The sequence below is a fragment of the Cryptomeria japonica genome, chromosome 6 (genome assembly GCF_030272615.1).
Source record: "Cryptomeria japonica chromosome 6, Sugi_1.0, whole genome shotgun sequence".
Taxonomy (NCBI): Eukaryota; Viridiplantae; Streptophyta; class Pinopsida; order Cupressales; family Cupressaceae; genus Cryptomeria; species Cryptomeria japonica.
This window is the reverse complement of record NC_081410.1, coordinates 145,605,598-145,677,686: the sequence shown is the minus strand read 5'-3', so window position 1 is coordinate 145,677,686 and position 72,089 is coordinate 145,605,598. Positions and strand designations below refer to the sequence as shown.

Genomic DNA, 72,089 nt, shown 5'->3' with positions numbered 1-72,089 from the left:
CCTCATAAGAATACATTGGTCAAAGAAGATGACATCACGATAAAAGAGGGTGATATGATTGACAACTCCCTTAATAACACCTCACCTTCTATTAATTTCAATAAAATTCCCTCCAAGGATGAAACATTGATACATATTCATGTTCTCCCCCTTACCAAACTTGGTCCTACTCATAAGGATACCCTAGTTCAAGAACAGATTGTTAACATCTCTTTCAAAGATCTTCCTCTCAAGGATGAAACTTTGAAGAGTAATGTCGATCCTTCTCCTAAAGAGTCCCTCTCCCATGTAGATCCTTTGGTGATAGAGGATGATGTGATATTTCCTACTAACACTATACCCTCTTTCAATAAATTTACCTCTAGAGATGAAACATTAATGCCTACTTCTAGTCTATCTCCCAAAATTGATCCTATCTATGATAAAATTTTGGTGCAAGAAGAGACTATCAACACTTCTTTCAATAATCTTTATCATACGAATGGTGTTCATCCTTCTTCTAAAATTCATAAGGATGCCTTGGAGCAAGGGAATGACATTAGGTCACAAGGGTTTGATATTCCTAAACCATCTTTGATCAATATGATACATCTGAATGGTTATGAAACACCTAATAAACCCCTCTTCATAGTTCAAGGTGCTAGTCCTTCTCCAAATTCTCAACCTGTAAACAAGCCTCTCTTTGTGGTTCAAATTGGTTATAGTAATGATTCCTTTTGCACTCCTAATAAACCAATTATTACTGTGCAAGGAGCTTATCCTACTAAGAGCTCTTATGAGTATGCTAAACAAATCACCCAATAGAGTTACAATTCATTTGCTCACACATCTAATACGCAAAACAATAGGCAACTTAATCCTCCTCCAATTATTCCTTCTTCACTTCTTGCGTCTCAACCTATTTTTCCACAAGCACCTCATATATCACAAACTCTTGGTAAAGAGTATGACCTTATTGAACAACTTAAAGCTACTCCTGCCAAGATATCTCTTTGGGATTTGATTCAAACTTAGTCCACTCATCATGGAATGTTACAAGATTCTTTAAAAAGTTTAGATGTCCCACCCATAGTGACACCTAATAATATGGCTTCTTTGATTAACTCCATGACAATACCCAAAGCTCAAATTGTATGTACACAAGATGAGTTGCCTTCTCATGATATCCAACATCAATATGGTCCTCTTATGATTGTTGTCCTTATAATTGGTAATGCTATAATAAGAACCTTTGTTGTCAATGGCTATGGCCTTAATGTTTGTAGCATTAAATTATGGCATAAGATTAATGTGGACATGTCTCTTATTAAACCAGATTCTCTTACTATCTGTTGGCAATTGACATGCATTTGATTGGTTCCATATGTTGTCATTGATGGCAACATGTTTCGGCTTTCATTCTTTGGTTTGGTTGTTTACCGACAGACACTTCACCGACACCGACATCGGCACCGACAGGTATCTTCACCTGTAGGAAGGATTTTATGGGTACCAACATTGCAGGCCAACATGACTTCATCAGGATACCGGCATAGGAGGCCGACACCATTTTGGGAGATCCGATAATCGGCAATTCATTTTGATATTTATGTATATATTTAATTGGGCCGACATGTATATTCATTTTGTAATTATCTATGTAAGCCGACATAAGGCATGAAAGATTGTAAAGGGTATATAGGTCAATTATTTAGATCATTTTGTGATATGTAATAAGGAGAAATATGTGAGAGATAATTGTAATGATTGTAATGTGAAGTTTATGTAAGAGGTTATTCCAGTAAGGGTTTAGGGTTTTAGAACCGGAACATTCAGAGCAAGAATCGGAACTCAATCAGGCATAACAGATGCATTATATGAGTTTAGTTTTATGTTTTCTTATTCAAAGTGACTATAGTTAGTGAGACTCTTTTGTGATGAGCAGTGTGCTCTAGGTTGTAAGAAGCATGTGTAGGCCCCCATATTTTGTAATATCTTTTCATATGGCCAGTGGATTGATATTGTGGGTCACAAATCCCACTGTGGTTTTTCCTCTTTGAGGTTTTCCACGTATAATTATCTGTGTTATGGTATTCATTTGTGTGATTGTCTTATTGATTGCTTTACTTCTTTCAATTATATATGTACCGGTTTACCGGTTGGTGAATGCATGTTATACTAAGGTTAAAATTGATCACTCTAGTAGAACATTGATTCACCACCCCCTCTTAGTGTTCTTGGATTCCAAAAATTGGTATCAAAGCCTTGTGCCTCGAAGGAAGTTTAACAGCTTGAGGGAGATCCTGAATCTAAAATCCATGGATATGAGTATGGAGAGACAACTTGAGGTAGCACTTGAAGATTATGATGCTGAAAGGATGAAGAACTTGAAGTTACAAGATGAATTGAATTATGCCAAGGTATTCATTCTTATCCTATAGGAGAGGTTGTCATCTGTTCAAGTTAGGAGGAAGGAACTTTTGCAAAATCAGGATAATAAAGAGAAAGATGCCCTTAATGAAAGATGTCAGAAACTAAGTCAGGAGAATCTCTGAAAGATAGATCTGAAGAATGCATCCAGTTGGTTCATGAAAATGATATGTTGAGAACTGATTTAGTGCAATCTCAAAGCAATGAACAAGAACTTGAAAGACAAATGATAATTCTAAGAGATGATTTGGCTATTGCAAGTGAGTACAAGGACAAATTCAAGGTTAATTCAGCACAACTTGATGAATTATTGAAAAGTCAAAGACAAAATGGAGATTCTAGTGGACTTGGATTTGAACAAGGTCAAAGCTTCGATACTGCTAATGAAGATCAGAACCAAAAGACACTGGTAAGGAAGCTTAATTCTTACAAATTTAATGGTAGATGCTTTGTTTGTAATAAATTTGGTCACATGGTTAGGCAATGTAGAAATAGAGAAAATCAAAACTATAATTCTACTCTCGGTCAATGTTCTAAATGCAATAAGTATGGTCATAAGAAAGAAAATTGCATAATGAATGTTAAGTGTTATGCATGTGGAAAATTTGGCCATATGGCTAATCAGTGCAGGTCAAGCAATTATACCGATTTTAGCAAAGCAATTCAAAATAACAGTGTTACATGTTATGCATGCAACAAGATTGGACACATAGCTAAGTTCTATAGAAGCAAAAATCCACCAGTTAAAAATGATTGATCAAATGATAAAGGGAAAGAGAAGGTCAATGAAATCCAACAAGATCATATCAAGAAATGGGTCAGGAATTCAGATGATCAATCAGCAGATGGGAATGCTCTGGTTACTCAACCGACAGAGGAGGTTGCTCCTCCACCGGTAGGAAGCTCATCCGATAATCGAGGCAGATGCCTTAGGGGTAGGCAAAATTCATGATACTATTGCATATGCCCTGGGAAGGAGTTCCAGAAGATGTTCCAGACATTGGGAATGTTTATCCGGCATGGAGATGTTTGACCGAGATTCGGTATGTTTCACCAGAAGTCATTCATATCAATGACGGATTAGGGTTTCTTGGAGGTTAAAAGGTTGAATCCACTTCATTTCTAATCACCTTGCATTCAGAGCAATTAAGAGTGATTCAAAGTGAGTCTAAGGTGATTCAGTACAATAAGATATCTTTTTCAACGATTCCACCAATGATCGAAAGAGTTCTTTAGGGTTTCACCGACAACCATTTCTCAGGTATTTATCAAAAAATTCATCATGGAAGCGGGATCATCCTCTGCACCTACTTTTATTAAAAATCCTACTGTTGTTGAGGTTAAGGATCGTCCTAGGCCAATTTTCAAGCAATGTCCGCATATTTCCACCTTGGATGATTCGGTTGGCACATTTTCTCGTGTTCTGGAAGGAGTTGTATATGTGGAAGACGTCAAAGCATATATTCACTACCACATTGAGGATTTGGGTACCAGTGACATCAAGAGCATGTATATGAGCGAGTTGATGGGAGACTCTAGAAAGATCAAGCCTGAGTACAAGCACATTGAGGATCTAGGGTTTACTGGCATTTTGGATATCCCTGAATTTGAAGATGAGATCGTCAGATATGTTTTGAGAAGAGTGCATGGATAATTCATCTGGTTGGATAGACCTTATAAGATGATGAAGGAGGCCATTAGGGCCATCACCAGTTTGTCACAGATTGGTCAGCATTTGGAGAAAAATATTTCTAATGATCAGGTTAACAAACTCATTGGCACAACTTTAGACCGACAATCGATGAGGGTTAGTACCATCATTGATAGAGACGTCAGATTTGGAGGGATGATAATTGGGTATAAGATAACTCAATCCAATCGTCTCAATTTTGTTTCTATCTCCTACATCTATGTCGCACATAAGATAATGAGGGATAATGAGAAGTTAGATCTCTGTGGATGGATGTTAGATGAATTATTAATTAACCTAGGAAAGATCAAAGGAGAGAAAAGGGGACATTCTAGTATGGGAATCTTATTGTCTGTTTGATGCTATTTTTCATTAATGAAACTCTTGGTTTTGGGAAGAGACAGTGGGCATTTGATATCTCGATAGGCAGATAACTGAAACAATTTATTGCTGCTCTGGCTAATCAGTGAGATGGTAAGGTTTGGGGTTACTTCAAGGTATTCCAGAAGGCAATGAAATCTAGAGAGAGGGTTCCTAAGCAAATTGTTGAGAAATATTCAACCAAGATCTTCTTTATGGTTAAAAGGATGAAACATTAATGGAAGCAGTCAAACCCTAAAAGATATGGATAGAAGAAATGGGTTATGAGGTTGATGCTCAAATTTTGGATGCTTATGAAAATATGTTAATTGATGCACCTATTGATGAAGTTGAGAAATCATTTGGTACTGCAGAACTGAAGAAGCAAGAGGTTCAAACTGAATTTAACCGGAAGAAGAGGGAGAAATAGAAAGACAAGGCCAACAAATTTGTTGAACAAGTATCTCAAGAAATCAAGGCCTTAATGGATGTTGTTCCAAAAAAAGGAAGGAAGAGGAAAGAGCCTGAAGTCTTCATTGAGCCTATTCCATCAGACTCTAGAACTGAAGATGACACACCTTTAGTATTTAAGAGGGCATTGAGGAAGAAAGGTGAAGAGTCTAAGGAGGAAACAAGGAAGCAACCGGTAAGCAAAGTCACAATCAAGGTACCGGTAAAGAAAAGAGCTCCGAAGGAAATATCTCAAACACCTTCTACTCCATCCGGTACTGAAAGAAGAAAGAAGATGGGTGACACAGACCTTGCAATTGTATCCGGTAATGTAACTATTATTCCACATAAAACTTGTGCAGAATTGGTAGATGAGATCACTAAGGATGGTATGTTGAAAAATGGACAATTCTATTAGGAGCATTTAGATGATGATGAGTAGAGAGAAGTTGAGGAGGTAGTTTTATTGTATTTGGATATATATAAGAAAGCTTTGTTGGAAATTGAAAGGTAAAAACTGACACAACTATATGACAACCTAGATGTTAGGAGATTATCATCTATGGAGGAGGATAAGCATATAAAGATTCAAGAATTTTTAACTAACTATGGGTCCATTACTCCAAAGAAGTTAGATATGACACTTGAGGTTGCAGACAGGAAAATATTTCAAAGCAAGCACATGATAGTCAGTCTTATGTTAGGTAGGGTAAATGAGATAATCAGTGAGACCTACAAGGCATGGGTTCAATTCTTTGTTGAAAACCCTGGTTTCTACACTTCATTGAAGGACAAAACAGATACTACAAACATCTCAGTTGAAGGGAAAGGCAAAGGTATAGTAGGTACCTCATCTACAATTTTGAAGGATAATAAGGCATTGGATGTAGAGCCCCCGGTAGAATCTAATGTACAGGACACATAGGTGATATCAGCTAAGGTAGGTATACCAAAAGAATCACGGAGTGTACAAGTTACAAATGTTGACGACAGTATTCCTCCGGATCAAAATGTACAGGTTGAGGACATAGTTCATAAGGAGGAACCGCCAGTAACTGGTACTGCACCAAGTGGCGAAGCCACCGGTGCAAAAGAGGAAGTTATGAAAATTAATAAACCATCAGATGAGAAGGGAGAGGAATCTGACAAGGAACCGGTAGTGACAACATCATTGTTGTCAATTGACACATCCTTGGTGAAGCAGAAAAGCATAACTGAGATGAGTTCTACTGAGGTCATGATGATGGTTGCACAGAAGATGATGAAGGAAGGATCTGTGGACAAAGGAATTATTGATCAATCAATCCGAATTTTGCATAGACTTGTCCCAGAGTGCCACTTTGAAAAAGGAGCAAGCCCATCCATGGAGATTAAAATAATCACAAAGCACATTTCTAAGGATTTTCAATCTTTACAACAGATATCTAATCGATAGGCATTGGAGAGATTTACACAAGCTAAGAGAGCTACATTTGATCAAATGATTGAATCGAAGAAGAAAGAGATTACTGATAAATTGAATTTGATTGATAATGCCTTAAGGAAATGTACTAATATTTACAGAGTATGTTGTAACATAGGTTTACTTACAACAAATATAGATAAAGGGATTAAGGATTGTCAGGAGAAGATTGAAGGTATAGTCAATTCTTTTGATGGCTCAAATTCTTTGACTACATCTATTGATGGTCATATTTTGGTATTCGAAGCTCAAGTTTCAGCTCTTGAAAGGGATAAAGATAAAATAATAAGGAGAGCTAGAGGTCTCAGAGGATTGGTGAGTCCCAATTTGGACTCATTGAGTGTACATAATAAGGAATGCATTGATTTGGTTGGTAAGCCCACACCAGTAGAGCTTAAGGATAAAGAGTCATATGCTCATATGCTTAGTGGACTTGTATCTATTTCCAACACATTCAAATCAAGTTGGGATACTTATCTAGAGCTTTTGGAGAAAGCCTATCTGGAAATTTTCAAGTATATTCAGTTTCGGTAAGATGTTTTGGGACACATTCTTTGTACAGACTTTCATTCTTCGTCCTGGTTTTTCATATTTTTTGGCATTGATGTTAAAGGGGGAGGTATAGGTGAAAAATATATTCTTGACATCGGGAGGTATGGAGTATTTTGTTCAAATCATGATCACAGATGGATATTTAGCTCAAGGGGAGCAGTCTCAGGGTGAAACCGACAGATGGAAACCAATATCATTTTTCACATGAGTGTTGCCATCAATGCCAAAGGGGGAGATAGTTGTAAATTGTTGCTCATTTGATTGGTTTCATATGTTTCCATTGATGGCAACATGTTCCAGCTTTCATTCCTTGGTTTGGTTGTTTATCGACAGACATTTCACCGGCACCAACACCGATAGGAAGGATTCTATGGGTACCGACATTGCAGGCCGACGTGACTTTATCAAGATACCGGTATAGGAGGCCGAAATCATTTTGGGAGATCCGACAATTGAAAATTCATTTTGATATTTATGTATATATGTAATTGGGCCGACATGTATATTCATTTTGTAATTATTGATGTAAGTCGACATAAGGCATGAATGATTGTAAAGGGTATATAGGTCAGTTATTTAGATCATTTTGTGATATGTAATAAGGAGAGAAATGTGAGAGATAATTGTAATGATTGTAATACAAAGTTTATGTAAGAGGTTATTCCAGTAAGGGTTTAGGGTTTCAAAACCGAAACAGTCAGAGCAAGAACCGAAACTCAATCAGGCATAGTAGATGCGTTATATGAGTTCAATTTTATGTTTTCTTATTCAAAGTGACTGTAGTCAATGAGACTCTTTTGTGATGAGTAGTGTGCTCTAGGCTGTAAGCCTTCCTGCATGTGCAGGCCCCCATATTTTGTAATATCTTTTCATATGGCCAATGGATTGATATTATGGGTCACAAATCCCACTGTGGTTTTTTTGCGTTATGGTATTCATTTGTGTTATTGGCTTATTGATTGTTTTACTTCTTTCAATTATATATGTATCGGTTTACCGGTTGGTGAATGCATGTTATAATAAGGTTAAAATTGATCATTCTGGTAGAACACTGATTCACCCCCCCCCCCCCCTCTTAGTGTTCTTGGATTCCAACACTATCCGTGGCTTTGATAATGTTGCTAGATCTTCTTTAGGTACTATAACCTTTCCTATTAAGGTGAGACCTTTTATTTTGCCTACACATATTCATGTCATGCTCGATCATCTTAATTACAATCTTCTATTAGGGCAACCTTGCCTTCATAATATGCAAGTTGTCTCTTCTACTCTTCATCGCAGCATCAAGTTCATTTATAACAATAAGATGTATACTTTATATGTTGATACCAATGTATAAGTCTCGTTGCAAACCTAATCTTCTTGTTCAACCACTTCTAATCCTTCTTCAAATACTCCTACATCTTCAAGTATGCCTATTTCCTTTAATACCCCTGTTCCCTCCAGTGATTCCAAGACTCCTGAAAAGGATTCTACTCAATCTGAATCCTCTCCCAAAGATATATTTTCTCCCGAAGGGGTACTCTCAGATGACGATTGGGGATCTCTAGACTTTAACCCTACTTTTGTGGGATAATATAGGGTCTCTTAGAAAGGATCTAAAACTGAGAAGGAGAAAGATAAGGATGAACCTAAAAAGCAATCCAATTTGTCTAAAGAACTTAATAAAAACTTTGTGGTTGCTTCTAATTCAAACAATTCTTCAGAATCTTCTTCTTCATCATCTAATTATGGCACTGAGACCTATAAGGCCCCACCATCTCTTTCTGATATGGCATCCCTTTATGGTCCATGTTTTCACATTTTATCTAAGAGTGGATATAACGACAATGGTTGTGGTGCAAATGAACAAGGAATTAAGGTTCCTTTAGAAAATAACATACGTGAAGCTTCATTTGGACTTGGATATAATCCTTTAAAGCCCACCAAAGCATCTAAAAGATCATCTCTCAATGTGAATGCTATATTTATTAGTGATGATGACTTCACCTCTATCAGATCATCCTCTATATCTTTCAACACTCGTCCCACTCATAAGGAAATCATGGCGATTGACAAGTCTCTTTATGAATCTCTTCAAGAAATTTCCAATCCCACTTATGAGGCTTTCTCTTCTATTCATTCTAATATTCTATTTTCTAGAAATTGGCCCTAATGAATTACGATTTCCCCTTTCATAAGATTTATTATGTGCAAGAGGAACAATACTTAAGGGCCTATTCTTCTCCTACTAGAGGCAACTCTTGAAATCGAGACATTGAAATATTCATCATCTTATACATGTTTTTGCTCTCATTGAGTGTAGAGAATTTCACATGTCATATTCAAATTCCTCATCTACTCTGTCATATATTCAAATAACATTAGTCTCTATTATGTTTATCATCATTATGTGATATTGGTAGCTCACTTATTAGGGGCTCATTGTCATTCATGATAGTACAATTTCACGTGCAATCATACTTTGGAAGCAACATAATAGCCTATTTTTGTCCCATCTCTTGTCTCTATGTATGGGGGCAAGAGTGATTTCAAACATCTCCCCTTCTTAAGATTAAAATTTTCCCCTTTGTGAAGTAGTGTCTTCTATAAGGATTTCTTATTGATTGTAGAGGTGTATATTCCTATTTGGAATTCCTTCTCTCATATTGGAACAAGTGTCCCTAATGAGGATCTTAAGTGCATATCCTTAATTGGGATATCTTCCTTGGTGTTGGAAGTCTTTAATAATTGAACAATTTTCTTCATTGAGTAGTATATTTTATAATGAACCCTTCTATGTTGTGAACATGTTTATCCCTAATGAGGATCTCTTTCCCTCTCTTAGAAGAGTGTTTTTATACATGATCTCTCTCTTTTTGTCCTTGTCTCTATACTTGGGGAGCAAGGATGATAATTATATCTTCTATCTCTTTATCTAGAGTTTCACCTTTCCTTTATTGAATTGTATTTGATGTCATTTCTTTCATATAATATGTGTCTTCCTATTCTTTGTTTGAAATAATACATCTTTTATGAACAATCTCTCCTTAGTGAAAGTGTGCAATCCTTTGTTAAGAATCCACTTTTTCCTAGATCATGCAGAAGGTGTGTATTCTTATTTTTCCTTATCCTCTCCTTCAAGATGTTATTTTTATCAAAGATACCTTATATTCTAGAAGGTGGATGTCTTTGATAATGATCTCTTCCTCCTTTTTCAAAATATAAAAGGTAATTCTTTTCCAAACACTAAATTTTGCATTTTCCACTTAATCTTTCATCTTGTGTTAGAGATCTCCAATTCTCACACTCTTGGTTGTGTTGGAATTGGGTATAGTTTTATTTCTTAACAAATGTTCCATGATGCGCTTCGATCTTGTATCAAGCTTCGTTGTGAGCATTTCTCATCACCTTTTTTCACAATTCGTTGTGGTAAACATGATACCTTGTTTCACCTCACTAAATTAGCAAGCCGAATTAGGGGGACATATAGCTACCTATGAATTTCATCACTTAGTAAGCATTTAGGTGATTTTGTGATTTTATCTAACAATGTGGTTTTGTAGGATGCAGTTCCTAACAGCCTACTGCAGATACCGTTGGGGGCTTACATTTGATACCTTATGCATATATCCTTTTTTGTAAATGTTTACTTTTCTATACTTTAGCTTGCATATGCATGTAGTGTCATATGACCGCTAAAGTGGGAGGTAGATGTAGCATCTTAAATTGTACACCCTTAATTAGGTGGTACAATTACACGCGTAGGTTAGCACTCGCCTTAGTGTGTTTGCATCTTGCATTTAAAATTCTCTTTAATTATTTAATTAATTAATTAAATTAAATCTAATGTCTTCTTTCATCACTCTACACATCATAAAATTGGCCCTTTACATTAAGTGTGCCCCTTTTTATTTTATTCCTCCAATAAGTCATTTCATGAAATACCCTAATTATGTCCTATTTCGACCTTCAAGGCCCAATTTTGCATATCTAGACGCCTCAAATTTCCACATGCTCTTGGAATTAGCTCTAAAATCGCAATATCTTGCTTCCTCGAAAATTTGGCAAAAAGTTGGTCGGACCGGGTAGCTAGGTACCTAGTCCCAACTTTTTCTCCCCAAATTTTGGGAGCATGTTTTGGTGGTAATTTAATGTTAAAATCCAAGAAATTGGCAAAAAAATATCATTTCTAGGTCGGCCTATGACCCAAAACATAGTTAGGGTTTCATACATATAGCTTTTCCTTTCCACATTTGAAGGATCCGATTCTCTAGCAATTGAAGGAGCCTCTTATGAAGTGAGAGTGCAGGTTATGTGGAGTCTACAATCAGCAAATCAAGCATTCATAAAGAATTTATCAAGCCTTAATCAATTAGGACCTTTGAAGACATTGAAGAATAATAGAAGATCACCAACTGTTGATTGACTTGTACCTCTCCCTTAGGGTTTGGTATGGTTTCATGTTATTTCCATGTCTTTGTATGAGCTTCATAACATTCATTTTCATATTTACATTTATGCTTTAGATCCATTATTGCATTTGTGATTGGAAGCATTTACATTTAAATTTACACTCATTTAGGGTCTACTCTTCAAAGTGTAGGGTAGAATTCTAGATCTACTTTTTTGTTCATTTAGGATCTTGCATATACACAATATTCTTGCACACACATTTTCAATACATTATCAGCTATTTGTGGAGGTGGAAACCACCAAAACAGGGGGTTTGAATAAGGCAAAACCTTATATAGCGACCTAGACACCCTTGTTCAATTTGCAGGTGCAGGTACAAGAATCTAGTGCACACACGACTTTCAGAACCGAAGAAAGGCATAGACAGAGACCCGACCTTAGAATTTGGTCTTAGTTTACAAGGACCAGGGCATGGCAACTTGGGAAAGGACCAAGGCATGGCACCTTGGGACATGACCAAGGCATGGCATCTTGGTCTACAGAGTTTTGCAGTTTTATGTGGTAATCCTGCATTTCAGGCCCTCAATATCCTAGATCCAGAGTTCTAGCTTCTTGTCCAGTTTGCCCTAATTTTCAACAGTAGGTGCACCTCTGAATCCATTTATTAGTTTTGCTTTTAGTGTCTCAGTTATAGTTTGGACAAAATCTACATTTTTAGCTTATATGTTCTCATCTCCTAGCATAGTTGATTGTGGCATCATATTTTGCATATCTACTATTCATTACAACAAAGGAATGTTGGATATTGGTTGATATGTTGTCATTGATGTCAACATATGTGACATATGTGGAGATTGTTGATGAAGAGATTATTGGAAAGTTTTCAGTGTATTCCAGTGTTGCAGTTTGATTGGATGAGTTGGTTTAACTGGTGTATTGGAGATGATTTGATGCGGTTTAAAGGGTTTCTGGTATGTTGTTTGTAGATGGTTCATTCATATTTGCAGAGGTCGACATGGTGATTTGATCGAGTTATGAGATCTAGTATTGAGGATGTTATGTAGTTGTTCGTGTTATCCGATATTCTCGTTTGTGCTCTATATTGCTCCGTATTGCTCTGGAATTGCTATATCTTTGGTTATCTTTGGTTGCGGATGTATGGAATGTGTTTTGGATGTTGATGTGAGTCCTTAGTTATCTTGGTTCATGATTTGGATATCCACAAGTAAATCTTTCAGGTTGACAGTCAGTTATGTTGATGTTCTTGAGCTCCGGTAGAGAGATGATGATTTTGGTGATTTGAGTTGTTGCGGTTGTTGTGATGCAATTCATGTTGCTTGTGAATGTCTTTTGATTGTGTTCTATGCATATTGGTAGTCCGCATTGATTATTGTGCACGCTATTGAAGATTTTCCTTGTCCGGTGATTTTCTTCATGTTATGTGATGTTCTTGATGATTGTAGCGTGTTGTGGATGATCGAGGTGTGATTGTTGGACATGTTGTGTGTTTGTGGTATTGATTTTGGTCCAGACTATGTCTTAGCCAACATTGTTTTGGTTCGCATGTATTTTTGTAGCATGTGACGATATTATTTTATAATTTGTATTAGGGGTTTATTCGACCTGTGGAAAGCGTGTGGACATTTTGTTTTGGTTCGCTTAATTGTTTTTGGATCAGATTGAAGCCGACTTGTGTACACGTTTCATCTTTTGTGACGTGTTCTCGAAGTCGACATAGTGGTGACCTAAATTGGTGATGTGGGTATATAAGACAAGTTTATTTGATCATTTTGGATATAGATGTGTGTGCAAGATATATGTATAGGCGATTGAGCGCAGTTTCACATGCGCAATGTGAAGATTGGTGCTCTGGTATGTTATAGAATATCATAACATAGCAGTTTTGCAGAGCAGAGTAAGAATATATTTTGTGCTTAACAGGAACTATTCTAGGCATTTGCAGATGCTATTTCATAGTTCATCTTCATGTATGTTACCTTTGTAACTCCTTTGTAAGGTAGTGAGCCTTCTGAGTTGTAGCCCTTATTGTAAACATTTGAGCAGTGAGCTCTAGACAATGTGCCTAAATGCATGTGCATTCCCTTATGTAATATTTGTATACTTTTAACATAGTATATTAATATTGTGGGTTAGAATCCTACTGTTGTTTTTCCCTTAACCAGGTTTCCACATAAAAATCTTGGTGTTATGGTGTTGTTGATATTTGCTTTGTGTTTCTACACTTTAATTTTCTTCATATGCATTAAGTGGTTTAATGAGCAGATTGTCAAAGTTAAAAATTGCAGAACACTGATTCCCCCCCGCACCCCCCTCTCAGTGTTCCTTGATTCCAACAATTTGTATCAGAGCCTAGTTCCTCGGAGGAAGCCTAACAACTTGAGGTTGATCCGGGAAGGTGAAATCGTGGATTCTGGTAGTCTTAGAAAGTAGCTAATTGATGCTCTTCAAGATCTTGATAATGCACAAGATGAGAACCGGCAAGTGAAAGCAAATCTCAAAGATCCTGAAGAATATATTGAAACATTGAAGGACCAGTTGAACAAATCAAGGGAAAAGATAAAGGAACTTTTTGATCAGCTTAAGCAGAAGGAAAGTCAAAGTATTGATGAAGAAGCCTTGAGGGAGAAGACATAAGAATGTGATAGACAAGCTAGAGCGAATACAGTCCAGAAGAATGAAATGGAAGCTATTGTGATGAGATTGACAAAAGAGATTGAAGAAAGGAAGAAGAATGAAGAAAAGCTTGCTCAGTCCTTGAAAGACAAATCTGAAGAATGTTGCAGACTTGAGAGTGAGAATGGACAATTGAAACTTGACCTTCAAGATGCTAGACAACATGAGGAAGATCTTGAAAGGCATATCATTCTTATTAGACATGATCTTGATGTTGCAAATGAATACAAGGAGAAGTTCTGGGCTTGATGAAATGGTTGCAAGTCAAAAGAATCCTAATGACACTCAAGGTCTTGGTTTTGAGAAAGATGGTTGAAAGTGCTAATGTGAAGGTTGATGAAGGAAATATAGAACATACTAGATCTCGTGGATATGATCTGATGATCAGGATGCCAATTCAGATAAAGGAAAGTCAGTGCAGAGTCAAGTTCAAGTTGATCCGGAAAAGATAGAGAATCAAAGAGAAGTTGCAGATGTTAATGCAAAAGAAAGAGTTCAAGAACCTGAAATTCAAGAAAATCCTAAAACTCCCAGGTATGTAAGACTGAATCATTCAGAAAATCATATTATTGGTGACAAGAATAAAGGTGTGATGACTAGAAGAAGACTTCCTGAAGAAATTTGTTTGATTTCTAAGATTGAGCCTAAGAATGTTGATGAAGCTTACAAAGATGAAAATTGGATTAAAGCTATGGAAGAAGAATTGAATCAGATTGAAAAAAACAATACATGTATTCTTGTTCCTAGACCTAAGGATAAAAATGTAATTGGAACTAAATGGGTATTTCAGAATAAGTTGAATAAATAGGGTGAAGTTGTTCGAAATAAAGCTAGACTTGTTTATAAAGGTTATTCACAGATGGAAGGAATTGATTATTAGGAGACTTTTGCTCCAGTAGCTAGAATTGAAGTTGTTAGATTATTTCTTGCCTATGCTGCTCACAAAGATTTCAAGGTTTATCAGATGGATGCCAAATCAACCTTTCTTAATGGAGAATTGGAAGAAGAAGTCTGCATTGAGCAACCAGATGGATTTCAGCTAACAGATGAAAAGAACATGGTTTTTCGGTTGAAGAAAACATTATATGGATTGAAGCAAGCCCCTAGAGCCTGGTATGTCAAATTGGATAAGTATTTGATGAAGCTCATATTCAACAAAGGTATTGTTGACAATAATCTTTATTTCAAGATTTATCAGAATAATATTTTGATTGTTGAAGTTTTTGTTGATGACATTATCTTTGGAGGAAATGATTGTCTATGTAAGAAATTTGCTAAAGAAATGCAGAATGAATTTTAGATTTCTATGATTGGTGAGATGAAATTCTTTCTGGGATTACAAATTACGCAATTGGACAAAGATATTTTCATATCTCAATCTAAGTATGTGAAGGAATTGTTGAAGAAATTTAGTTTTGAGGATTCTAAACCTGTTGGTACACCTATGGTGACTGGATGTAAGCTGACAAATGATGATGACTCTCTGAAAGCTAATCAGACCAGATATAGATCTATGATTGGTGGTTTGTTGTATTTGACTCAAACTAGACCTGATATAATGAATGTTGTATGGCATGTTGCTAGATTTCAAGTTCATCCTAAGGAATCTCATGTTACTGCTATAAAGAGGATATTCAGTTATTTGAAAAGAATAGTTGATTTGGTTTATGGTATTCTAAGAATGATGACTTTACTTTGAGTGCTTTTACAGATGTTGATTGGGCAAGTGATGTTGATTACCGGAAGAGCACTCCAAGTGGTGCATTCTTTTTGGGAAAGAAGTTGGTTTCTTGGGCAAATAAGAAGCAGAATGATATTTCTTTATCTACTGCAGAAGTTGAATACACTGTTGTTGCTAACAATTGTACTCAAGTAATTTGGATGAAGCAGATGTTGAAGGATTATAGGAGTTATTAATGATGAGCATATTGCTCTATATTGTGACAATTCAAGTGCTATCAATATTTCAAATAATCTGGTGTTACATTCCAAGACAAACCATAGATCAATCAAGTTTCATTTCTTGAGAGAGAAGGTGAATGAAAAAGAAGTCTGATTGGAGTATGTATCTACAAAGGAACAAATTGCAGATTTCTTTACAAAGCCTTTGCCTAAAGATGCTTTTGAGCATCTCAGAGAGAAGTTAGGGGTAATTGCCCCTCTTGATGAGAACTAAGATGCATGGATTTGCATCAGTCCTGTGAACTTCATAGAGATATTTTATGCTCCGGATTGATGAGTGTGGTTGCTACTTAGGGGAAGCAAACAGTGTCAGTGTTGGTGGATCAGATGTTTAGGAGAGAGTAGCTTGATTCTTGAGCCTTTGTCATTGATGTCAAAGGGGGAGAGAAGCATGTAAAAAACCTTGAAATATTTTGAGTTGTTTGACGTTGATCCTTGTGTTTTTAAGGGAGATCAGTATGAGTTGATTTCTTTTTTTGCATTGGTTGTTTTTCACATTCATATGTTGCCATCAATGTCAACGGGGGAGATTGTTGGATATTGGTTGATATGTTGTCATTGATGTCAACATGTGTGACATATGTGGAAATTGTTGATGAAGAGATTATTGGAAAGTTTTATGTGTATTCTCGTGTTGCAGTGTGATTGGATGAGTTGACTTAGCCCGTGTATTGCAGATGAGCTGATGTGGTTTAAAGGGTTTCCGATATGTTGTCTGTATATGGTTCATTCCTATTTGCAGAGGTCTGCATGATGATTTGATCGAGTTATCAGATCCGGTATTGAAGATGTTATGTAGTTGTTTGTGTTATCTAGTATTCTGGTTTGTGCTCTGTATTGCTCCAGAATTGTTATATCTTTGGTTGCGGATGTGTGGAATGTGTTCTGGACGTTGATGTGTGTCCTCAGTTAGCTTGCTTCATGATTTGGATATCCACAAGCGAATCTTTCAGGTTGACAACCAGTTATGTTGATGTTCTTGAGCTCCGGTAGAGAGATGATGATTTTGGTGATCCGAGTTGTTACGGTTGTTGTGATGCAATTCACATTGCTTGTGAATATCTTTTGATAATGTTTTATGCATATTTGTGGTTTGCATTGATTATTGTGTGCGGTATTGAAGATTTTCCTTGTTCGGTGATGTTATTCATGTTATGCGATGTTCTTGATGATTGTAGTGTGTTGTGTATGATTGAGACGTGATTGTTGGAGGTGTTGCATTTTTGCGGTATTGATTTCGATCCAGACTATGTCTTAGCCGACATTGTTTTAGTTCGCATGTATTGTTGTAGCATGTGAGGATATTATTTTGTAATTTGTAGTAAAGGTTTAGCCGACCTATGGAAAGCGTGTGGACTTTTTGTTTTGGTCCACTTAATTGTTTTTGGATCAGATTGAAGCCGACTTGTATACACATTTCATCTTTTGTGACATGTTCTTGAAGCTGACATGGTGGTGACCTAAATTGGTGATCCAGATATATAAGACATGATTATTTGATCATTTTGGATATAGATGTGTGTGCGAGATATATGTATAAGCGATTGAGCAAAATTTCATGTGCATGGGTGAAGATTGGTGCTCCGATATGTTGCAGAATATCATAACACAACAGTTTTGCAGAGTAGAGTAAGAATGTGTTTTGTGCTTAACCAAAACTATTCCAGGCATTTGCAGATGCTATTTCATATTTCATCTTCATGTATGTTACCTTTGTAACTCCTTTGTAAGGTAGTGAGCCTTCTGCGTTGTAGCCCTTATTGTAAACATTTGAGCAGTGAACTCTACGCAATGTGCCTGAATGCATGTGCATTCCCTTATATAATATTTGTATATTTATTATATTAATATTGTGGGTTAGAATCCCACCGTGGTTTTTCCCTTAACCGAGTTTCCATGTAAAAATCTTGGTGCTATGGTGTTGTTGATCTTTGCTTTGTGTTTGTGCACTTTAATTTCTTTCATATGCGTTAAGTGGTTTAATAAACAAATTGTCAAAGTTAAAAATTGTAGAACACTGATTCACAAAGAAGCTCTTGCATTAGTAATTATGATTGCAAGTCCTTTAATGTCAAAAATCTCAGGGTTTCTTGGGACTCAATTAGTTTCAAACTAGGCTTTCAATACCTATCTCACTAAATATAAACACTTCATCCATATAGGGATGCTATCCCAGAGTTGATCCATGAACGTAGCCAATTCTCTAGCAAACCATTCTTAGAGAGGACAACAATTAATAGATAGTATTTTAATCTACTTTTCCATGATTTCTCCCCACTCAAAATTGCAAAATTCTAAACTTGTAGTTGGGATAAGGGATAAGCCTCTAGTGGAAAGAACTAATGTACCTAAAATTCTTTGATATGTTGCTTACAAGCTCAAGCCCCTCGAAAGGGATTTCACTACAAATCACAAAGCAATCTTAGAATACATCTTTAATGGGCTACCCAAAAGTTACCACAAGAAAAAGCATTGGTCCCAACTCTAGGTGATTAATTTGGTCATAAGTAGGAAATCGCTTACGTTAACGAAGATGTCTTAGAATTCTCATCTCCCCCACTATTAGAGGAAGAAAAGACCTATTTCCTAGAGGAAATCATTGAAGTGAATGCAAGGATAATCTAAAAGACCTATGGAGCGCAAACTTGGATGCAATTTGTGAAAAAGGAAAATTAATCTACAATGAACCCTTAACCAAGTTTGTTGCTTGCTTCGCTAGAGGTACTAAGACATGTCTAGATTCTTCAATCATAGTTGGCAACCTAGTTATTAAACTTAATACCAAGCCCATGAAACAAGAATGGTGGGCTATCAATCCAAAATTTGCTTTCATTGTCAAAGAGTAGCTTATCAAGGTGCCTAAAGTTGAGTTCATTAAACCTATCAATTACTTTATGCACAGATTTCAAAGATAATTCACTCTTAAGAATGGTATAATAAAGCATGTCATAAGGATACATTTCTACTCCCATATGAACATGATTGTGGATGCAACAAAGTAATGAGACACTTTCCCTTATTGACAACTTTTCAAGATACAATCAAATACATATCGCAAAAAAATAAGAGGACCACCTTAATGACACCATAGGGAACCTTCTATTGTGTGGTCATGTCATTCAATTTGAAGATCGTATGGGCCATGAACCAAGTAATAACATTTTCCATTAGCTTTTTCATGTCATCAAATAGATCCTAAGAATTTGCAAAACCATTTTTGCCTAATTAAAGGAACACAAAGTCAAATAAATCCTATGATAAGCATTTCAAAGTCACCACTGAAAAATTGTTGGGCTTCATTGTTTCTTGTCAAGGAATCAATATTGTTCGAGCAAAAACCTAGATGTGACACCCCCAACTAACAAGAATATGATTCAATCCTTCTTCAATAAGCTTAGTCCTATCCCACATTTCATCCCTAACATGACCTTCAATATCCATCCAATAAATATTTAACCTGATTATGCCTCCTAAGCATGATTGCCCTCGACTAAATAAGTTTACTGCCATCCCAGATTTCATCCCTCATTTGACCTTCAAAATGCATCCAACAAACAATTTACCTAATTATTTAACTTAACCAAGCCCATTAGACGAAGAATTGTGGGCTGTCAACCCAGAATTTACTTTCATGGTCAAAGAGTAGCTTATCAAGCTGCTTAAAGTAGATTTATAAAATCTATCAAATATTCTACATGGATTTTAAAGATAATTTGCACTCTTAAAAATGATATAATCAAGATTTGCATTGATTTCTAGGACATAAATAAAGCATGTCAAAAGAATACATTTCTACTACCATATAGACATGATTGTGGATATAACTAAGTTATGACTTATGAGACACTTTCCCTTGACAATTTTTCAAGATACAATCAAATTCATATCTCAAAGACAATTAGAACAACACCACATTGATGACACCATAGGGAAACCTTCTATTGTGTGGTCAAGTCTTTTGATTTTAAGGTCATCTGGGCCATGAAACAAAGGGCAATATAACCCACATTTTCACCTAAAACATCCGAAGAATCTGCAAAACAATTTTCACCTGAGTAAGGAAACACAGTCAAATAAAGCCTAAGAAATGCATATTCAAAGTTACCACTAAAAACTTTTGGGCTTAATTGTTTCCGGTCAAGGAATTGATGTTGATTAAGCAATAACCTAGATGTGACACTCCCAAATAACAAGCATGTGATTCAATCCTTGTTGAACAAGCTTAGTCCTATACCACATTTCGTCTTTCACCTGACCTTCAAAATCCATCCAATAAACAATTTACCTAGTAATGCCTCCCAATCAAGATTGTTTTCTCATCTTGTACTAGGGCACTATTGTTTCCATAGCTTGCATGTGATACAAAGAGATATATGACCCTCAATATTAATTTCTCATGCCAAAGATTTGTAATGGAAAGCTAAAACAAGAATTCACAAGTCACTTGTACCAAATTATATAGCATGGATGGTTCAAGTGCATGCGAAACACAATCCATTCTCAGGAAACTAGATTTATTAAGATTCAACTTGCAAATGTAATTCAATCATGCACAGCAAGCAAGGTGTCAAATTTCAGTGTTTGAAGGATAGAGTAAAAACATTCAGGTACAGCAGGTTGAAATATATGGTGATAATCCTTGATACTTTTTAACATTTCATTGATTTCAACTTTGAAATATTTCCCAGTCATAATTTGTGTTTTTGGGAAAAACTGCTTTGGCAGAGAAGAAATTAAGGTTGATGCACAAAAGCTTTGTTAAAAAGCAACCCTATTTAAGGTATGAAAAGATATCTGCATTAGACCAACCTCTAGTGTTATTTTTTGCTCATGTTTATTATAAACATTCATCTTTTCTTGCCTGGTTTGTACAAGATTACAAGGTAGCCAGACTTTGATTTTCCATGCCCAAAGTGTATGCATTATACACTTTGAATGTTTCTAATTCGATTCCATTTAATATTTCTTGATTTGCTTCACAAAGAATTTAAGTTTTGAGTAAATTTTGGCTATTTTAGCTCAAAAGTGATCATTCAATCACAAACTAAAATCCTCTGATGATTTTATGTGATCAATTGCTGCAATAGCAATTCAGCTCATGATAACATCAAGACAGCTAGTCACAGATCCTATTTAGACTTTATTTTAAATTTATAATGAGGAATAATGGAGCATGTGATACAAATCTCACAGATACAGAAGATAAAATCTAGGTCTATTTTCTTTTCAAGCGGAACAGCAATACATTCTTTGTAAGAGGAAATTGATCAAACCTGTGTTTTGCAGGTGGATGGTGTCTACATCCAAAATCTACATTCTACAGGATTTTTCAATACACCAAAAAAAAAAGTGATTTCAGAACAAATTCTCACTTCCCTCGAACTTCCCAGACAAATCAGGTGGATATACCACAGGCATATAGGCAAATCCAATATATTTTCTTTTTATAACCTAGTTAGTGACCCATCGAAAGTTTTCCTCAAACTAAAAATACTTGACACAGATGTCCTTGATAATACACCAAATAAGACTTCCTCCTGGTATGGAATAATTTAAAAGTAGAGAATTTAAGGCATTTGGCAGATTTGAAGCTGCAGAAAAATACTATTGTGAAAAAGTAGCAGAAATGCGGTTTAATATCACTGCTTAACTTTGACGTGCTGTCTAACATCATTTCCTAGAGGACCTTTTGACTTGTCCAAAATGTTTCACGAATGCCAAAAAAATGGTCTAAAAGTTATAAAAAAAAGAGGAGAAATAAAAAAAACAATATAGCATACTCAAGAACAACTTGGTAATATGATGTGTGAAGATAAAATAGAGGTCATAGCTGTTTCAAGGACACAGTGATCTTTTAATATTTTGAAAGTGACAGAGTGGCCAAAATGCCATTAACTCTCCACCTATGCAAAACCCAAACGTCAACAGCAATGTATGCAAGAGGCACCCAGCAAAAGATTGAATTGGGAAAGATTGTAGACAAATGAATGGGAATGTAACCACAAAGTCTCTTATTTGGTGCCATCATAGCTATGAATTTTATTTTGTATTACCCACAGAAGTACAGTGAAAGCATTGGGCTTGTACACAACTTGTAATGTGCAGGGTAACCATTCCTCAACTTCATGGTACAAGGTTGGAAATTAAGCTCTTAAGTTCTTAACCTTGCCAAAGGGAAAAACTAGGAAAAATTAGAGAATGAAAAAATGAACAGCTCTTCATTGTTGTGGAAAAGTGAGTAGATAAATTTGCATTTTGGGTTAGGAAAAATGTGACACAGAGATGCCAAAATGCAGCCCATACTTCAAATAATCAAGGCTGAAACAATTAGAAATCCCATCTTTTTTTCACTCTGAATAGCACTGCATATGATCCTATATCATCTTGTGGAACCTGCAACATGAGCTGAAATTTGACTTTTCCTGGTGCACTTTTAGCACCTGCCTCCTCTTTGCCCACCTGTAACAAATAGAAGGTTAGAACCTACTTTAATTGTGTAAATTAGTGGATGGATTTGTCACCTCTTCATGTTCTCATAGTTTAGAGGAGATTCACAATTGTAAATATAAATATGTAGAGAATGCATACCCAAGCTGAGGCCCATCCAACTCGAACGTGTGAATCATAACCTACTTTGATTTTAAAAGCATCATTAGGTTTATGTTTGTAGACAGCACTCCATGCAGCTGAATTGAAATTATATAAGTAGCTGCAAACAGATCCAGGTAGATTCTTAATCTTACAAATATTTGAAATTTCCCAACGAAATGGGTTAATATTTGAGTAATCAAAGTTGATCCATTGAGATATTTGAAAACAAAGATAATACGGATTTTACCATTGAAAAAATGCTTTCAAAGAAGAGTGTAAGCATTGCAATATGGGATTAAAGCATGTAAAATTCAGTCAAAGAAAGTATAGTTTACCTTAATTTATTCAGGGGATTAAACCGTCTTTTAAAGGCAAACGTGAGATCTTTTGATGGCAAATTTATAGAAGGTATGAGAGTCATTTCTTTATCCTGCATAATATTTCTGAATTAAAATCTTCTACATGCTTTCACAGGATAAATAAATAAAGGAAAAAATATATTCTTGCTTGATCCCAAATAGTTCTAAAAGTGAATAGACCATGCAAAACCAGCCTATTTTCTCATTGCAGTTTACCTTGTATGCATATTTCAAATTCAAGCTTTCACCCTGAAAATCTGCACTACACAGACCATTCATAAAGTTCTTTGCAAGTAAAGCATGAACAGAATAAGCTTGACCCTCTTCTTGAGCTTCATCCACCAATTTCACTTCACCACCAGGGAAAGTTACAGATGCCCTTGGCTGCAAGAAGGAATCAGTATTCGACCTAATAAGACTAAACTAGATGAATAGCTTGAAGTAAAGGAAAAGCTAAATAATATCTACACATTGTGCATTTATTGCAGCAAACTTTTGAATATATGAATAGAAGTCGGGCTCACAAAAGCAAATTGAAAAAATACTGGCAAGTCAAATATTGTATCACATTAACAATACGCCAGGAAAGTACACTGTTATGTAACTAACAATGTTGTTATCACATTCTCCCAATATGGACTCTCTGCCAACACAAAGAAATTTGGAAATTTTGATAAATCATAAATGTTAAAAATTGTTCATTTATGTAAGCAGTGAATGAATCCAGATATGGATGAATCACTTTGTATCAACCATTATTACCATAGCTTGTTATAGTTGATTAAATATATAATATATTATTAGTGCATTATTAATACATTGAATAAGTAACGGCTTCCTCATTTACCCAGACACATCCATTTGCAATAAAAACCAATGATCTGAGGACACCCAAACGCATCTCCTAGAATAAAAATATATCTTGTCCAGTTTAGTCTGTTAAGAAAGATTAACATAATTTTAAAGACAAATCAATATGGCGCTAACAAAAATTTAGAATATTCCTGACCAATATACTGAATGTATGCTAAAAAATTAGGTTTCTTAATTTGCTCTTACATATTAATTTGAACAAACCACAATATTATAACAATATTTCTATTCCATATGAGCTGCATTTAACCATGTCTGCAACTCATCACCTAGTTATTTTTTTGCTCTTATTTTGAGGTCAAAATAAGAGATTCTGAATGACTTGCACACCATTTTTCCTGTGTTCAGTGGCAGGTGCACCATGTGCCCGGACATGAAAAGAAAATTGCGTATTGTAGTATTTTTGCTGTGCCAAAAGAGAAGAACATATTGATATTCTCCTTTTTAAATATTTCAAACGTCACCAGACAAGATGTTACTGAATCAAAGCATAATAATTCAAACAAAATAGGCAAACTTCTGAAAAAAACACAATGTTCTTCAAATATCAGCATAAAAGGCAGAATTGTTGTCTACCACAAAGATCATATATAACAAAATTACAAATTAGTTCAAAAACAATGATGCTGTTAACTCAAACACATGCTAGATAATTAATGATAGACCAATAAACTCAAGAATAGATGAATTGCAATTTCAAATTGTGAATAGAGGTTGTAGCACGAGGCTTACCAGCCTAGTTGATGGGACATCATATGATACTTCTGCTTTATACTTGGAGTCACATAACTTTGTAATCAGCTTTAGTTCTCCTTGTTGAGCCTGCAAAAAATTGCCTTGCATTATTTCAATTTTCTTCCATGAAGAGATACAATGCATAAGTGTTTTTGGCAAACAGTTATCAACCTTTTACTGACTTCAATTTTACTCCTTGCCATAAACAGTACAACCATACAGTCAGACATCAAGCTCATTCACACTCAGACCAGTGGGGACCTTCTCCAAGCATAGGAAATTCTACTATAAATAGGATGAATTAAAATGGAGTACAACATCAAAGCAAGAATTGATGTGTCAGTGTTTACATCTAGTTTAATATATAAGTCGTTGACTCATACTTGGTCAATATTCCTTTGCTTTGGCAAATCAGTTTAGCATGATGTAAGTGTTAGTTTTGTGACTCAGACCAGCAATCAGACTTTCAGTATTTAATTATTTGTTAACATTAAGTAAATTATAAACAAGTAAATGAAAGAGAGAAAGCAAGTGCACAAGAGACCAACACAATTACCCTGGGAAAACCTCCAAGCATAGGAAATTCTACAATAAATAGGATGAATTAAAATGGAGTACAACATCAAAGCAAGAATTGATGTGTCAGTGTTTACATCTAGTTTATAACTAAAGCTCGTTATGAACTTAATTGCACTGATAATGCAATCATCTATAGTTTCTATTTGCAGACATCTAGGTTATAAACATATGTTCCTATCCTTTTACCAGATGATCTGATGATCTTAGCAATTAACGCAAGAATAAACTTCCAAGAAGAACACCTCTATCAGTAAGGCCCTCAACAGAATGAGAGTCTCCACAACTTACATAGCCATGTATCTTCTGCCATGTATTTTATTTTTGGCAACTTTACAGTAGAGGTGAAAGGCTGGGATAGAAAATCAAATTGCTATACATAATCAGCTCTATTTGGATTAGCTTTCATTGTTTCAAGCACAGGCCACTGATTCGGTTAGTTCTCTACTAAGAATTGTCCAGTAATATACACTTGCCAAAACAAGCCTATGGTGAACTGTGTTTAGTGTGTGAAAAAAAAAACCAATATTTGCTGATAATGTAAATCTTGGAATAAGGACTACCATAGGTTTCAAAGTGCATTTTTCAACGTATTCATTCAAAACAGCTACAATTGGAAACACAGATTTCCAAGCACTTGGCTTGAGCTTTTGATTTGTTCTATAACTTATTTCCATATATTCTATGTGATCAGTAAGCTGTCGAGGGACTTCTGATCGTCAAAGAGAGATATTTCTAAAGACAATTCCCATTGTTTGGGTAAGAAATTAAACAATTCCTAAAATGTATTCTTAAAAGAGATATAAATCTGGCGATTTAGGGTCTCAATTGGATATGGTTGCTCTCCTTACATAGTTAGATATTAATCTAGTGACTTTTGATGGTCAAAAAGAGATTTTTCTAAGATAATCTCCATTCTTTGAGTAAGAAATTAACCAATTCCTAGAATGTCTTCTTAAAAGAGATATTAATCTGGTGACTAAGGATAAATGATTGCTCTCCTTACCCAATTACAGAGCAGAGTGAAGTTCTATTGAAAACCTAACCTTGTCCTTCCATAATATCTTGTATAACTACATATAAAAACAATCAATAAACTTTTCTGTATAATAACATTCATTGATCTTTCTCTTGATGTCATAGATTGGTGTAACCACCGATACTAGCCTACCCAGTTCCTATGAGTTCAGTATGCTCATTAAGAAGTGAATCTAAATAAAACCTAAAATAAGTTAGATGCTAAACCTTAAGAAATGAATGCTCCAAAAAAGTTGTGAGATCTTATAAAATATCTACGCAAACAAAACAATACTTCAAAATGCCAGTTGATTACTTCAATAGTTTTAGGATTCTAATTTCAAACATTTTCCTAAAAGTTGGAACCTTTCATGTTACTTTCAATAATAGGTAATCTACTAATCATCCTTTGCAATAGATTTGAAAAAAAAAAGATAAAGGCAATTTTATTGTCTGACTAAAAGCTACGCATTCATGCATCTGCAGCAAATTTCAAGATATTTCAGAAATAAGATTAATCTATACAATATGTTTTTACTGATGAGAAATCTGGTCTACCTTGTTATCAAAAAGAAACTTCATCTGGAGTTGGTGACTAAGGTCAGCTGAAGCAGTAATAAGCGCATAGCAATCATCAGGGTGATAGAGAACGGAAAAATACTTTGTCACCAACTGTATCCAAGGATACCATAATGGACATGGCTAAGGCATAGAAGCATTACAGTTACAATGTTTGGAAAAAACAACACGTTAACACCCAAAACTTTCAGGAAAATTAAGAACTTTTAACATATTTAGCAAAGGTTTGAAAATATATACAAGAAAGAGATGTACTAAACATGTATCTCAACATAATAGTTAATCTATTTTCTAAGATTTGATCCTCGTAACTGTTAAATGCTGCCAGCAGAATACTGTTATTCAATACAGAGATTGCTAGAGGTGTGAACATAAGTATGACAAAAATTGTCGCCAAGGTGTTAAATTGAGTTGTTTCTTTGATATAGATTAAAAGTCTTCCATTGTAAGGCTTTAGACTTCTGAAAATACAGAATACACAATGGTTAAGGCCAAGTTGCTCATATGGATTAGGTTCAGCTGAATTATGCAATGATGATAATTATAACTAAAGTAGATACATGTACAGCTTGTTTACCAGGATATGGCCATGGGATGAGGTATGGAAACAGATATGACAGCGGGGGAAGTTTTTATTCTAGAACCATGGATACAAAATGAAAGGAATGATACAAACATTGATATATATAACATCCAAGATTAGTTTCAGCTGAATTATGCAATGATGATAACTGAAGTAGATACGTATGAAACTTGTTTACCAGGATATGGGCATGGTAATAGATATGGAAACATATGACGGGGAAAAGCTTTTCTTCTAGGAACCATGGATACAAAATGATAAGGAATGATGGAAATATCTGTTGAATTTTATGGTAGTGCTCGTTAACCACAGGCAAACATCAGATCTATTGCCTTCCCAACCATAGACGATAAGCTCTTGTCGTCACCCCTGAGCACACTACATGACCTTCATGATGTTAAATTCATTGCTATTGATGCAATCATGACCTTGCATATATATGAATCAATACCTCCTAAGACCTCAAGTCGGCCATATACTTTTGGCGCCAAGGATAGGATCAAACCTATAAATTACAAGTTACATATGAGTCTCCCTTAGTTGCAAGTTACATTTAACTTAATCACAAGTTACACACAAGTGGTTCGCCCAAATAGGGCCTGCCCCAAATTGGACTCATACAACTAAGATATCCAAATGCCAAGGCCGACAAGCCACTTGGCATTTTGTGCACTAGGTCGGCCCTAGAAGGGATCCGACCTAACTACACAATAACACTCCGTCTTAGCTAGGGAGGATTCCTTCTGAATAACCAAGTCACATAGTGACTACCACCATGGCTACTCCCATGAATAATACGTTCACCATAGCTACTCCCAGAGGGTGAACAAGCACATCATGGAATTTCTTCCATGATACCCACCATACCTACTCGCAGAGGGTGGAAGAGGGCTTTCACCTCAACCTTCTCCCAGAGAAGGATGCATTACCACCATGCCTACTCACAAAGGGTGGCTCCACCATGCCTACCTGCAGAGGGTGGAACGAGGGCTCTAAACTCAGAATTCTCCCAGAGGAGAATGCATCTCCACCATGCCTTCTTGCAGAGGGTGGATCCACCATACCTACTCGCAGAGGGTGGAACGAGGGCTTTCACCTCAAACTTCTCCCAAAGAAGAATGCATTAACAAGGGATTGCACCTCGAACTTCTCCCTCACATAGAAGAACTCATTAACCAAATCCTCAAGATGACGTGGCTCCCTCTGAAGCTGCAATGACAAGCTCCCTCTTAAGTTGAAACATCAAGCTCCCTCTGAAGTTGAAACGTCAAGCTCCCTCTGAAGCTAAAATCAATCTTCTGACCTCTTCGTCCAAGGTTACTTCTGATGATATGTCAGACTCCCTTTGAATGTTGATTCTTCCTCTGCGAATAAATGCAAGCAATCTTCCTTCCTTGAATGCAATCTTTGATTCGTCCATATTCAGCATGTCATAGACACTTGCTGATATCATCCAAAACAGGACTACCATATTCCTTATGTCCCAAAGGTTTCCCCAGCAGCAGCCAATATTCCTTGGAAGCTTCTCTAGTCAGGTCCCGTAGGCTAGAAAAGTAGCATGAATCTCTAATGCATTCAATATGGATATATGTCATTCAAGGATATAATATTTCCTTAACATCGCAGCTCATCCAACCAAAGATTCGCCTCAAATGCATTATTCTCCTATCGGCTTTGCTATCAATCTGCGAAGGCAACGCCATGAAAGCCAAGCGTTGCTAAGAAAATAATTACAAACAATAAGGGTAACCCCAACCCTGATTATTTTACAACCATCAATGCTTCTTCAGATTTCACAGATCTGAAACATAGTCAAAAATCCACAGCAATCAATGATCTCCACCAAACGCAAAGCCTTCAACGCTCCAAATGCCACATCACCCACAAAAACTAAATATCCAGCTAAAACAACCGCTACAGAAATCACATCTCCAGCAAAGAATCGAACGAGGATAGACAATCAACAGTCCTGAACTTAGATTTCTCATGCTCGGCTTGACCTAGAAAACCATGCCAGCTTAAGCTCCTGTAAATAAGGATTTCACAACCTTTGTATTAGACCCCTTCAATGATATCTGTATGTGAGTCGTTGGTATTAATTCTTAGCCCGTGCCAAAATGAGTGCCAAGAATGATATCCTGTGGATAGAAAGGGAGAGAAGTTGCCTAAAGAATGCCTTCCCCAATATTTAGCCAAAACAGACCATACCCTTATTTCCGGACAAAGGAAATAATATTCGCAAAGGAAATAATATTCGCAGCCAGGCATTAGGAATAGCACTATAGACAGGATCGCAGGTTTGTGGAATGGGTTCGGCTTGAACAGTCAAACCGTAAGCTATGATAATGACCCCTTACCGGCCATGAGAATTCCTATACATGTCGAATCCTAATTCATAGGTGCCGCCCTCAGACTGCAACTACCAGCCGCTGTATATGACTGGTTCCGACTGAGGAAAAAGGCAGGGATGTGGTGATAAAAGCAGTTCACCCAATTCAAGTGCCCTCGATTCTCTTTTGATAGACTTCGATGCCTCCTATTGCAAGGTGTAACGCCATTGGTTGCAAAGATAGGTGATTGAACTCGACCAAGATGACTTTGGGGTTGCATCAGAGCAGTCAACTCAAGGGTTTCGTCGATTTTGAATTATATTTTGCCTTTCTTCCTTTTCATCACATTGAATGACACACTCCTCTGGAATGCTTAAACGAATCTGACCGGATTTCTTTGAGCCTTGGCTCTGATACCATGTTGAATTTTATGGTAGTGCTCATAAACCACAGGCAAACATTAGATATGTTGCCTTCCCAACCATCAACCATAGACGATAAGCTCTTATCGTCACCCTTGAGCACACTACATGACCTTCATGATGTTGAATTCATTGCTATTGACGCAATCATGACCTTGAATATATATGAATCAATACCTCCTAATAGACCTCAAGTCGGCTATATACTTTTGGCGCCAAGGATAGGGTCAGACCTATATATTACAAGTTACATATGAGTCTCCCTTAGTTGCAAGTTACATTCTGATTTAACTTAATCACAAGTTACACACAAGTGGTTCGCCCAAATAGGGCCTGCCCCAAATTGGACTCATACAACTGAGATATCCAAATGCCAAGGCCGACAGGCCACTTGGCATTTTGTGCACTAGGTCGTATCATGTCTGTTGTTTCTTTTGGTTACGTGACAGTTTTACCATTTAGATGGTTAATGTTAGATTAGGGAAATTGGAGGCAAGTTGGTTTATGGTTATGATTGACTAAGAATTTTGTTTATCAGTGTTTTATGATGTTTAACCCATTTTGATCTGGGGATCCATTCTGGAAACAACCCCAAAAAAGTATCTGCTTGTTCTAGGAAAATGGGTCAAGCTGCAGGGTCATTTTCAGGAACACCATGCATTTTGAGCGAATTCAAAACAGATCTCTTGAAGACCAGCACCAGAAGCTGAAACATTTCAAAATGTAAACCAGAGGATACATAGTATTTCCTGCAGCACAATACTTCTAAGAAAGCACCAAAGTGATGACTGCCACAAGCCAAGGGATTTCACCATGCACAAGCGGCAACACTAAGAAATGTTAATATCTTAATACCAAATAAGAGGAGGCTCCTAACTTGAAAGCCTAGAGAATTGCACCCCAAATCTTGATTTCAGATTGGCGAAAGCTTTTGGTGCATTCATTGTAGGCAATGACATGAACCCAAACTCTTTATACTTATAGTTAAAACTACTTGAAATACACCTCATCACTAGCGATTTACAAAAAGTGCAAATGCTCTCTCCTTTGACCTTACGGTTTAACTTAACAAAAGTCACAAAAGGTTTGACACAATCTATATATTTCTGGGGCAAAGCTAATGTGATGCACACCCAGTACAACTCCATATAGTAAATTAAGCATGTCATGCTATTGTGCTAGTTTGCAGATGTAGTAAACGGATGAGTGAGTTAAGGTTTTATCAGTTTTCGAAAGCCATAAATGGTTATTAAAGGACCACTATGGTCCTTTATATGATTGATCTTTTGAGTGTGATCTTGTAAGCCATCAGGTTGATTTTAAGTTTTCAATGAGGAACCATAGATTTTACATTCAGTATTGAAGTGTATTACACCTTGCAGTTCATCCTTACAAAATTTTAGCAGCCAATGCATATTCACTTAGTTTTTCTCAACATTAAGTTCAAGCTCCAATATTTTCAGCATCTACATCCTAATTTGAGTACATGTAAGACTTATAGGCCATGCATTTCCATACCTAGAAAACAACCGTTCTTCCAATCCTACATTTGACATTTATTATGGCAAAATGATATGAATAATAGATTCCAGATTCAGTGTTTATACTTAATCTTACCAATTGCAGGATAGTCCAAGAATGCAAGAGATATTTTCTACTTCTAAATTCTTGTGTATAACAACCATCTTTAACACACTGAACATCAGACAGCTGCTCCAATTCAAACCCTATAGTAAATGCTATAATTAGTATTTTCGAAATCATTCTCAAACTCAGTTGGCTAATAATCCTAACACTGACTGTAAGGTCCCCTTTTGGGATTACCCTAGAATCACAAATTCCATTCAAATAAGAGATGTAAGATAGTTAGGGTTATAACTTTACCCTTAGAAACGCTGTTTTAATAGGATAAACCCTGATTTAAGTCCTGAAACCATTTTAAACAATATTAAATATATAATTCATAAATCTCAGTTATTTCCATCAGGGTTAGTTATGATCTTTGTATTGGGCGAAATTAGGGTTTTTGGATACAATTTTTTTTTTGAAAAAAAACGTCAAAAAATGTCTAATTTTGTTTATTTTGAGATTAAAAAAAAAATTGACTTTGGCCGAGTCTGGGCATCAGGACTCACTGAGTCCGGACATCAAGATTCGCCAAGTCCGTGAGTCCCAAGTCTCAGCGAGTCTCACTCTGGACTCGAACAAGCCAGAGTCCAGGCCTTGGGACTCGCCAAGTCCAAGCCTTGGGACTCGCCAAGTCCAAGCGAATCCCAGAACTATGGTATAAACACATATAACTATCATAATTCATTAGAGAGATCTAATCACAATAGAGTTTTGAATGAAGGAGCATGATAGGATCGGCCTGAAGCCGATCTTCACACTAAGCCCAAGAGCAGATATTCACCCTCTTGGCTCCAAATGGCAAGCACATTGGACATCCAGCATTGAATGGTCTGCCTAGTGGAATGCTTGTATCTGCACCCCCTATCCATGTTTCCTTATTCATCCTCTTATGGTTGCAAGCATGAGGATTTCAATAAGACTTTTCCTAACAACACGTCCACATCATGGAGCCCTTTGGGAATCATACAAGGCACCTTGAGCTTATCCTTGTCCCTCAAACCCAGGAGCACAGAATGACACCTGCCATACCTGATGGAACTAGTGCTACTTGCATCCCTTAGTATGTGCATTCTCCTCTCCATAATGGGATAACACATTGGATGCAAACCTTAAAGGAATCTTTATCAATCATAATCAATTATGCACAAACATATACTAACAATAATAACAGCAATGATAACATTAGAAGTGATATATTAATTACTTATCATTTCAAGCATTACTATATTGAAAACATGATAAGTGAATCAACATGATAAGATTATATATCATCATACCCAGCACTTTGTAATTAACAAAGTTGCCAGTTACTCTCGATATTTCTGCAAATAGATCTCTCTTCTTTATTTGATTGACTTCCTTTTTTCTGCTGTTTGATTCTCCTTGGATGATGCCTTTCTACCTCTTAAATATCCCTCAATCTTGCTGGAGGGCTGTGACCCTTAGGCAGTTCCCTTTCTCTTCAAGGAATGAAATCTCTTTCACGTGCCTCTTCATTTATTTAATTGGTGTTCTTAAATTAAATCTTAACTCTTTAAAACTCGCTGCCTTAACTCTGTTGTTAATTCCTATCATCATCACCATCTTAGGATCACTGTTTTATCTTAATGCATCACTGAACATTGTATTGACTGGTCACTAATCTTCCAAAGTGAATTGCTAGCTTATTCCAAGCTGTCGTACTTCTTCTAGATGAAAAAGGGTGATGTGGCATCAAGTTAAAAAGGGAATTCAGTCAAGTCAAATGTGCCCAAAATTGAATGAAAGGAGAAATCGCTGTCTTCAGAAATTTGTGATTTCTTATAAGACAATTTTCTTTAGATTTGGGGGCATGACACTGACTATCTTCATTGGACTAAATCAATTGGTATCTGAGCAAAAGGTTTAGATTTCTACAAGTTCTACCTATAAACAGATCATCAAACTTAATGCAATCTTTAAGTAGTTTGTAAATAAAGCATCAACTAAGGCAATTTGCAGGAATGATTATGGACACGCCAACAACTTTGAGGCGATTTGCATCAAATCCAACAATAAGATACCCCCATGACGAAGACAAGGTATCATTAATGTGCTCAAAGGATGGAAGAAATGTTCAAAATGATGATAGCAACGAAGATTCAAATGGATGCATTTTAAGAAGATCATAGAAGAGACCCTAACCCTAGAGGAGATAATGAGTGAGAGTGATGAAGAACAAGAAGTTGGTCCTGTAGAGATAATTGAAAGCACAGAAAAAGAGGAAAAAAGAATGTTGAAAGCTATACCAAATACTGAAAAGAAGACCAAAGTAGATATTCCAAATTATTCTGGTAGTTTAAGCCCTAAAGAACTGATAAATTGGAATAAATTAGAAAAACATTTTGAGTATGAAGAAATTGAAGAACCAGATAAGTCAATATTTCTTAAAACTAAAATGAAAGTTCATGATGCTAATTGTTGAAGACATCCAATTCGAAAGAAATAGAAAAGGCAAACCTAGCATTGGAAAATGGGAGGATGGTGAAAAAACTAAATTTTAAGTTCATTCCTATGAATCACCATATTGTGGTGTTGAAGAAGTTGCATAATGTGAGACAAAAGGATATAACTGTGAAGAATTATATTTTAGATAATCGAAGGCTAACAATCAGAGTAGGTCATTGCAATGTAGGCTGGGAGATCATAACAAGGTACATAAATGGTTTGAGAGGATTAATTCAAGAGCAGTTGAGTTTGTTGAATATCAACAGTAGAAGAAGCATATCAACTGGCCCTAGCAGCAAAAACGAAATTAAACAAAAGATTTGATAGACAAAACCAACAAAGAGGAATAGAAGGAAGATTCCATAGAGGCAGAACTCAATATGATGAAGGAAGACCCTACAATGAAGATGAAAAGCAAGGAAGAGAAACAATTCATAATATGATGGAGGAAGTAATAATTCTGACGACGATATCAGAGAAGGTAAATAGTTCATACCGCCTCATTATTTCCCTAAGCCTAATCAATCAAATCCAATCACCTAGACCTAGTCCTCATCACCTAGTTCATTCCATCAATTAGACTAATTCTCCTTCATCTAAGGTTACATAATTAAATAAGTCATATTATTTAATTAAATACCCTTTTCCACCACCTCACAATAAATTAATAAATAAATAATGTTCATTTCCATCTATTATCCACCTCACACATGGCTGAAAGAATTAAATTATATTAGTATTTGATTAGGCCTATATTCCCTCAAACAAAATCCAAGCAAAAAGGGGACCTAGAAACACTTGTCCTTTGGTTCCACCATTTTCTCCAACAAGCCCAAGAATCTAGCCTCATTGGATGCAAATGTTCCTTATTCCTCTCAAGGTCAAAATAATTTACTAAATTTGGTAATTTAATCCTAGCCATTCACATTCTAACTGCCTTCATCCCATCCCTCCATTCCCTCCTTGATCCTAGAGAAATCCTCACAAGAATCCTCCACCATCAATCTCATCTTTAGATCTTGACCATCCCATTCATCCTTCCCAAAATCTATAAATTGAGACACCTCCTCTCTCATTTTCATCCATTATCCTTTATGCTAAGTACATGTTGTCAAAACAAGTAACTTTGAGAAAAAGAGCATCCACATACTATCTTGTCATTGAAGCAAATCTTTCAACAATGGAGTCATGAGTAACATTTGAGTTGGTTGTCTTATGTTATGCTTAATTGACTTCTTTCTTGTTGAACTCTATCAGAGGTTTTGCGTTGATTTGAATAGGGAGTTTACATTCTTGTTTTCTTTCATTTGCATTCAAATCTTTGGCACTACATTCTAGTGACTCTACTAATCTGTTGGTTATTTTGAGTAATTTGATAAAGGAGTGTGATGTAAATAGGTCATGTATGTGAAAGGTATTGTGAAATGGGATGGAATAGGTGGATTGGTGAGGGACTTGAGCGAACAAACCGTGGTAAGGTAAATAATGGGATGAATGCGATATGATGGTGGAATAACAATACATGCTTATAGCATAGAGTGGTTTCCTTCAACATATGACACTTGTTTGCCACATTTTCATCATGTTACTTGCCCATGGTGCCACAAGAAGTGGTTTTAACTAGTGGGTGGATTTATTTCTCTTTACTATTTTTCGTATTATTATTTTTTTCTATTTTTTTGTCTTTTTCCCTAGTTCCACAGGGACGTGTCCCCCCACCCTAGAAAAAGGCCACATTTCCAAAACAAGGAACTCCAAAGGAACGTTTCCCTGTCGTCCCTCCACCACCACGACGCACCCCATGACGTTTTCGAGACTTGCCCCTCTAAGAGGGGACGTCTCCAAGACGTTTTGCACAGGAAATGCCAAAAGGGGGCATTGGGACGTCCCTAAGACACCCATGCATCCCTCAACCCTGGACAAATTTTTCAAGTACTATATGTAATTAGTGTTTTTCCAAATCTTCCATTCTTTCTCCATATTGAAGATTGTTGAAGATACCATTAGATCCTTTGCTCAACTCCCTATAGCTTATTTTAGGTTTCCTTGCTCAATCTGCCAACTATATCTTCTATGTTTTGGAAGCTTACTTTGGCCCTTTGGATTAAAAACCTAATCTCTAATATTGTCAACTCCTCCATTTCAGTGCCATCCATTTCTTGACTCCTCAATCCTTAGCCATGGACATATAAATTTTCATACAAGGGCTTGCATGAATAGGCTTTTGATATCTAGAACTAGAAGCATTCAAAATATGTCAGAGGAGATTTCCTAAGAAACTTGAATAGAGATATCCCCAAATTTAATTCTTCTTTCCTATTCATAACTTCTTCCTTTATCAACTTCCCTGGGTTTGATAAAAAAAATTCCAAATCTTCCATGTCTTTCTCCATATTGAAGATCGTTGAAGCTGCCATTAGATCCTTTGCTCAACTCTTTGTAACTAATTTTTCAAGTACTATATGTATTTGCGCCGCTCCCCTGCCACCCCCAAACTTAGGCCCCCCATATCCCTATCCCCAAAACCCATTCCCTCGTCTCAATGTCAGGAAACTCCATGGAACACTGTCTTTTTCTAATATTTGGAAGACTAGTGCTAAATAGATTAAGAGCAAAAGCGCTTGAGATGGACAATGTTCATAGGCTCATCTAGCTCATGACCTTCAAGAGTGGCTAGTTGGTAGGCTCCAAACCCAAACTTGGCAATGATGACATAGGAACTCAACCAATTTGGCTCAAATTTCCCTTTCTTCTTTCTTGTGTAGTGTTCTTTTGATTTTCCTAAAGGACAAGATCTCCCACCTCAAACTTCTAGTGTTGATGTGCTTGTTATAATCATGACATAGCCTATGTCAATATGCTTTAATGTGATTGAGAGTAGTAAGATGATGCTCCTCAAGGAGTTCTAGCTCATGTAAACGAGTTTCTCGATAATCCTCCTCGAGGAAGAGATTACACAAAGAAACAAGTAAGGAGGGTTACTCAACTTCTATTGGCGAGATTGCTTATGCACCGTAGACAAGTGAGTATGGAGTGACATCAATGGGAGTACAGATGGAGGTTCGGTAGGCCCAAAGGGCGAGATTAAGCCGAAGGTGCCAATCATGGCCAATTTCATTGACGATTTTCTTAAGGATCTTAATGATAGTTTTGTTGGATACCTTGGCTTGACAATTACCTTGGCGATAATATGGGGTGGACAACGTGTGCTTGATATGGAATTTCTCACATAAGGATAGCACTTCATGCTTTTATAAGGATTTGCCATTATCAGTGATGATGGTGGATGGAATGCCAAAATAACAAATGAGATGGTTAAGGATGAACTTGGAAATTTGGACACTAGTGGTGAAAGTGAGTGGAACTGCTTTGACCCACTAGGTGAAATATTTGGTAGCAATGATAATGAACTTGTGACCATTGGAGAAAGTGGGATTAATCTTACCAATGAGATCAAGGCCCCCACATGGTGAAGGGATATGGAGAGGTAATAGATTGAAGAGCTTGTGAGGGTGCATGAATAAGGTCTCCATGTTTTTGACAAGCAAGGCATTTCTTGACACATTAACAAGCATCTAATTCCATGGTGGACCAATAATATCATGTACGAAGGAGATGGCAAGGACTATGGCATTTGTATGAGCAGCACAAATGCCATCATGGACTTCTTGAAGAGAAAGGTTAGCCTCACCAAAGTTGAGACTTCTAAGAAAAGTGCCATCATAAACTCTATGATGAGAATGTCACCAAGGAGGGTATAACACAATGCACATTGGATACGGGACTTTTGTTAGGTGGATGACATGTCGAGAGGGATGGTTTGGTTTTGGAGATAAGCACGCATGTCATTGTACCAAGGGGTGTGGGGACCAATGAAGTCACATATCATGTCAAAATCTACAAGATCATAAGCAAGTATAAGGAGTTGTTCTACCAAGAAACAATGTGCATGAGCTTCACCAAGAATATCTAGAAGGATCCGATAGTGGCCATTGCATTAGCAGCTTTGTTATTGAAATGAGGGACTTGCTCAAAAGATACATCTAGGAAGTACAATTTGAAACTGTCAACAATGCATTTATAGGGTATAAGCTTGTCATCCTTAGTAAGGAACTCATCATTGACCTGTTTGATTACCAATTGTGAATCTTGAGCCCTGTAAATGCTGAATGTGCCACTGAATTGTTATTTTCAAACTACATATGAGTGCCTCATATTCCATTATGTTGTTTGTGCAAGGGAAAGCAATGTGGAATGCTTTGGGAATGAAATAACCTTGGGGGTTGATGAAAAGGATGCCGACACCTAATCCATGTGAGGTAAATGATCCATCAAAGTATAATGTCGATGGTTTGGATTCTTCAATGTGAATGCTGGATTCATCTAGAAATTCTATGTTCAAAGGTTGGTGATCCTAAATTGGAGACTCTACTAACTAATCTGTTATGACTTGTCCCTTAATTGCCTTTCGATTGACATATATAAAAATCACTAAGGAGCATGATCCACTTTGTCATTCAACTAGTAAGGGCTGCTTTAGACAGCACATATTTCAAGGCATCAATTTTGGCAATCAAATGAGTGGTAGCATTAAGCACGTAATGGCAGAGTTTCTTTGTGGAAAACACTACTGAAAGACAAGCTTTCTACATGGATGAATAATTGAGCTCACCCAAACAATGTCCTACTAAAATAATAGATGGCATTTTCTCTTCCCTAATCATTATGTTGAGCTAAGAGGGCACCTAAGGCATGTTATGTGATTGAGATGTATAAAAAAAGAGGTCTATCTGAAGTGGCTGCCATTAAAACTGGAGCATTAGACAAGTACTTTTTAATATGGTCGAATGCTTTTTGACATGATTGATCCTACTCAAAGCTGGCATTCTTTCGAAGGACATGTGAGAAAGGATGGCACTTTTAAGTTAATGGAGCAATGAATCATCTAATAGCTTGGAGTTTCCCTTGTAAACTACATAACTGTGTATGATTACGAGGAGGTGGCATTTCTATTATTGCTTTTACTTCATCTTGATCTACCTCAATGCCATATTGAGAGACAATAAATCCTAGGTGCTTTTTGGATGTGAACCCAAAGACACATTTCTTGAGATTGAATTTGACCTTATATTTTTTGAGCCTCTAGAAGATACAACATAAAATGGTTGGGTGATCAATTGCAAGTTTGGACTTTCCTAGGATATCCTCCACATAATCCTCAACAATCATGTAGCATATAATAGAATATGATAGTCATTGCTCTCTGATATGTGGCACCAACATTCTTAAGACCAAAGGGCATGACTTTGTAAGAAAATGTTCCCTATGGGGTAATAAAGGTTGTCTTACGTTGGTCTTTTGGTGCTATCTAAATCTAGTTATATCTGGAAAACCCATCCAAAAGAGACAACATCTCAAACTAGCTGTCAAGTCTAAAATCATATCAATGTTCAGAAAAGGAAAATCATCTTTGGGACAAGCCTTATTGATGTCTTTGAAATTTGTACATACTTGGATCCCTTAGGGTTTCTTGCTTAGAAGAACAACATTATGCGTCCACTTTGGATAGTTAATGGCTCGAATGAAGCCAACATCTAGCAACTTTTGAAGTTCTTCCTTGACTAGGAGGGCCGCTTTAGTATGCATTTTCCTTAGTATCTAGCGAACCAGTTAAGCATCATGTCTAGCCACAAGGTGGTGAACAACCAACAATATTTGGATAATCTCTAAGTACCATATAGATAGTTGTCTTTACGTCAAGATATAATGCAGCTACTATCTATTTCAACTTAGTTATCTCATTTGTACCCAAATTTAGGTCTATAGGTTCTTCAACAAGGAGTGGAGACCCATCCTGAAGTGGGGCAAGTGCCAATGGAAGGTGAGGTTCACTGTCAAATGGTGTATTTGCATCAATGGGTTCTAATGTGTTATCTGTAATATCCTCATGTTCTACAAAGTATGCAAATGTACTCAATAGGAATTGAAAACCTTGCTTATGATCTTCGGAAGGAATGTGGTCACGGGTCTGCATATGTTCTAGGAGGGCCTCATCAGTTTGAAAAGTATCCAAGGAAGCAGAATCATGTTGGTCCCATTCAATGAGTTTGAGGTATTGTAGGTCAAGGTGGATAGAAAAAATAGTATTGTCAAGGAATAGATTTGTGGCAGCAAGCTCTTTGAAAGGACTAGGAATGACATTTTCTTCTCTATCGTCAACTTCAAAAGAGGAGTGCCTAGCATTATCAAGAAAATTAACAAGGGCATTGCAATACTCATCGTAAGCACCATATCTTAAGCCAGTAGTTCCATCGTTAACTAGTATATCAATAGGATCAAGGAGACCTTGTTCATATAAACCAAGACCTTTGCCTCTATAGTTCATTCTAGTACAAATGCACAAGAGAATGGGATAAAGTTCTTTAAAGCAAGCGGCATATTGCTCATCTTTGTATAGCCATGTAGGATCAAAGCCTTATATGTCCTCGTTAGCAAGATAATTGTCGAAAAGGAAGGTAGTGGGGCCCCATTATGTGTGACAAATGGATCTTGAACTTTTGAGTGTGGTCAACCAAAAGATCAAGGTGATAGGAGTAGCTTGGCAATATGAAAAGATTCATGTATTGGATATTCTCCGCATCCTTTATCAATGATTTTGAATGTGGATTTTACGGATGATTTCTTGGAGAATGGAGCAGATGTGGAAGGTGAATCATTAGGGTCAATGCATGATGTGGATTTAATGGAATATGACTTGGGGACAATGGTTGAAGATGGACAAAGGTTATCATATTTCCCTTCTATTGTTTGGCAATATCGACAAGGTTGGAGATCACCCAGAATAGTAACTTCTACACCATTGTAAGATAACTTAAGACATTGATGGTACATATAGGGTATCGCTTCCATGTTATGGAGTCATGGTCGACTAAGCAAGATGTTGTATGGAAGGTCTAAGTCTAATCCATGGCACAAGGTATGTTGCAAGGAAGGACCTACTTCAATGGGAAGCTAAATAGTACCAGTCGATTCTCTCTATATTGGCATAGGCTTTGATGGTAATGGTATGTGAGCCCAACGCTTCTATTGAATAACTCAAATGTTGCACCTGTTTAAGTGTGCAAATATTGAGGCTTACATCATAATCTATGAGCACATGTTTTATCTTATGTTTGGAAATGATCACTTCAATATGGAGATGATGACTATGTGATGGATCAAATGGAGGAAAATCATTTTGAGTGAAAGTAAGGTGATGATCGATAGAGAGGTGGCTAATGAGGGCTTGAAAGTGTAAAGAATCAATATCATTAGGGACTCTGGATTCTTGTAAAATGCGATTTAAAATGTCCCTATGAATGGGGGATGTGCACAAAATCTCAGGGTTGGAAATGTGGGTTGGTATTTGCTCAAGGTGGTCAAGGAGGTCATATTTGTTTTGGGTATTTGAAGTGGGATTAGGATCTTCCATGGTGACTTTTCCACGTCGAGTGGTGATAGCACAATTAGGTGTTTTTACTTTAATGATATGGATCCGTTCATCAGAATTCTCAATTTGGCCAACAAAAAAAAACATAGTTGTAAGGAGTCTTGTGATAATCGATAACGTTTGTATGAGTATTGGCCTTTAGTGCACTACTAATTATGCTTAGGAAAAGGGTTTTAATATATACCTAAATCTTGGTTTGGCGAGGTGTTTGATAATCCCTCAATTTTGATCTCACCTTTATCTATAAGGACCTCGATATAGTGTTTTAATTGCATACAATTCCCCATGGCATGAACTTGACATGATGGTAATCACGGTATTCATTTTCTTTATACCATGAAGGTTTTTTGTAATGTCCCCACTTTGGAATAGAATTTAATAATAAATAATAATAATAAAATTAAAAATAAAATTAAAATATAAAAGAATATAACTAAATATAATTAAAATTTAATCAAGTTAACGAAGGGTCAAAAGACATGGAATGAAAAGTTGTGACTCCCTCAAACATGAGATATAAAGGGAGAAGATTACCTCATTTGAGAGGGGAGAAGTGCGGAATAAAAAAGTGCAGATCAGATTTAATAAGTGCAAATCTGATTGTGAAAGGTTGTGTCCCTTTCAAAGGGCAGAAATAATGAAGAGTTGCACTCTTTCAAAGGGTGCTAATGGTGAAAGGATGTCTCTTACCAAAGGGCATACATGATGAAGAGGTGTGACCCCCCCCCTCACATTGAGAGATATAAAGGAAAGGAATCAAAAGCATCTAGGGAGATCACCATCGATTAGATCAGATCAGAACTGTAATTAAGTTACAGGCAGTGACACCCTTGTTCTTGGTGGTATGCATGGGGACTATCATGTTCCAGTCTTGATGCCATGTCACCCTCTATCAATGTAGAAGAATTACGACAGCTTGGAATAAAGTCGCGATTCACTTTGGAAGACTACTGACTTGTCAATGCAATGCTCAGGGATAACATTAAGATAAAATAGTGATCCTAAGATGGCGATGATGATAAGAATTAATCAAGAATTAACAACTGGTTTAAGGCAGCAATTTTTTAAGAGTACAGTAATTATATAAATGAAGAGGCACGTGGAAGAGATAGCATTCCTTGAAGAGAAGGGGAATTGCCTAAGGGTCACAAACCTCCAACAAGGTTGAGGGATATTTAAGAGTTAGAAAAGCATCATCCAAGGGGCATCGAACAGCAGATAATACGAAGACAATCAACTAAGAAATGAAATCTCATTGCAGAGATATCATGAGTAATCCACAAGCTTTGTTAATTACAAAGTGTTAAATTATTTTAAAGCTTTCCTCCAATCTGCCATCCCATTATGGGGGGAATAAGAAAGTAATATCGGATTGAATAGTCCTTGAGGAAGGGAACAGGAAAAAGAGATCGAATCTGCAGCTACTGTTAGGATAAGACAATATTCTGGTACGGAGTTCTGTGCATAACTTTGTTAATATTCTCAGCATATTATTATGGATAGCAAATCATCTTTAAGACTATTCACTGCATATTATCTCCTGCACATACTGTGTAATTTATTATGATTATATTAGGTAGGGGAACTGCTGTACAAGGGCACCCTACATGGATACATTGAGTAGGGGAACTGTTATATAAGACACCCTACATGATCATACTGTGTAGGGGAACTGTTATATAAAACACCCTACATGATCAAAATGAGGGGGAACTGTCGTATAAGACACCCTACATGATTATGCTTGAACATTTAATCAAGACACCCTATCAACCCTGCATAATAGCACATGGTGTTGAGGTTGTCTCAATCATAAGATTATGTTTCTATCCCTGATTCTGAATCTCTTTTATGCTTAGTTATTTTTGTATATAGTCGTTTATATGACCATTTCTTTATGTAATTGGTAGTATCTTTCTGACCTTGTTTTTCTCTGGTTGATTACAGCAGAGGCTAAGGTATTTCCCTAAACCCTTAACCTAAGAACTGAAAACCGTAATTAATGTATTTTAAGGCACTTTATAAATAGGGGACATTACATTTTCATTGATGATCATCTAGAGGCTTGGTAAGTGGGAACGCTATCTTGTTAGCCTTGACGAGTTGACAAAAGACTGCCTCAATGGGTTCCCCTAAAGGTGTAAATTGTTTTCTTTTTCATTCTGGTTTAGGGGTTATAGATGGTATGACGATGGATGAGATATGTTGGACATTTTGGATATGTTTCGAATCAATAACCCCATCTCCAACTGTATTCACTTTTTGCTAAAGAATTTGGACTTACCTTTGAATTTGTCTTGGCTTTGATCCTTAGGGTAAAGTTTAATAACCCCTTTGGCAATTTTTCAGTTTGAATACCTCTTTCATTAAGTGCATCAAAAGAAGAGACACGCTGAACTTAAAAATGGAAGACCAATTCCGGATTGAGATTTGTGACAAAGATATGGACTATTTTTTTTGGTATGGACCATAAAAACCTACTAGGTGAAGCTCTGTCCCGCAAAGTCTGAATAACTCCTATCAGAAGTGACCCATGAACCTGTTGTCCCTATCACTGACAATACTCTGAGGCAAACCATGCAATCTGAATACCTCACGAAAGAAAATATCAGCCACCTGAGCAGCTAAATAAGTAGTCGTGATCGGAAAGAAATGTGCATACTTAGTAAACCGATTAACCACCACATAAATGTTGTCACCACCCTGGGCTTTAGGCAAGCTCGTGATGAAGTCCATAGACAAGTATTCCCACTTCCTGTCAGGAATAGGAAGCGGCCGAAGTAACCTTGCAAGAAAGTTGTGCTCCTGCTTGTTCTGCTGGCAAACAGAACACTCTCTGACGTACCGAAGAACATCAGACTTGAGAACCTTCCAAGAGAATCTCTCCCATACCTGCCTATAGGTCTTAAAGTAACCAAGATGTCCAACCATAGGTGAATCATGAAAAGTCCTCAATACTATGCACTTCACCTCAGAACCTGGGACTAGAAATATCCTCTCTTTGTAAATGATGAGATCATTCGCAAGAGAGTACCTATTGTCCTGTATTGTCCCATCAATAATACCAGAGGCCCATGGATTCTTGGCATACTCTGCTATAATCAAGTGTTTCCAATCCTCGGAAACAACTGCCAAGGAGCTCAAATGGGGACGGCGAGATAAGGCATCAACAACAATGTTCTAAGTCCCTTTGACATATGAGATGTCAAAATCATAAGACTGTAACTTGCTGACCCACTTCTGTTGACGCTCATTTAGATCCCACTGTCCAAGTAAATGCTTCAAGCTATTATGATCAGTTTTGACAAAAAACTTGCTGCCAACTAAATATTGCCTGAACTTAGTCATTGCATGCATGATGGCCAACATTTCCATATCATAAATACTATAGCTCCTCTCCGGACCCCTAAGCTTCTTGCTCTCATAAACTATAGGATGAAGATCCTACATAATCATTGCACCAATACCTTCTCCACATGCATCACAATGAAGCTCAAAAGGTTTGGTGAAATCGGGTATAGCAAGAACTGGACATGCAGTCATCAATTGCTTGAACTTCTCAAAACACTCCTGTGCTAGAGGTGTCCAAACAAATGCACCCTTCTTTGTCAAATCAGTAAGTGGTGCGGCATGCCGTGAAAAACCACTAACAAACCGACGGTAGAAGGCACATAAACCAACAAATCCCCTGAGTTGTGTCAAGATCTCAAGCGTAAGCCAATCAACAATGGCACGAACCTTATCAAGATCCATGTGAACTCCCTTTCTGCTGATTATGTGACCCAAATACAAAAGTTCTGCCATTCCCAATGCACACTTGGACTCCTTGGCGTAAAAGGAATCCCTATCAAGTATGCCTAAAACAGTATCCAAGTGAACCAGGTGCTCCTCCCAAGTTTTACTGTAAACCAAAATGTCATCAAAGAACACCAGAACAAATCTCCTCAACTGAGACTGGAAGACCCTGTTCATAGTGGACTGAAAGGTGGCTGGTATGTTGGTTAACCCAAAAGGCATAACCAAAAACTCATAGCGTCCACAATGACATTTGAATGCAGTCTTCTCAATATCCTGCTCCCTGACACTGATCTGATGATAACCTATCCTCAAGTCAATCTTAGAGAAATAACAAGCTCCGTGAAGCTCATCTAACAACTCATCGATGCGAGGAATGGGATACTTGTTCTTTATAGTCCTTCTATTCAACATACAGTAATCAATGCACATTCTAAGTGTCCCATTGCCAGAAGTTCTTTGATGGTTTTCTCAATTTCATCTTTCAACCGCTTGGGGTGTCGGTAAGGTGTAATCATGATGGGTTTGGTGCCCTCTTAAAGCTCAATAATGTGCTCTATGCCTCTATCAGGAGGCCTACCAAGAGGTATGTCACTAAACACCTTTGTATGCTTAACTTTAAGCTCCTAAATATTGGAATGGTAAGGTGTTTTATGCTGCTCTTCATAAGTAGGCATTAGTTTACATTCTGCTGCCCAATCCACCATGTTATGTCTGATAAGTCTCTCCATTCTTTTAAGAGTGATTAATTTTAAGTTGCTGGCCTTGATAGCTTTAAAAACATGATCAATCCCATCAACCTTGAATTTCATTTCCATATCTCTAAGGTTGAGTGTAAATTCACCTATTGCATGAAGCCACGTCATGCCAAGGACCACATCCATGTTTCCCATGTTAACCACATAAAAGTCAGCTTTGAATTCATAATTATTGAATTTCATGTGTAAGTCTGAAATCAATCTATCACAAGTCAGCACATTACATCAGCAACTTTCACCCTTATACCTTCAAACTCTTGAGATTGAATCCCACGTTTCTCCACCAACCGTGCATCTATGAAGTTATGAGTTGCACCTGTATCAAGTAGAGAGATGACTCTTTGACCAGCCAAGAGTCCACGCAACCTAAAAGAACCTTCTCCTTGCATGCTAGACATATGAGCTTTCCGTAGATCAAATTCTACTTCATTTTCAACTCCCTTCTCTGAATTTTCAGTCTCTAAATCATCTTGATCAGCTTGCTGGCCGGTGTTATCAGTCATGTTTTCTCCCTCATAAAACCACTCCATATTCCTATTTTGACCCTTAGGCTTGAGGGAACAATCATAGTTTTGATCATAAGGGCCCTTACAATGAAAACACAGCTTCCTTCTATGCAAATCATTAAGTGTTTCCCTGTCCAAAGGTGCTGCAAACTTCTTCCCTTGATCCACATTCTCTGATTTCTTTGGATCAGACTTGCTGTCAATAAATGATGAGGACAGTTTGGAGTTGTTTGGAGTGAACTTACTACGAGGAGCGGTAAGTTCCATGCTACGTGCCTTCCTCATGGCTTCTTGCAAGGTAGGGGGATCAAAAGCCTTAATCCAACCCGTCATAGGCTCATAATCACCTTCAACAAAAAGAATGACCAGCCTTCTCTCTGAGATGTTAGTTACCATAACTGAAAGCTTTTGAAATTCACTAATGTAAGATTCCAAGCTGCCAATTTGTTTCAGCTGGGCTAGATCCCTGAAATACAACTCTAGATCTCTTTTATCAAAACGCTCAACCAATCTGTCAGTGAATTCTTGGTATGTAGTAATAAGGTCGTGATGCAAAGTCACCATCCCATGGTGCCACCAATCATGGGCTACTCATTCCAAATGCAAAGCTGCAAACTTAATGGCATCTTCTTCTGACCTAAGACGTAGGTTCAAGAAAGTATCCAATTTGTTAATCCAAGCTCTAGCTGTAACTCTACCGCTGCCATCAAAAGTTGAAAGTGTGCACTTGTTGATTGCATACTTGAGATTATTAGTTTTGTTCCAAGGTTTCTGATTATTCCAATTCCTGTTATGATCTCTCTTCTGACTAATATACCTATCAATGCTAAGGTGATCTTGAACTCTCTATGGTAATCTATCCCACTCATCGTGCATTGCCAAGATATTGTCACCAAAACCCCTGTCATCCCCAGCTTCGGAGTCAACCTCATCTTCAGGTTCAGCTCTGACAAAAGTGGGGCGTGTGGGTCTGTCATATGTGTGTGTGTTAGTCACACGAGCTCTGGAATGACCAGCAATACTGCCATTCTCTTCTTGATTCAGATCATTACCTTTAGGTATTGAAAGTTGTTGTATGGCGATGGTCAGCGGTTGCAACATTGTTGCTACGTGTTGTTGTCCAAATGCTATACCTCTCATGACCTCCCTTGCCTCGTTGTCATCATTCTGTGTAGTGTTTATGGTGGCTTCTTCATTCCTATCACCCATAATTTCAATTTGGTTCTGACCAAAATGAAATTGGTTTCTCTGAGAACTAAATCTCCTACGGGTATAAAACCTGTGGCGCCCAAACTGTTGGTGATGCATATAAAATCCCCTAACCCTCCAGGATGGCAGGATCAAAGCTCTGATACCACTATGATGAACCCTTGCTGGTTCAATTCTTCAACCTGCTGTAATTTTGTAATTCTTTTTGTATTTTTTATTATTAAAGATGGTCTTTCAGAAATAGACAGAAGTTGCAGAAGGGGTTTCTTAATTTTCAACACATTGAAAATAATACATGAAATAATCAGCTGAAACAATAAATTGGAGATTTTAGAAGCATATCCGTAGGTCCTTAGCCAATTTATTGAAATGAAAAAATTAAATCAGCAACTTACAAAGTTCTGATTTTTATTCAGGAAACAATTCAGATCTGCTCTTATTTTAATAATAAGACGCCCAAGCAGTAGAAGATGCCACCAATTTAATGAGCAAGCTGTGTGTTTGGGAAACGAGGCCTCCAAACCACAGAAAATTAACAGCAATAACAATAAATAAGAAAACCTACAACAGATCTGCCCTGTAAGAAGCCAAATCTGCCTGCAATCATCACCAATTTGACTTCTGAATGAAGCCAACCACAGCTGCAACAATTCAACTGATCTTTCACAGTCTCACCATTACCATGCACTAAAGAATAGACGTTCTCCAACGAAGAATCCAGTCTGAAACCCTCAAGCTCCAAAACCCACAGAGGAAGAGATATCAAATGATCAACAAATTAATGAGTTTGATTTCTCAAGGGGGCAGCTTTATGCAAAAATCCACGATTTTTAACTAGGGTTGATTTTAGGGTTTGAAAAATATCATTAAGTGTTAAAGCACTTTTAATATAGGCGCCCAACAATGGAGAAAAATAATAAGTCACTTAAATAAATTTAAGTGAAATATTTTATTAAAAAGTCAATGTGACTTTATAATAAACGTCATTAATTAAATATTGCCTATAATTCACTGAAAAATTAATCTCTCTCAATATGACTCCAAAAGATGAACCGTTAGAAGCTAGAGATAAAGCTCCCAAAACCCATGTGACCAAGGGCCTGTCTAAAAATAACCAACTTCCCATCTATAAATAGCCCAAATGCTATAAATAGCAAATCCCTCAAATGGAGTCAAAAACTACTCAAACGAAGCCTGAACTGAACCCAACCCTGAACTAAAGAACATCATCCTCCATCCATTGTTCCCATGGCCCTCTGTCCATACCCTGTTAGCCTATGAGGGTCCAGAAAATAAGCTAACTCATCAACTCTAAAACCGTGACTAGGATGGGGACATCACACCATCATGGTGAACTCATGCTCCATGTTGTAGGATAAGTGTTTGACAAATTTTTCAACTAAGTCAGCAAAGGATGTGATGGACTTCTTAGGTTGATGCAAGAACCATTCAAGTGCTTGCCCACCTAAGCTACAAGGGAGCAAGTGTTGTAAGTATGTATCTTCGTATGCAACTTCTTGACTAGCCATGAAAAATTCCTTGACATGTTCTCGAGGATCTCCCTTCCCCTTAGATTTATCATATTTTAAGATTTTGAAAGACGTGGGAAAAGGGATTTGTGATATTGATTGATCGAAGGGCTATGGACACAATTCTACAAAGGTATAGGATTTCTTATAGTGCCTCCTAAGAGTCCCTTGAGGGCATCCTTCATGGCTTGCCATTCTTGATCAAAGGATGAACTAGGTGGTGGTGGAGAGGTGCATGGATGGTGTCGTGTATTATTGGTATTAGATGAATTGGAATTTTGATGTTGATTGACATGATTAAAGTTGACCTTTTGTAGATGTGGTATAGTCATGGTAGTAGTGATATTGGAAATATTTGGACTAAGAATGGAAATGGAGATGCGGTCCGTAAGTGTAGTTGTGGGTTGTGTTCCAAGTGGGATGTTTATTGTGGATGTGGTTTGACTAATGGAATTAGGATCATGAACATCATTAGAAATGGAAGTGGAAACTTTAGGTATTATAGACCCTTGATATAAATGGTTCCCTCTAATGGTAAGAGGTTGTTGCCCTCTAGCAGGTGCGATGGGGTCATGAGTTGTATTTTGTTCTTGGATGGGATCAAGATTAGAGAGGTCATTACCGGGAAGTAGTTTTGCCCCTGTTTCTAATAACCTGTCTAATGATGGCATCTTCGTTTATTTCAATACATTTCTCCATGAGATCATGCCCTTGTTTGGAATCTTGGATGGGATAAGGATCAACAGTGTATTCAGGTTGATTGGGATTGTCATCATTAGTTTCACTACCATCGTGATGAGAAGATTCTCCTAGCAACGGGAACCTTTCTATGAGTGGTTGACTATGGAAGGGATTTTCTTCCACCTTTTCATGTCTAGTGCTTCATGTGTTAGGGGGCATTGGTCTTGGTTCTAAATTGGATGTGGAAAAGAATGGGTATGGAGGACTTGGTGACTATTCAAAAGAGCGTCAAATCCTAATAATGAAGGATAATCTTAAAGGTGGATGACTTGGAATGAACTTGTTTGGATGATTTGATTGGATAATGGGATGATACCGACGATGTGAAAAAGTAACCATATAGACTATGTGGATTAGGTTTGATAAGCTTGGATTAAAGTTTAGGCTACACACTTGGATCTTACAGATGGATTGATTATGATTTGATTTTGGAACCTACGGATTGGTGTAGAATTTCCAAGAACTGACAATGGGCCTTAGGATGATTAAAGGTCCCAATGGTTGCACAAAGATGATAAGCTGATTAAGAGATCCAAAGGTGAAATGTTCAGCTATGACCAAGAATAGATTTGAATGATGATGGGTATAAATTATAAAGATGATGTGAATGAGGATGGTGTAATGATCAAGGTATCCTAATGTTTTCTTAAATGTGACTCAAAGGTGACTAGGGTTATAACAAATGTGATGGTGAGTGAAAATTTGGAAATTGGATTAAGGTCAAAGGATGTGGTTGATTTGAACAAGGTATTTGATTGTGTTGGGCTAGGGTTTTGATGATGACCAAAGCTAAATAGGTTTTGCACTAAGTGATGGTTATCCTAAGTTTGACTTCAACATTTATGTTTGAAGTATATCAATGGGCAATGCGTTTTCAAACAAGCAAAGAGACTTCAAATTGGACTTGACTCAAACTTAGTTTAAAAGGCTTTCAAACAAGTACTTGGTATATACAACATACAAACCAAAAGACACAACAAGCAGCCTAGAATTATTCAATAAAAGGTGTGTTATTCCTTGTAGACTCATAATGCTAACATTTGTCCCCACTCTAGAAGAATGGTGACATTTGTCCCATTAGTGCCATGTACCACATGAAATGGATAGCTAGGGAATGCAAGATCATGGACCACCATACAGCCCTTACATTGAAGGACTAGCCTTGCCCAAAGTAAGGTCTATCTCACCACAAGGAGACACAATGTGAGCACTTTACCTCCCCAACAATAGTGCACCATAAAGAAAAGCAATTGAAAGGTCTTAGCCTACACTTTACGAGGCTTCTCTAAGATATCCTATATATACCACAAGGGCACATGAGGCCTAAATCTGTGGATTTAAAAGTGTTAAAAAGTCAAATAGTTGAGAGAAGGGGTAAGTCACGCTTCTAATTCACTTCCCCAAGGTATTAGTTCTTAGGGGCTTATAGCCTAAATGACAAAAGCACAACTTCCAAAGAGGCGTGTCTTTCGATTCACCCTCGCTATTTCTACTCCATCGGAATATTGGAGTTGAAGTCGTACCTTGAGGTGATGAAATCCCCAAGCAAGCCCCCTAAAAAGAAAAACAAGGCAACACTTATTTTTAGTCCTCAAGGTCACCCTATGATGCAAGAGGAGATCATACATAAGTATGCTAGGGGTTTTAAAGACACATAAATTTTAACCTGAATCGAAGTGTGAAGGTGAATTTTAACTCAATTTCAATGTGTGCATAAACAAAAAAGACAAAGCACACAAAAATAGCAAATGTCAATAAACAAAGTCTTCAATAATGTCCTACAAAACCACTTATGATCCCTTATATCATGGTGCATAATGCTAAGTGCTAAAACAAATAATGGTTGCTCCTTTCAAATGAAGATGGTATGACAGAATGTTTTCATCATTCACCTTATTACTCATCCTCACTCATCCATCATCCTAATCATGAGTCATCTTGTTGCTTTACATCCTTGCACAATTTCATTATCTTACATATACATCCATGCAATCTAGAATCTTATCATCTAGTCATTCCAATGGCATCAATCAACATGCCCAATCCTAGTCCATCATCTATTGTATCCATGGCATGTACATCCTCCCCACATGATCTCTCTCGAGTCCTCTTTTATACATCACGGCCCATCTTCTCCTCATCCCTTGTCTTTTCAAGAGACCTCTTGAGCTCCAACAGCTCTCTTGAGGGAGCATCACTTCCACCATCATCCCTAAGCGATCGAGGCCTCTTGTCACTGAAGCTTCATTCCATCCCACCCTATTTTTAATAGTCTTTGATACATACCAAAGAGGTAGAGGAAGATATAACATAAATGATGGGAGACCTTTCTATGGAAACTATTTTTGGTGTGGATTTGAAGGTCATAGCATTTGAACGTTCACAAAAGACAAATAATCAAAGCATTTGAATGTTCACAAAATATTAATACGAGACCTGATGGTAGTGATGAATACTAAGAGGGGGGGGGTGAATAAGTATGCCAAAAATCTTTGCATTTAAACACTTTGCAACATTAGCAGTAATCCGGTAAAACAGTTTAACAGACAGACCGGTTAACAAACATGCAAACCAAATAGCTAATAATGCATTCACCTACAGAAGCACAAACACCATAACACAAAACATTTTGACGTGGAAACCCAAATGGGAAAAACCACGGTGAGATGGAACTCACAAGTAACTATCTGCAAAATAGGAACCAGACTGGTTAAGGTCTTACAATGTTCTTTACTAGAACAGATCCTGTTAGGAATCTCAATCTCTGTTAGGAGACAAGTCCGATTAAAGACTACCTTGCTAGAGGATTTTAGATCCACAGATGTGAACCACCTTGTTAGAGGATTTACAAAAAGGCTTTTGGGCCTACCCAGTTAAGGGCTACAAACTTGTCAAAAATGTGAGTAATCAACAAGTGTTTGATCTAGCTAATAGCACAGACTACTTGATTAGATCCTTGATAGCTCGTTCTTAATGCACTATGGCATTACTTCAATCTTCTCCACATTCATAATCTCTCCAACTCCTCAACCACCTTAAACCCTAGCCGCAATATCAACTATCACAACAACAATAACAACAACAACCTAAACCCCTAGACATAATGTCCTTATAAAGGAATCTGACTTCATGTCGGTCCAATAGGATTACATTACAATTTCCTAGGTTCAATGAACCTGGACATACTTGGTAATACGTCACAAAAAGCACCGCTACAGTGTCGGCACCGTCAAACAATCGGTGGATGGTAACTCATCACAAAGTATTACCGGTTCATACAAAATGCCAGTTGCCGGTTTGACAGAAATGAAGACTGGTAGAAATGTGTTATGCCGCTTTAATCCCTCATACCGCTTGAGGTTAACATGCCGCTTCAGATCGGGAAACACATTCTGCAAAACGTCAATAGTCTAAAGACTATAATACAACCAAATACCGGTTGTTCTCTAACTCGTACATATAAAGAGGATCTCAATGCAACTGTGTGTCCATCAATGACAACCACAACATAAAACATAAAAAATGCCAACAATCTCCCCCTTTGGCATTGATGGCAACACTTAGGAAAATAAAATTTTGACATCTAAGTGTTTTACAACAAAATCATGCCATTAGCAAAATTGCTCCCCCTAAGCATATACACTATCCCTTTATCAATACAGTGTATAGCCTTTTTGCATATAGAGCATAAACATTGAGATATACAGAGCATATAATCAAAATTTTGATTACCAGATACTTCTCCAAATAGAATTATTCTCCCCCTTTGCCAACAATGACAAAGTATAGCTGAACAACCCTGTTTTCATTTGATATTAAAAATAATAAAAGTTTATGACAACAAGGAATGATACTTGTCAAAAACAGATTTAAAGTCCTGCAAAAATTGTTTCATCGACAAAGACCAGGACTCAAGTAGGGAGGTGGCTACTTCTTGCTCTGTCTGCATCTAGGAGACCTGTTCTTCCATGGCATCAATTGTTCTCATCTCTTGTGTAACTGTTAAGGCATCTAGGTTCAGATAGCACTTCTAAAGAATTTGCAATCGTGGGAGTAGAACCAGTTTAGCTCTTGCAAATCTCTAGATCGAGTGCTGATTTCTTGCTCCATTTTTGCTGACTGGATGTGAAACCGGTGAACGGTTTGCCCATAAGTTGTGAAGGAATCATAAGGCGGCTTGAATGTGCTCAAGTAGGACTACAAGTCCTTTTCAAGTTTTTGCTTTTGAGCTAGCACATCATCATAAAATAGATGGGGTTGGCAGATTTTGCTGAGTAGCAGATTCCCCTCATCTAGAGCGTCCCTTATATCCTTTTGTTCTTTCTTCAATTCAGTCCGGAGCTCATTCAACTTTTTCACCGGAGCTATATTAAGAGCTTTTTGATGCTCCTTCTTGACATTAGCCTCTGCTACCTCTTCAAGGCTCTGCACCTAATCATCTACTACTGTGCATAGGAGCTTAAGTCTAGCTAGTGATGAATCGGTGTTTGGAAGATTTGTACCGGGTATCAAACTAGTAAGCGTATCCACAGCCACTTGAATTACATCCTGCTCCTTCTTCTGTCGAATGATTTCAAGGCGCTCTTGAGCTACCTTGATGCTCTGCATTAACTCCGTTTCACTTGCAAACTGGAGATCTATAGGACTGGTGAGGTCAGCCGGTTTGGCTTGACTCCCGGTTGCCTTCGGAGTCTCCATCTGGGTGCTCTTCTCTGCTTCTCCTGCCTTGTCCTCTTCCGCTTTCTTCTTCTCCGCTTCTCTCCTCTTCTCTGCTTCCTTGTCCTCCTCGGCCTTTTTCTTTTCTGCTTCCTTTTTCTTCTCCTGTTCCTTATCTTCTTCTTCCTTCTTCTTCCTCTCTGCTTCCTCCTTTTTCTCCTGTTCCTTATTTTCCTCTTCTTTCTTTTTCTTTTCATCTTCTTGCTTCTTTTTCTCTTCTTCATCCTTTTTCTTCTTCTCCTCTTCATTTTTCTTCTTCTCCTCTTCATCTTTCTTCTTCTTCTCCTCTTCATCTTTCATCCTTCTTCTTCTTCTCCTCTTCATCTTTCTTCTTCTTCTCTTCTTCATCCTTCTTCTTCTTCTCCTCTTCATCTTTCTTCTTCTTCTCTGCCTCTTCCTTTGTCGCTTCTCGTCTGTCCTCGGCTTGCTTATCAGCCCATTTAGCCTGTTGCTTATGTCCTGTTGCCTTGGATGGTGTTTCTTGAGTATCATCCTCAACGTCCAGAGCATCGACATCAATGGTGTCGATCAGTTCTACAACCGGATTTCCTTCATCATCAAATACTTCATCCGGTTTGGATATAACCGGTTCTTCTTCAGCTTATCGGTTGGCCAGATGCGCTTTGTGAGTCTAGACAGTAGTTCTCATATACAGATGAGTGTCTTTTTCAACATCAACAACTCTACCTTCTAACAACCAGAGACTTCTTTTTCTAGTGAAGAAGAGTCCTTTATTTTGGTCAATAACATCAAACAATTCAGAATTTGACAGGTTGGGGAAGGACTGTGCAAAAACCTTCTCCCTAATTTCCTGTTCTTTCTCTATGGCAATGCGCCATCTATTATCTAATGACATATATAGAGAATCCAATGTCTGAGATTTAATCTCTGAGGGCGACCGGTCATTAACACATAAATAATGAATTATTTCCTTTTCAACCGCTTCCTTTTCATCCTCATTAAAGTCATCAAAACACTCAAGTAAGTCATTTAGCACTTTTCTCCTAATATTCTTTATTGTTCTTTGACAATGTGTCAAAGGTTTGTAGGAAGATATATCTATATTTACCGGTGCAGATAATGCCAGTTCATTCTTTGTCTTCCTCTTTGCTTGACGTGTTTTCTTTGGCTTTTCCTCAGACACAGTTTCTTCTGAGTCTGGAGAGGTGTTCCTTGTCTTCCTCTTTCTCTGGAACACTTTAGCCGATGCAGCTTCCAGTTTCTTCTTAGCTAGTGACCGCTTGGTCACTTTTGGAGTTGCAGTAGTAACCGGTGCTGATGCTGCAGGCACTGCCTTTGCCTTCTTCACTGCCGGTTCTTTTTCTTTCATTGCTGGTGGTTCCTCAACCGGTGCTATCCTCTCTAGGTAGGTGTCGGTTCTCTTCGCCTTGGGATCAAGCGGTGAGGCAATAAGGGTAGAGGCATACCCTTCCAGTATATCGTACATCACCTCATAGCCCATTGGCTCCACTTCTTCCTGTCTAGGCTCAATAGCCTCCATTATGCATTTATCTACTTGGATGGTGAAGCAGATATTGTCTTCATATTTCTTGACATGTCACCTGATATCCTCATTCTTTGGCTCACTTTCCTTCTGAACTCATCAAAATACTTGTTCAGAACATCAAGGTAGCCGGTTCCAATTGCTTCAATGCTTTCCTTGATTTGCTTGGTCACCGGTTGGTCACCAGACCATTGGACATCTCCTACTCCTGGAAAGTAGCCTTGAAAATAGAAGAACAACCCAACCAGTAGTTGTCCAAACTTGAACCTAAGTGCATTATCCTGTTTGATCGCCTTCAGATTCAACAAGAGTTGTCTCTGCATACCAGTGCACAGATCAAATGATGCATCATCCTTTATCATCCGGTAAGCGGCATTTACCGCTGCAGCAGATACAGAGTTAATTCTGTTGGCTGAGAATGTCCGGTATCCAATCGCCATACATGCATACTTCACTAGATCATCCTTGATAGAATTTACTGTCATGCCACGTGAGTCGCTCACTGAACCGATGAGCTTGGACATTTCAGTTTTGCTTACAGTTCTTAGGGCTGGCACTTCCCCAGTGTTGTAGAATCCGGTGATTGCATAAATTGCCTGCGGCGTGATGTCATGTGTTCTCTCCAGGTACATCTTATCACCATGGACTCTACTCAGAATGATCCTTATATGATCCTCTGTGAAATCTTCCAGGAAGTAAACAGCATTGTGGAGCTTTTTCTTCTCCAAAATATTGAACTCCGGTTTGATCTTCTTATCTTTACCACAAAATAAACCTAACTGGGTTGGGATAGCTAGAGACCCTAGGTCTTCTATTTTGCAATCTATGTAGTCAGAAATTCCCTCTTCTACTATCACACCAGCCGGAACTTGTGATAGGGATTATACTTGGACTTCCGTTGAATAAAACTTGCAGACTCGACAGATGCACTAGAACTGGTATGAGATGCGGAAGCCATGATAGAAATCTTAAGAACTCGAGAAATAACTTTTGAAACACGTGAAATTAGGGCTTGCCGATTCTCCTTCACTTCACACTCCGTCGGATGCTGAATCACTGCTTTGTGTTTTCCACTTGACCGTTTCCAGTTTGAATTTGAATCTCCTTTGCGGTTTCTCAATTTCTCAAAATCTCTGCTCAAATCGCCTTTTTGTCGCTCTACTCTTTGAAAGACTTTTTCTTCCGTCAAAAACTGATAGTGAGAAATGATTTGAAAAATGCTTTTAAACATATTCCTCACCTACCATCATTAATGCTCCTCCATTAGGGTGTAAACCCTAATTTGCCCTTTTACTGTTTCCGGTCTTCTGCCAAACGACAGGTATAACATACCGATTAAGGTCTTTTATCGGTGTAAACTGGGGGTTCAAAATGTTTCGCCGTTTGCTCCCCCTAAGCTTTTTGAAGCTTAGTTTGCCAGTTCTGTGATTTCCACACTAGGTGCAGAAACCGGTTCCTCTTGTAACACCGTTGGTTTCTCCTTCCAGATTTTCTTCATGTTCGCTTGAACAGTGTCAACATCAATGTTTCCTTCCGGAGTGACCGGTATATCATCAGATATGTTTTTTCTAGATCTACAAAATTTGGCAATGTGACTCGGTTTGTTGCAGTGATAGCAGACCAATCCAGGTGCTCTCCAAGGTCCATTGTTCATGTTCCCATTCTTCCTTCTGCATGTTGCAGCAGTATGACCATAATCATGACAGATCATACAATTTGCTCTCCATCCGGTTGCCGCTTGATAACCACCGCTTCTTGGCTGATGATTGAAGGCATTAAACCGGTTGTAATTTCGGTTCAGAACCAACTCCTTGGGTCCTCTGAGGATATCTTCCAGTGTTATTCATAACATACCTGCATTCAGATGCTCTATGCCCATACTTGTTGCATGCATAACAGTTACCATCAAATCTATAGGATCTAGGCTTATCATATAGGAAATAAGGAAAATTGTTGTAAGCCTTACTCCTACACACATTAGCAGTATGTCCTTCTTTAAGACAGTTGAAACAAACAGGTTTAAACTTTTGCTTACCTTTATCCTTTGATGCCGGTTGTTTCTTTGATGTTCCAGCATTTGTACCAGAGGTCTCACCTTCCTCATGACCGGAATAACCAAGTCCATTGGTGTTATTGACCGGTTTGGCAAATTCAAGCTTTTGCTCTAGCTTGACAGTACTCTTGTTGAACTTAGCAAGTATTTCCTTTGACTCAGAGAGTTCTTTGAAAATAGCAGCATTTGTTACCAACAGGTCTTCATTCTCAGAGATGGCAGTGTTCAGTTCTCCTTGCATGTCTTCCTTTTCCACCTTGCTTGCATGGAGTAGAGCATTTAGGGCACTCATCTCTTGTTTCAGCTTGGAGATCTCATGATTTCTTTCTTTCACTAGGTCTTCAGCTTTTCTCCGGTTCTCAAGCTCTTGACACATCCAGATAGTCAGTCCTTCCAACTCCTTTCTTAGGTTGGAGTTTGATTCATTCAACTTATTTACTTCTGCAATTAGGGCTTCCATGTCTGCTTCATCTGCAGAACTATTTTCAGATAGCTCCATCAGCTTTTCTGCATGTTCTCTCATTTTTGCTTGAGATGCCTTGTATTTGACCATAAGGTCATCATAGGCTTGCTCAGACTGAGTGAGCCGTTGAGTAAGTTCCCTCAAAGTGTATTCCCCCATATCTCTTTCCAAGTGGTTAAACTTATAGAAAGGTAGGCTCTGATACCAATTGATGAATACTAAGAGGGGGGGGTGAATTAGTATGCCAAAAATCTTTGCATTTAAACACTTTGCAACATTAGTAGTAATCCTGTAAAACAGTTTAACAGACAAACCGGTTAACAAACATGCAAACTAAATAGCTAATATTGCATTCACCCACAGAAGCACAAACACCATAACACAAGATATTTTGACATGGAAACCCAAATGGGAAAAACCACGGTGAGATGGAACTCACAAGTAACTATCTGCGGAATAGGGACCAGACCGGTTAAGGTCTTACAATGTTCTTTACCAGAATAGATCCTGTTAGGAATCTCAATCTCTGTTAGGAGACAAGTCCGATTAAAGACTACCTTGTGTTGTGACCATTTCACACATCGCCCCATTGCAAATGGGGACCCTTGTTTTTTTTGCTTTTTAGGGTTTGTTTTTTTTAGGTTTTTTAGGGTTTTGTTAGTTAGCCTTTGCATTTTGAGTGTCGCCCAGGGGATCACATGGATAAGCAAGTCCGGCTTGAGTGAGGTCCTAATCCTGAAATTTGGCTAAGTCTAGAAACTGAAAAACCTCAAAAAACTAGATTTTGCAATATAACTCCTGGAGGTCTGAAACCACTCTCAAACATCCTGAAAGTATATATGGAATATAACTTAAAGTATAAGAAAGAAGAAACATAGAAGGAAATGTTATATTCCATAAAAGTTATCCTGATAGAGAGTTCGAAAAGTCAAATTTCGCTCCTGTCCTTCACTGAGGATCCAGAGCGAATTTCGCTCCTGTCCCTCTCAGGAGGACCAAGGCGAAGTGCTCCTGTCCCTCACCAAGGGACCAGGGCGAAAATACTTATTTGAGCCATTCCTGGCCTTGTTTGGTTAAATTGAGACATCAAAAGCATGGTGAAGGACGAAATGAGCATGATAGAGCATCCAGACGTGATCAAAAGCAATGAAATGATGAAGTTTTTGCATACAAGGTCAAATTCGCTCCTGTCCCTCACTGAGGGACCAGAGCTTGTTTCTCAATATTTCACTGTCCTTGCAGGATCAAGACGATTTTTGGATTGGAAGAGATAAAGGGAGGCATGTTCTGTCCATTGAATATAATTTGAAGAAATTTACAAACAAGGAAATGTGCTAAGAACAAAAATCGCTCCTGTCTCTCACTGAAGGACCGGAGCTTGAAATCCAAAATTGCCTTGTCCTTGAAAGATTTGAACGATTTCGCGAATTGAGAAGATCAAAGGAAATACATTTTATCAGTTGAATATAACTTGAAAGCGCAATCATGAGGAAAATTGACCCTAGAAGCAAAATCGCTCCTGTCCCTCTGCCAGGGACCAGGGCGAATTTAAGTGATAGCTCCCGTCCCTCTCTCAGGGACCAGAGCGATTTTCCTTATAAGACAGGTTTTGGGCGAAGGTCAAGTAAGTGTTAAGTTTGAGGCAAGCAAAGGAGGCGTAACGAGTCCGTTGAAGATAATTTGAAGATTGTAAAAACGCCAAGTGAAGCCCATATTGTCCTAGGCGCTCCTGTCCCTCTCCCAGGGACCAGAGCGATTTCTTCCTTAGACAAATCTCTCGCCAAGATGAAGCAAATTACATGTCAAGGATGAGTGAAGGGGAGCATAGCGGATCCATTGAAGATGGTTTTAAAAGTTAGCAAAGCATGATTGAGCCTACAGGTGAAAGTTCGCTCCTGTCCCTCAGCCAGGGACCAGGGCGAACTCAAGGTTATTTAATATTCCCTCCAAGCTTAAATCACTCCAAGCTAAGACACAAAGGGGCAATGATGTTTGGAACGCCTCGGAGAGGAAGTAAAGTATCAAAGACCGCAAAGGTGATGGAAATGCCCAAGTTCGCTCCTGTCCCTCTCCCAGGGACCAGAGCGAAATGTTCAAGTGTGTCCAAATTTAAGTTGCCACTCACATTTCAAGTGTTCGAAAGGGAGTAAAGAACATCATTTTGCACCGTGAAGACAGTTGCAAGTTGATATAAACAAGGATGAGCACAAGGAACAAAGGTTCGCTCCTGTCCCTCACCAAGGGACCAGGGCGAAAGTGTTTTAAAGCACACTCCTTCCACAAAAGGGACGAATTAAGCTCAAGATTCCCAATTAAAATGCTATTTTGGACGTCTAAGACAAGACTCTGAACGTGAAAAACAAGAAAAACAAGGCCAAAATGAAGGAGCACTCCTGTCCCTCTCCTAGGGACCAGAGCGATGTGGTTAGTGTCCCTTATTCCTCCCATGCTTAGGCGCCAACATTTTCGAATTACATTAAAATGCCAAATTCGATAAAAATGTGAAAGATTTAATTAAATTGGTATTTAAAAATAGCGCATGGACATTCAATAATTAATTTAAAGCCTTTAAAAAAATCGAAGTTTTTAATTACAAAGGCATTTAATTAATTATTATTAAATTAAATTTTAAAAAAAGGGAGCGCTTGGGGTATTATTTTGCAAGGTCGGCCCCCTCTTTTATTAAATTTTATTTGTTTATTGGGCCTATTTTCCAAGTCGGCCTAGGGGCAATTATCAAGATGAGCGCCTATATAAGAGGGGTGTGTTGAGCATGTTAATCCATCTTTCAATCATTTGTCCAAGTGCGATTTTGAAGGAGCAATAAAGGAGTGCGAAATCTGGCCTAAGGAGGAGCGAATTTAGTTGAAGACTAAAGATGGAGCGAATTTTCCTCAAAGCGTTGAAGGCTAGAGGTGGTGAAGTTGATAGAAGAAGCACATTTTGAAGACTTCGATCCACATTTTGCCTAGCAAACTTGCTTAATTTTGCATCTTTTCTTAGATTTAGTCCTGAAGTGGAGGTATGGCGAGATTCTCCTAGTCTCAATTTTGAATTTTCAATTTTCAATCTCAAGTGGCTTAGTAAATTTAGGAAATGATAATTCAAAGATTTATCATGAGGTTTCCTAATTTAAAACTTAAATCCTCTTTCTAGTCTATATTTCCACGTTGCAAAATGTATTACTAATTTTGAAATGTTGTGTAGGTATCAAGATGGTGACTCCCAAGCTCGAAAGATCTACAAGTCGGAAGGTTCTCCTTAAGGAAAATCAAGCCAGATCAAGGACGGTCTCCTCAAGGACGATCAAGCAAGGATAGGGGCGACCTCTTCCAATCCAGCGTTCCAAGGCGAGGTACATCATCATCCTGCAAATCAAGGACACAAGAAGTCAGAGCAAGGGTTTGTTGAAGAAGCAGATAGTTCCAAAAGAATTAATTAAAGCTAGCTTCTCAACAACATCAAGTTGAATATTTACCAAGTTACAAGTGTCAAACGAGGTGGCATCCTAGTCATCACTTCTCCAGTCAGTGTGGTCCACCTCAGCATGTCCAGATTCAATGTACCTAACTCATGGAAGGTGGCACAAACTCCGATGTACCTACCCCAGCTATCCATTGGTCGAATTTTTCAGAGAGGACATGTGTCCAAGCAATACAATTTTATCATTGGTCAAGCATTAAATGTTATGTAATGGTTGTAACAAACCCTAATTAGGGTTTTCATTGTTGAATCTTGGCCATTGATCTCGAATCAATCTAAGCAATCGAATTGTATTGAGGGCACTATATAAGCCCTGGCATTTCATTTTGTAAAGGCATTAGGAATTAGAGAGAATAGAATAGTTGGAAGAGTTAGAATATAGTTGATAGAATAGCAATTAGAGTAGAGTAGAGAGAGAAGGCAAAGATTGTTGCCAAGATGTTGTAAAAGACTTGTAACTTCATTGAAGAAATGGTGAAATTTATGGGTCGATTCGACAATTTGCATGGTCTTTATACTTCTCATATTTGATTTCATGTTATTAGATGAGTGGAAGAAATATGCTTGATTGATGGTGAAATTCGCATATCCATACTACTAGCAGTTTGTTGATTGCAGACTTGCCTTGTGTAGTCAACTGGAATCATTCAGCTTAAGCTTAACTTCAATTGTCGCTTCTTCATTGATATGCATCAACCTGATGGTGTCTATGCCTGCAGTGATGATTTGAACATCATAAAGCTTCCCTTCGAAGATCGCACTAGCCTTGTGGAGATGGTCCTGCGATGTCAAAACAAGACCTAGTTAGAGTTTCATCAAAGATCAATCATTGCTCCTACATTCTTAGTATTAGGATTAGATCCTCTCTTCGCCCTCATCTTTTTTTCATTTTTTTCAAATCTAAGGCAGTAAGATCCTGTGTTCCAGCAATATTCAAAGGCAAATCAGAAGTTCAATCATCAAATGTAAGTCCCCTTGTGATTCCAGCAAATCACATCATACCACAGAGAGCTTATCCACACGTAGAGATCCTACATATAAGAACCTTGAAGTTTCTCCGATTGATCCTTTTCGCGATATCTTTAGCAATCAGAGGCTTTATTCAAGAGAGGATAAGATGCCTTTGGGTATTTTATTCTGTGTATGATTGTGTACAAAATACACGTCAACACCTTGCTAGAGGATTTTAGATCCACAGATGTGAACCACCTTGTTAGAGGATTTACAAAAAGGCTTTTGGGCCTACCCGGTTAAGGGCTACAGACTTGTCAAAGATGTGAGTAATCAACAAGTGTTTGATCTAGCTAATAGCACAGACTGCTTGGTTAGATCCTTGATAGCTCGTTATTAATGCACTATGGCATTACTTCAATCTTCTACACATTCATAATCTCTCCAACTCCTCAACCACCTTAAACCCTAGCCACAATATCAACTATCGCAACAACAATAAAAACAACCACCTAAAACCCTAGACATGATGTCCTTATAAAGGAATCTGATTTCATGTCGGTCCAATAGGATTACATTACAATTTCCTAGGTTCAATGAACCTGGACATACTTGGTAATACGTCACAAAAAGCACCGCTACAGTGTCGGCACCGTCAAACAATCGGTGGATGGTAACTCATCACAAAGTATTACCGGTTCATACAAAATGTCAGTTGCCAGTTTGACAGAAATGAAGACTGGTAGAAATGTGTTATGCCGCTTTAATCCCTCATACCGCTTGAGGTTAACATGCCACTTCAGACCGGGAAACACATTCTGCAAAACGTCAATAGTCTAAAGACTATAATACAACCAAATACCTGTTGTTCTCTAACTCATACATATAAAGAGGATCTCAATGCAAGTGTGTGTCCATCAATGACAACCACAACATAAAACATCAAAAATGCCAACAAGTAGCACAAGAACCACATATGTGGATGAATGGTTGAACAACCTAAGAAGGGTGAGCCATTGGTCATGAGAAGAGTTTTGTTGAAAATAAATGTTGTGGATTAAGAACTGGTAGAAAGTAAGAGCTTTGTTTAGAACAACATACAAAACTGAAGGTAAGTGTTGCAAGTCATCATTAATAGTGGTATTGCAAATAATTTGGTTTTAAAAAAAAACGGTTGACAAGTTGAAATTGACAAGGTTAAAACATCCTAGTTGATATAAAATTGCTCAGTTGCAAGAACAAAAAGTACGGGTAAGTGAACGATGTTTGGTGAAATTCAAGATAAGTAAACATCATGATGAAGTTTTGTGTGATATTAAGTTGACGAATGTATGTCACTTGTCAAATGGACCATGGCAATAGGATAAGAAAGATATACATGATGAGAAAAAGAATACTTAAACAATGACAAAGAATGCTAGGAAACATAACTCCTATGCTCTCTATGCAAACTATATTAATATTAGCCACATTTCAATCTTTATATTTGTATAATGTTCATTTGTTTTTATACAGGCTTACCCAAAACGAACCAATGAACCACAAGGGCATGTCACTCCCCAAAATCCTCGTGTTTTCAAGATGGGCAAGTTTCAGGAATGTGGAGACATGGGTGAAACGGCCCACCGCCACCACAACTGAGGCTTCAAGGACAGCAAGACGTCCCTGGGACTCTAAGGATTCCATAGACTGTCTCACGATGCCTAGGAGTCTCCCATTGCCCCCAATTAGAAACCCCAACCCAAAACAAAAATTGGTGAAAAGTTGTGAAAATGACATTCGTAATGAAAGTTTAAGATGTTTTGTAGGCCTTATTTGTCCTTGTTGGTGGGGGCTCCGCCCCTCAACTCTAGCCTGTATCATGACAGGGAGCGCGCCAAGGATGTTGCCCCTTGACCCCACAACCCCATTGGGGGTTCTGCCCCCAAACCCCCACAAGGCTCGCTACCCCTTGACCCTATTGAAGGATCTACCCCTAGACCCCCACAAGGGACATTGCTCCTTGAACCCGTTGAGGGCTCCACCCCCACAAGAGGCACTGCCTCTTGACCCCAAACCGCCACCCACCATTCTCATTGTTAATGCAATCATTGCCATGTTTTTTTATGCTTATTAGTTTACACTTCACTTAGTATGCCAAAGTTTCATTAGCAATTCTTATACTTATTCTTGGCTTGTTCCCAATGTTCCAAAACTCTGCCCACCACTGTCAATGTTTAAATTTCAATGCAATCATTTTCATGTTTTTAATGTTTATTATTATATACTTTACATGGTGTGGCCAAAATTCATTTACAATTTAACATTTCATGTTTATTAGTATAAACTTTACATAGTCTGACAAAATATCATTTAAAGTTTAAATTTTTATGTTTTTAATGTTTATAAGTATAAACTCTTGATACTGTGACAAAATTTCATTTGCAGTTTAAACTTCATTTAGTATGCCAAAGTTTCATTTGCAATTTTTATACTTATTCTTGGTTTGATCCCAAACTTCCAAAATTCTACCCACCATTGTTAATATTCAAATTTCAATGCAATAATTTTTATGTTTTTAATGTTTATTAGTATAAACTTTACATAGTGTCGCAAAAAATTATTTACAGTTCTTATACTTATTCCTTACACATCTTTTTATAAACTGATTTTTCAAGTACATGATAATCTCAACCCAGAAAATTTCCCTCAAACTTTAGATACATGATGTCTAAGCTATTTTATTTTTTCTGCTTACAGTCTAAAATCAATTTTATTACAAAATAGAGAATTTCGGACAAATTTCGAATAAATGCAGTTTATCTTCAATCATCATTTAGAAGATCAAAGGCTTCCGCTAGAAGACAAATTATCGAAGTTTACTTCCTGGTTAACTTTTATTAAAATTCTTGAAGTTTGTTACCAATATTTTAAGTGAGCTACCTTATTTGTCTTTGGGGAGACGAAGTTCAGTAAGCTCGCACCACTTGTTTTGCCGCGACAGAAAATTTGACTCTTAAGTTCAACTAAATGTAAAACTGATTATTTTCAAAAGATAGAAAACTTCACTTAAGAAAAAAAAAAACAGCCTAATATTTCCAACATAGAAATTTCTCACAATTTTTTCTCCAGAATAACAAATTTCACAATTTTTTTCCCAAAATGGCAAATCCCACGAAAAATATAAATAAATTCCCTCCAAACCAGACCTTTCTCCCTAAAAACGAAACACGTAAAAGTTAATGAATCATAATTTCAAGCATTTCTTCCAAAATGGTAAATTTCGCAGAAAGATAAAAAAAAAATGCCGCTCGATATAATTTTGTCCTGAAAACAAAAACGAAATAAGTTAGAGCCAGTCAGGCATACCTTAGCATCGCCTTGAAGCTTGAGCTGAAACTGGTTACTGAGGTCGGCAGAGGCGGTAAAAAGCGCATTGCGGTCTTCGTGATCATACAAGATCGACAAATACTTTGTGTCCAATCCCAGCTGAGGACACTGCAACTTCCCGTTCAAGTCCCTCTGAAACGAACCTTTTATCTTCCCAAGCCCGTCAAAAAGCCTGGCCGAGAATTTATTAATTATATCTTTCGACTCGCTATCAAACTCCGTCGAAATCTTGAAGGCCGGTTTTCTTCTCCAATCTCGCCCAAATTTGGCCGGGTGAACGTCAATCGCACCGATTTTCTCCGGTTCCACCGCTACCTCCGGAAGAGGCGCAGCTTCTGTCGAGACTTCCGCCATTTTTGTGCTAAAAAAACAACACAGAGACGTTGAAATTAATTACAGCCGAGAAGATTTCATGAATGAATGCAAATATCTGTCCGCCTGTGCTATTTGAGCAGAGTCAACATCTTCGCCCAGGGGCGCAGGCCTCCTCTCTTTTTTTTCTTTCACTGACAGATAAAAAATAGAATTATTTACAGCAAAGCTAGGGCTTCAGGCGAATAAATTGCGCGCTTGTTCTTACTATATTCGCGTGCTCTGCCCTCAAAAATCTTGGATCCGACGGCCAATGGCTTCTGCTCGTCGACGTTAGGCGGACTTGCAAGGGATTTATGTGGGGCAATGAATATTCATAAAGACAAATTTATTTCATTTTTTAAGGGAGTAGAAACTAACCAGCGCAATTTTTTATTCACTTCATTTGCAGGTTTGGGAGTGAGTATCTGTCTTGCAGGTTTTTCTTATCCGACGATTGTGAAGATCAATTTTGTTTCATGGTGGCTTAGAGCCGGTGCATGCAGACAAATATGCGCAATAGATATGTAACTTTTCCAGTAGGGAATTAACAAAGTAGGTGCCACGTCAGATATGATTGTCAAGGGCAACCACTCAAAGGGCACGAAACCAACTAACCAACCTTAGAATAAACGATACGGTGGGGCCCATGGTACAGTAGAATCTTGGGCTACAAGCCCTTCATTTTGGGGGATTGTGCTGTTTCTAAAACCACTAGCTTCAACGGGCTTCCGTACTTTTCGTGTGCTTTCCAAGAGTGTTGTGATTCGAACCTGCATTCTTGGATTGCTAAAATATTGATTGGAATATTTCATTTTTGTGACCCCATTTTGGGCGTTTGGTGTGGTTGATCCATCATTTACGACTATCATTTTTTTATAATAAAATGAGTTTTTCCCTAGATTAAGCTTAATGAGTATGATATTTTCTTTTTTAATTCTATTCATTAATCGATTAAGCATTCAAAAGTTAAGTGGATCTTGCCTTAGTCAAGTTTTTTAAGAAATTGAATTTTGACGGTGTTTTTGAAGCCTGAACACTTCAAGATTCTTTGAGTATGGTTATCAAAAGAAAAGGTAAATTCACAAACTAATAATTAAGCTCAAAGAATTGCTATTTGGTCTACAAGTGGTCAAATCTTGCAAATTCGATATATTGCTATCAAAGGAAAGGAATATCTATGGTGGTCACTATTTGTTTCAAAATAAGCATTCAATGAGTTAGAAAGTAATGAATCTTCTTAAGAAGGCTTTGGTTATTTTAGATAGCATTTTCAGTTATTCAATTAAACATTTTTATAGGGAAGGAAATGTGGTGGCAAATTATTTATCAAATAAGGGTATTAACTAGTTGGAACATTTAATGGTTGATGGTGATATTTCAAGCTAGTCGGATCTGTATATTGCCAGTGGTTGTTGGATCACGAGCCATTAATATGAGATCACCTTGCAATTATTCTCACCTAGGTGTCTCTTATTATATATAAAGGATGGAATCATCTTGACTTATGCACCTCAAGACTACCACCTATGTTGTTTTCAATGTGTCATGAAGCCTACATTGTAGTTAAACCACTATGAGATAGATGGCATTTGTTGGAACTGTAGACACCTAAAATTATCCTATCTAATAAAATTAATTGAATCTTTATTTATTTAATTACTTCATCCTAAGTCTTCTATTAATTAAATGAATTTTTATTTATTTAATTAATTCATTTATCCTCTTCTATCTTTTTTTTCTCATTTAAATAAATACTTTTATTTATTTAAATTATCATTTTCCTAAATTAAATAAATATTTTTATTTATTTAATTGATCCCACTTCCTCTATTAATTAAATGAATCTTTATTTATTTAATTAATTCATTAGTTTTTTCTACCCATGACACATGTTATTCATCTCTCAATTCCTACACTACCTACCCTCTCATTATTTTCATATTTCCTCTACCTACCCTCTAATCCTATTCGACCATTTATCTTTTACACTTCTCAATCTTATCCCTCTATTTCTTATAGTGTCTTCTATATAAGGGGATGCTTCCTTCATTATCAATCCTCCTACGCATTCTTGTAGAACTACTAATATCTTTGTTGTAGGATCTTGGCAAGGGTTTTCTTTTAATTTTCATTGTGTGCCTTATTTTCATAGATTAACAAACACTTCAATTGGTGCACTAAAATTGAACCAGTGTCTTTTGTGTCTTGGGAAATAGGCTCTTTGTGTTTAATCTTTAGAGGGTTTGCCTCCCTGTGTGGTCATTAGGACTACTAGTGAGGAGGGAACGACCCAAGTGGTAGTGAGGAAAACCCACCTCTTTCAAACCACTATAAATAATTGTATCCATGGTGAAAGTCATGGGTAACGTGTGTTGATTAGTTCATACCGACACTATGTCTCGTCATAAACCCGTTTGATCAAATTTATTTGATCAATAGTAGGGTGTAACCCCTACCAGCTAGGAGCCTTCTATATTTACAAAGCTAAAAGTGTCGCATGTATGGCCACACGAGCAGATTCCCTTACTAGCACCTTTTTGTTTTAGAAAGCCAAAATCCTTCTAGTTGTTGGGGCAAGAGGTCGGACCTCTGGAGCAGCCCACACACATATGGTTCTTAGTAGAGATACAAAGTTCACCATGGGGAGTTTTCGTGGGGACTAGTGCTTGGCTGCCCTGGAGAAGTGAGTGTCGAGGGTGGAGCCAGTGGGGTCAAGCATCTAAGTATCTGCTTTGAATAGCGTAGCCTCGAGGGAAACCCATGTGAAATCAACAACTATTGTCCTAGCCAACCATAAGAATTGTGCTTGTCTTCTTTTAACATTCAAACATTCAAGATCAAACATCAAAACATTGTGTCTTTTGTGTCTTCAAGTGTATGCAAAACATTTTTACATCAAACAACACACTTTCTTTTTAGTCATTTTGAGTCCAAACACTTGCAAACATTGAGTCCTCATCAACATTATGTCCTCTTGTCATGAAAAAATGGTAAAAAATTCAAATTTGGTTACAACAAACAACTTCACAAATTGAAAAAATTGCACTCAGATTCTGGAAACGTGTCTGTGTCTGATAGAAACACATCTGTGTCCTGTAACCGTGTCTCTGTAGGACAAAAACATGTCTATGCTATCATAAGCAAACTATATTCACAAGATTCTCATAAACACGTCTGTGCAGTGTCTAATCGTGTCTGTGTTGGGTAACTGCATCTGTGAAGTATATAGGCACGTTTGTGTTCAATATTGGGAAAATTTACAGTCCAACAAACAATAGCAATCAGTTTCAGAATTCTTGAGCTTCCTAGGTTATTTCTCCGGGTTTTCATCTAGAATTCAGTCTATTTTGGGTCTCATAAAGTTCATCATTGCTTTACACCTTGCATTACATTCGCATTTGTCTAAACTTGAGTCAAAAGGTCACTTGCTTGTCCTCATCTTGCTTTGTCAACAAAATACATACAACAACATTTTGCTAAGTGGTCCCTCATCAAGGTCTATCACCTTTGGGTTTCATTTGGTCTTACTTAGAGTCAAGGTCAACTTACCTCATCAAGAGAATCTATCATCTCTTTGGAAGCCACACCTACTCTACTACATACATACTTGGTCTTACACTTTGGACATTGCAAGTACACCTCAGATTCATTTACATTCCATCCAACTCTTGGTCTTCCATACTTCTCCATTTTCATCTAGTCTCACACATCTTGGTCAAGACCTAGTTAATGGTTGAAACCCGTTCCCAAAAATCTAGGAGATAAGCTAAAGAGGCTCAAGAGTCTACAAACATGAGTGGCTATGAGTATGATAATGATATCTTTTTTAATTCTGATCATACCACATTACCTGACATGGACATTTATAGAAACATTCAAAATGTTGAGAACTTGGATAATACAAACAACAATGATACACACAATGACAATGTTGACAACATTTAAGTACATTCAGCAGAAGTGGAAGACTCTATCATGGATCCCCATTTTTATAGATTGGTTGAAGAGATCATGACAAGAGAGACAATATTTCTTACAAGTGTTGGCACAAAGTAGAGCTAAGATACCTCATGATTTTGACATGTCTCAGATAGTGGAGAATCGACCTACTCAAGAAAGTCAACTCAATATGGATCAAAGGAGACCTAATAGTGGAGGTACTAGAGGACCACATTTAATGCTTGAGTCACCCTCATCCTTGTTTCAAAAACCTGAGATCCCAAATACACATGGTCAAGCTTATGATACTCATGAAAGAGCATCTCATGAACAACTTCGTCTACGTAGACCATTATGGAAGTCTTATGCAGATAAATACACTCAATTGCATACCAATGCTAAGGACCAACCTCCAAAACAATTGGATATCCAGAGGCATGCTCAAAATTTGGACACAAGAAAACCACATGTCAAATTTGGGGGCACTACACAATAACAAACTCATGACATGTCTGTAGAATATGATATGCATGGACAAAGCAGATATTCCATTCTTCATTATGACTCTATACCAAGTGGTCCCTATATACGATATCATTATAAAACTCCTTCATATGAACATGTTTATGATCAATACCATCCATATATGCAATATCCTCCTCCTCCACCTGGTGGCTCGGGCATGGTATATGGTCCAAGAAGTCAATCTCCACCCAAAAACAATTTGGAACAACAAATAAAGGACTTACGAAAGAAGATGGAGGACATCAATACACCAAAGCCAGCTTACACAATGAGAGATATATGTCCCTATCCATTTTATAAGAGAATTCTAATGCCTCTATTTCCTACACATGTCGTAACAACAAAGTTTGATAAGTATAGAGGCAAAGGAGACCCTGAGGCACATATAAGACAATTTTTCACAGCTTGCATTGAGGTAGTAGCAGAAGAAACATACTTGATGAGATTGTTCCCACAAACCTTAGGTGATCAAGCTATGGAATGGTTCTCCCAACTTCCACCTAGAATTAAGTCATGGGGTGATCTAGCATAAGCTTTCATACAATATTTCTCATATAACATAGAGACAGAT

General features: G+C 37.5%; 1 protein-coding gene across 3 annotated transcripts; it reads right to left on the bottom strand.

Moving 5' to 3' along the window:
* Positions 1-22,001: 22,001 nt before the first annotated feature.
* LOC131064980 (outer envelope pore protein 37, chloroplastic) lies at positions 22,002-67,570 on the bottom strand. 3 transcript variants are annotated; one of them, XM_057999324.2, is made up of 7 exons: positions 67,433-67,570; positions 66,680-67,061; positions 24,530-24,619; positions 23,141-23,308; positions 22,901-22,995; positions 22,563-22,683; positions 22,002-22,433 (listed from the first exon to the last, which is right to left on the bottom strand). In XM_057999324.2, exons 2-7 carry the CDS (start codon positions 67,052-67,054, stop codon positions 22,302-22,304), a joined length of 981 nt encoding a protein of 326 aa, XP_057855307.2. In that variant the 5' UTR covers positions 67,055-67,061; positions 67,433-67,570; the 3' UTR covers positions 22,002-22,301. The 3 variants fall into 3 exon arrangements, with proteins under 3 accessions (XP_057855307.2, XP_057855306.2, XP_057855305.2); XM_057999323.2 differs by lacking the exon at positions 67,433-67,570 and adding an exon at positions 67,281-67,422; XM_057999322.2 differs by lacking the exon at positions 67,433-67,570 and having other exon boundaries at positions 66,680-67,385.
* Positions 67,571-72,089: the final 4,519 nt, after the last annotated feature.

Excerpts from the sequence above, each read along its gene's own strand:
- LOC131064980 (XM_057999324.2), bottom strand. The coding sequence starts at position 67,054 with ATGGCGGAAGTCTCGACAGAAGCTGCGCCTCTTCCGGAGGTAGCGGTG. Across the intron at positions 23,309-24,529 it reads ATGTCCCATCAACTAGGCTG|CCAAGGGCATCTGTAACTTT; the intron begins GTAAGCCTCGTG and ends TCCTTCTTGCAG. Across the intron at positions 22,434-22,562 it reads TTGGATGGGCCTCAGCTTGG|GTGGGCAAAGAGGAGGCAGG; the intron begins GTATGCATTCTC and ends TATTTGTTACAG.